We start from the raw sequence: 63,704 nt of genomic DNA, 5'->3' as shown, positions 1-63,704 counted from the left end.
GAATTGTGCTGACTTGCTTACACCAAAAAAAAAATCCTGAAGGCTTTTCAAATGAACTCACTCTCACAATAGTGGGTGCCCAGAGCGGGGTGAATATACGGTCTGAGTTCTGAATGGCACAATGTGTGAGAGCCAAACGGAGCTGTGAAGGCTCAGGACCCTCCAGGCCGCCTGCCTCTGCTGAGCCTCGGCTGCTTCCAAAGCACAAAGCTGACCACCATCGCTACAGTCCTCTGCTCACCAACGCCTGGCTGCACTACCATTTTGAGTCTAAAACATTTTGGAAGAAATTAAAATATAAAATTACAAATTCTAATAATTTGACCATCCAAAATGTGGAAATAGCAATGATCAAGGCACACACATAACTCCCGCACCATTTGAAAACTGTAAATTCAGGGCAGCTGTGAAAAGATAGTCATTACTTTGTCCTCTCTGCTGGGTACATTCAGTGACTCTCTGCACTTAACAATAATGGTTTAACTGATCCCATAATCTTGAGAATAATTATTTTCACTTAAAGGTAGGGTATGTAATTTATTTCAGAAACACTTTTTGTTATATTCCATGGAATGCTCTTAACATCCCGATAGCAATGAATATATTAAATGGTTTGACAATAAATACATAAAAAAATGTCATCTGTGGAAGCCGTAGTACTGTAAAAAGAACGACCAATCATCTGAGCCGGCCCGGCTAAAATAATTGGATGGCCTACCTGCCTGTCAGCCTTCCATGTGCACAAACTTATCTCGTGCCCTCATTGGTCATGTGCACGTCCGTGTGTGTTGGAGGAGGGGCTCTGTAAGGAAGTGGCAGATTTTTTCCGGTTGTGTATTTTCGAATTCTAGCGCACTCGAGCTGGTTTCTCCAAAACTACGTACCCCACCTTTGGTATTTTATAAGCAGTGGTTTTATTTAACAATCAAGGTCAAATACTTCAGTAATAAGTACCAATCTAATTCTAGTTCTTTAAAACTTAAGAAAATATCCATGTACATTTAAATTGGAGTCTTGATTGTAACGTCCAAGGGAAAAATTGTGTATAATGCAATATTCTCTCTTAGCACTTTTGAACATTAATGCTAGTATACTGCAAGAGTGAGACATTAAAATAAATGACCAACTTTTATAAGGACATGTCTGGCAATAACTAACTAAGAACTGCAGTTCCAAAAAAGAGATCAGATTCATTGACGTACAGTACAGTACGTAGAAACAGCCCCTCACTGTACAGCCTCCATGTCCATGACTGAGGAATGTTTTGGTAATATCTCTTTAAGAGAAGGACAAGCCTGTGTGAGCTCCCTGCTTTGTTGCTCCTCTTATTTCTACATTCAAACTTCATTTTCAACCCGTGCAAAGGTTTTCAGAGCCGCTCTCCGGACGTTGGCAAGCAATCTCACCAGCAGCCAAATTTCCCAGCATGCCTTGTTGCGGGGCTGGCTTTGTTTGCAAAGTTAACTGTGAAGTTACTCTACTCGACATGAGATGAAACACAGACCCTGCTTCAGCCTTTCAGGATTACATGAGAAATATGATATACAGCGCTCCATTTTGACATCATTTTTTATTATACACCAATATATAAAATCTATTTGGAAAATGTTTTACGACTTTTAATGAATGATGTTGAGATCAAAGCTGTGGTTTAAAAGAGCTCCACTTATCTTTGAATACCGGTTATTTCTGACATATTATTATGTTTTATATCAAATGTCTTCTTTCATTATCCTTCCAGACTTTTGAATTAAACCAATGGGAATTGAAGACATCTCTTCAATCACACTGCCCTCAGTCTATTTTCTGTAACAGATGTATCATCAAAGATATTTAATAGCCCCGAAATGGGACCTATTTACTATGATGCAAAACTAAGATTACATTTAATCCTAAAACCATGGAAACAGTTACAACTCTTTGCTCTGAAGTGGATTGCACATCTCTGGATAACGTGCAGAGGGACAGTACAAGCGGCCTGCAGCATCTGGTGGACACCTGTAAGACTGCATCTCACTAGATGAATAAGAGAGGCCTTTGTAAATCTGCTATGTCACCTCAAAACTGGTCAAGGGTATTCTGACCTTCAGAGCCCAACCAGCATTCAGCACTACACGTACAGGGTATTTAATCACAGGGTCCGATCACAAAATCCAAGGCAACATAAATAACAATGAACAGTCAGCGAATGGCAATAAAAATGTCAACACTGATTTGGATCAGCAGGACAAAACCAGGTTCCTGGGGTGGGCAGGAAATCAACTTCTGCCAACATTCTCAGGTGTTTCCAGAGTCACCGACAGAACAAACAAGCACAAATGACCTGCACACTTTACATCTTATTTATTCCAAGCAATTCCAGAACGATCTGTAACATCCTGGAATAAAGGACTGCTTGTAAATGTACCTTTGCTCCAGAAAACAAATCTGAACAGTCTAGGCCTACAATCTTTCATATTTGTAAAGCATGTTTAACAGTAGACACAAAAATACATTTGTAGTGAGACTAAAGGCCATAGTGTATGATTTTGCCTTTCAGTGCATTACATTATTATTATTAGTAGAAGTAGTGGTATTATTATTATTATTACTACTATTATAATAATTATTACAATATTATGCCTCATTTGTCCACAGTTTGTAAGCTCTGAAAAACGTAACAATATATAATCTTTTGATGATATTATATTTTCGTGTTTGGGTTATTGCGGTCACTTTTTGTAAACAGAGTACCGTATAAGTAACTCACTCAGATTGTTTCTGTGCCTTTGTTTCCTCTTCATGTATGGATCTGTTGGGTGAACAGAAATAAACAACATGTCGGTTTGTGTGGATACATAAAAAAATGTGTGTTGAGTGACAAAAATCTTAGGCTCTTAAAGACAAAGAAAATGGTTATACAGTACATGTGTTTCAGCTCAAGCAGGTCAGACCTGTAGGCTATCTGGTGCGCGCCGTTAGCCCTTTCATTTATGAGAGCTAATCTACTACAAGTGAACCAGATCACAAAGGGACAGACACTGACACCAGAGCAATTACGTTGTACAGGTCTAATCCCTTACACAGCACTTAGACAGTTTTAAAGGCCACCAGGGCACACTGCGGAGCTCCCTGAACTGTTAGGGTGCAGTTTGCTCCATTTTACAGCCACTGGGGCACATGCCTGATTATTAAGACCAAGGAAAGTAATCCCTGGAGTCAGGCCTCTAAACCTGCTCCGTCCCTGTAACCATGGCAGCAGACAGGTAGTGTCTGGGTCACAGGGCAAACATGGCCAGGCTTCAGCACTGCCCGCTGGTTAATGAAAAACTAGTACACACACATACTGGCAAAGACACAAGTCCATTGACATAAATGTGAAAGTACGTACTACAAAATCTCCGACACAGGTTCAGGTGAAAGTGGACCTGAGAAATGATACCAACACATAGCGGTTCTGGGTTTCAGTTCATCAACGGCAATGGATATTTCAGATGGCTAGAACACAATGACCTTGTGTAACACAATGAGAAACAGTAAGAGGTGACGACCAGAAATGTTTGAATTGCTACATTTTGAAACAATGATATGTTTGCGAGGCAATCCATTTAGTCTTTGACAAATTCAAATTGACTTCTCGTCCACTTTTCAGCCACCAGTAAATAAAATTGACAATATATCATTCAAAAAAAGACTTAACATTTAAGAGAGCACATTCCAGGCCCGAACAAAAGATAAAAAAGCGAATGAATAATGGCGCTCTGGGTACCAGAAGAATCGTCCAGTTTGCTCTTTCCTCTTCACAAAATGCCCAAATGATGGTCTGGTCTATCTTGCCCTTTTGGAAGAAACACATGATCTCCCCTGGCCTTTTCTCCATTTACCAGCTCTCCCTCTCTCTTTGCAGTTGCTATGAGACACTGCAGCTGAAGCCAAGGCTTCCACAATTCATTACTGGAGGAACAAAAGCCAAAGCACTGGACAAAGCAGGGCAGACCAACTCAAACCAGCTCCCACTTAACACACACATCACACCTCTGAGTGCTCTGCTGACATACAAATGGACAATTCAAGACCTCTTCTTTTCCCCTTTTTTATTTATTTTTTATAATGCCACGGGCTTGATGAAAAAAAAACGCTGAGGATACACAGTAAGAAGTTAAAAGGTTGAAGATTTGGCACACTCGGTGATTAGTTCATGTTTACTACATGATTTGTATAGCACCGAAACATAATGAAAGGATTTAAGGGAATAAAGTATTTCTATACTACGAAAGTAAAGTTATGTTAATGGTGAAACACGCAGCTTTTTAAAGATTTGGTGCCATGGACTGAATAGGCACAAATGCACCATCAGTGCGACATCACCTGTCTCTGGCTTTCCACCAGTTCTGCCTCGCCAAATCATGAAAAATCAGTTTTCCCTCCAACCAATCAGATCCCAATCTCTGGCTGTTCTCATGCAAAGAAAGAAAGGGGAAGGCCAATGAGAAACGGCCCTCCTCCTTCCCCTCGTATCCTACCCACACACGACAATCACCGCCTGAGAAATGCCAACGGACGGGCAATCAGTCATTGTAATTAGGCTGGCTGCCATTACGGAGCCTTCATAATTCAGGCTGGAGCTGGAGGACAGGGGTAGTGAGAGCCCAGCTGCCGGCTGCCTCAGCCCACCCCTGGCTCGCTCAAACCTCAACGCAGGCCATTCCCTCTCCCCTCTCCCCTTTTCTCTCTGATGGGGAGGCCAGCAGAATTATAAGGGGGGCTGGCTGACTGCAAAATTAAAACTCCCCCCAAGCTCCCTCCCTTCCTCCTTGTCTACCTCCAAAAACCGCTCCCACTCACACTTTCTCGTCACTGCACAGTTTTCCAAACTGCATGAGTGCGAGAGCAGAAACCGTGTGCTGAGAAAATAGCTTTTAAAAAGAGGAAGGGTCTTAATCTAAACATATAAAAGACCTCCATAAAAATGGGCTCGGCTCATTTTCCCCGAACAATTTTATTTGAAGGACTAAAGCCTGCAGAGAGGTATTGTCCACGCTGTGATAGGGATAGGGAACTCTACATTTACAGTACAGACATGGCTCGCTTCTTTCTTTCTGGAATTCACAGCTAAAAAGGAAGCTATGGTAGTATTCTGTAGAGATTTATTTTATTTGCTTATAGGGCCATGGCTGACTCAGAAACTGGCTTTGCCTGTTGTATAGGACCTGAAGTTTTCTTGGCAGTAAAATGAAGAACTGCAAGTTCAGCCAAAATAGACAATAAAGCAGAATGGAGAAACATGCCAAATTGCCAGGGCAATTCAGTCCAGAGGCTCATTTTTCCAAAATGATTCACACTGGAAAGAAAAGCATTTCCCTGTCCTTAGATGAACTCAGTGTGCTCTCGGTCAGCATTTATAAAGGAAGAGATGGGGGAGGGAGGACAACGCGTGCACACTCAATCACACGTACGTGCATGTTGGCGTGTGCACACAAATACACATGCTGTGTCGACACAGCCATCGGTGTGCTTTGCTCGTGTGGAATAAGGTAATGCACTTGTTTGCAGCAAAACAAAAACACACATATAAACATGCACTACTTTGTGTCCTTGGGCAAGACACTTTACCCGCGTTGTTCCTGTGGGTAATGTCCACAGTAATGACTCTTAAATGTCTAATATGTGTAATGTGTAATTGTAAAGCGCTTTGAGCACCTGTAAAAGCGCTCTAATAAAAAATGTAATGTATTATTATTATTATTATTATTATTATTATTATTATTATTAATTTAAAAGACATATTCAAAGTCACAGGGTATAACCACAGCATGGAATCTGTGCACGAAAGAACAAATCAAGAAGAAACGATCTGGGTAGGTGCCATTCTGCACGTATCGCGCGCTGAACTGTACACCAACAGCGTGTACCAAAACTAAGGAACAATCTGTTTTTAGCATGTACTCAGCTTTTAGTACAACAGCAGCACCGTTGAGGAAGGAAGGAGGACTGAAGGCAAGTTTTGCATCAGTCAGCAGTCCTGAGGCCGGTTTATTGGCTTGTCTGGCTCAGCCGCCTGACAGTGTTCACCTGTTCCTTCTCCCCACGGCATGATGACAGTCAACGGTCCACTGAATACCTACAGCTGAGCCTTATATCGATAAATACCACAAAATAATAAAATCATTTTATGACCAAATATATAACACGGCTAAAGAAATGAAGGCTGCTTCTGTCAGCACAACATGATATCTAAAGCTGTGGAGGAGTGCAGCACCACTCATTAAGCCTCACAGTAAAATGAGATCTTAAGCAAACAATAAGTATTAGGTTACATAGAAAACATAAAAGCCTTCTGTATGCTTTTGCTAGACGCTTTTATGAGCTCATAACTATGCTGCTACTAATGAATATACATATTTGTTCAGCTGCTTTGCGGTGCATCAGTGATACGCAGCAGATATACAATTAGATCAAGAAACTGATCAGTGAAAAAGGATAAGGGAATGAAGGATCAAACAAATGCATTCACAACAATGTATTGCATATGAAATTGTTCTTTTAATGGCACTCTAAGCCATTACATTTTCACTCTCAGCATTTAGACCCTGCTTACTCAACAGATTATGCTCAGAAATCTTTAATAGCAGCTGCAATATACATAATGATTCAACCAGTGTCCCTTCTCCACACAGATATTAACTGATGAGCTCTTCAAGCAATAGAGAACTGCAAAACAGACTGCATGAACATTAAGACACACACATCTGGACAGAGGCATGAATGTGTGTGGACGAGGGTTAAAAGTTTTAAAATGAGAATAAGCAGGTCGCACAATATTATATAAGCAGGAAACAGGAAAATGCTTCAATTTCAAAAGATCAAGGTAAATACATAAAGCTCCGAACAGTTATCACTCAAATCTCCCCAGAGAATATGAATGTATGACTCAAGAGGAGTCAACTTTTAAGAAGAGAGATTCCTAAATGATGTTCCAAACATTGATGCAACTGTAAATAAATAAATGCAACCTTTTCATTTCTTTAGAAACGGCAGGTGAGATTGAAGCTAACCTGCAGAGTTGTTGAAAAGTATTTTAGCGTGGCCCTCGACATGTGACCTTAGATCACTGGAATGGAGGGAGGGAAAAGTAAAGAAAATGTCCCAGAGCTTTAATGTTATCATATCAGTTTTTATTTCCTTTTTCACAAAATGGGGTTTCAGTATTGTCCAATTTTGTTTATAAAATAGGACTCACACACTGAAGTAGTTGAAGTGACAAACTCAACTTCAACTGACTTCAACGTTTCTGATAAAAAACATGTTGTCAGGATGAAATTAGAACATTTTCGGTAAAGAGTCTGGTTACGAACAGTCTTCAGCGACAGGTCATTACACAGGAGTATATTTATTTCAGTGCTTCTTGTTTTGTATTGCCTCATACAGGCAACATTAAAAAAACAAAAAACATCTACATTTTCTAAAGTATAACAATACAGAATTTCATCGGCATAACACTGTAGCTATGTTCGTATGGCAAAACAAAGAACCTTGAACCTACAGAAAAGTCACACTTCTATTGTACAGTTTGTGTATTTATATATTTTCTTTACCTTTTAATATTGATGCTATACGACGTGTTATTGTACAATCCAAACTGCTTAAATATTGCATCTCGTGGCTCTTAAGTGTTATGCGAACATGCATTAAAATACGTTTAATCTGTACTTTGGGCTGTAATTTGACAATTATTACCACGATGTTTTATGTTTTTAATAATTTCTTATAGGCAGCTTTTTCTCTATTGGCCCAATAGTCTCATTTAAATTCAGTAAATTATATTTGTGTATAGACTTTGGTTCAAACAGCAGGAGTTCGAACAATTGCTGAATTTGCTAAAGTGAAATACTGAACTAATAATTTCCTTTTACGTTTTTTGACCATGCAACACTTCATCATCATATTTTCCAGTATTTCTATGGCATATTATTAAAGGATTTTTAGAGAGAAACTAATAACCATTTTGCTGCATAGATTTCATGCCCATGTGCTTTAGTTTTGTACATGTTTGCACTCACCAGCTGCATGTATTACACCAAACATTAACACTGTTCAGTGTGACAGAGTTAACCCAAAGCTTATGCTTTATCTCCTTCCCATGACAGTGAAACTCAAACCAATTGACACCTTCCAACAACTAAGCAACAAATAAAGAAAAATAAACTACAAAGAGAGGAGCCGCAACAGGAATACACTTTAAACAACAGCACTAGAGTACATTAAAATACTGGTATCAAGGTAAGATTCCATATCATAGTTTTAATAATAGAATATGTAACCTGTATCAGTACATAGAAGGCTTTTATTAGAAAAGTAAACACTACCAAACCAAAAAAACTGTTCAGGATACACAGTAAGAGTGATTAGTTAATATACATGATTTTTATAGCACCAAAACATAATGAAAGGATTTAAGGCAATAAAGTATTTATATACAACAAAAATAAAGTTATTTTAATGGTGAAACACCCAGCTTTATAACGATTTGGTGCCATGGACTGAATAGGAAGGCACAGAATGTTTTTATTTAAAAGTAAAAACTACATAAAGACAAAGTCAATTCTCAAAGGACACTTATATATTTGATCGATATTTGAATGCTTAAAAAACGGTTTTCAGAAATGCCACACTACTCCACACACATATGGTAGGACAAAGAAAGGCTGCAGTGGACTCACCATAATAATGCACCATGTGCTCGTCGCCTGTCAGCTGCAAGTCTCCTCCTAGCGCGTCCACAGTGCAACAGGCGTGAGGGAAAACCAAGAAAAAAGCAGCATATCAGGCTCTCTCTCCGGCTACAGCTGCTGCCTGTGGCGGTGCTTCGGTGCTTCGAGGAAGGGGGCAGTTTGAGAAGTGTACGAATCACCGCTGCTCTTCACGCAGTCCTGATACAAATAGCCTAGAAAGTGATCCTCAACCGAGTTATAATCTACAATGCGGTCTGACGACTGTCGTGAGGACGGGATTACACACACACACCGGGGAAAGCTTTTCATCTGTTTCATCCGATGCATGAAGCCTTCTGTCCCCAATACCCCTGCACGGCTGCATGGATAATCTGACTCACTTCCCTGTGCGTGAAGGCTGGACTGCGAGTTTTTTTTTTATCTCAGCCAAAAGGGTTTTTACTGGTAACGTTTATGGGGAAACAACATATTTATTTGCCCTCGTTTCGTCTTTTTCATGTGGCCGATTCAAATCCTGGGCTGGCATTTCTGCTGCAGAACAGAGTTTGAGGTTCATATGGTGGAGTCTTAATGCCCACACAGTGCGTGACAGATGATTTGGCCCACAGTCTGGCGGCAGAAAGAATGAAAGTTAATATTTGATGCCATGACTGATCAATACCAAACATCTGCTCTTGTGAAGAATTTAGAAACTGACCTACAGTGCATCACATAATATTCTCTGTGTGGCATGAAGTTCATACTTACTTTTACATTTAGGGTTAATGCAGATAAAGTGCTTATGATCCACTCAAAATGTTGGGTATTTTTGTAAAATAGCAGTGAAATTAGTCTTGGAAAATGGATGATTGGACGTCCTTAGTTTGCATATCATTGATAAAAAAAAGTTGTGAAAAGAAAAGTGTTTGGTAAATCATATCAGAAATAAAAAAATTGTCAGAAATAGTTTTACATACATGTATTTATTTGACAGTTATTCATTCATTAGATTTGGTGAATTATATGTTTCTTAAATTATTTAGAAATATTTCCATTTCTCAGCCATCAAGCACAACGTATCCTCTGCTCGGATCACTTTAGCAGTCAAGTCAGTTCCTCTCCAATCCTTCAGACTGAGTGGCCTCAGGGATGTTTTAAATGTGATTGGAGTTGTCACTGAGAATAACTCTGACTGTATTTTATGATGCACCTGTTGCACGAACTGCTCTAAAAAATACCAGACTTGACAGACAGTAAACACAGGCTTTTCATCCTGGGCACACAAAGTACTTTTACCCAGCAACATGCTTTGCTCCAAAGCAGCACCACTTAGGTTGCTCGGTAGCATCTATTAATACGAACACCAGGTCTCATTGAGGTGACTCATGTTTCTTGGAGGCTTCGCTGAAATGTATGATCATTGAGATCCCGCTGCACTGCCGTGGCCCAAGCAACACAACCCTGTTGACCCCATTCTGCATAGAGACAAGGGTAATGAGATTAGCCGTGCATGTGTGTGAGTCGTTTGTGCCGTGTCCTCCGCAGATTGTGCGTGCACAGCTTTCAGGCCCTGCAGTTCAAGTGACAAAATCACTGCAGTAAGGAGGGTGAGGATAACTGGGCGGGGTGAATGGGTTCACAGCGCTGCAAGCCCAGGGCAATAGTAAGGCAAACAAGGTTGTGCCTTTGTGACTTTCACAAAGAACTCCCAACCTCTTTAGGATATTTGGTAAGTATTCTTTAATGCAATTGTTAAGCTTTTATGTTGCGTTGTAAAACCCCAAATGATATTTGAATTTCCTTCCATCTACAACTTCTAAACACTGTGTTTTAGCTGACTATATTAACCACTGATTACATTGTTTTGATCTTTGCAAACACTCTTTTTTCTTCCATTAGGATTTCCTGCATGTCAAACAAAGTATGGAAACCTGTTGCTCTCAATGCAAGTCGTGAATAATTTGTAAATGAACATAGCCAGCTGCCAACTTCTTTACAACAGTGGGGTGTGTCTTACTCAACATGCAGCACAACATGTCCCAGCAATGCATTCTGGTCTTTTGGAGTTTTTAAAGACTCAGCTCCCTTAGACTTTAAAATGAATTGACAATATAAAATAGCAGGTAAAGAGGCTATTATTCTTTAACTCAGTAAAAATCAATGTTAAGTGACTTTAATATTTTTAAAACGCTGGTTGCACATTTTCGTTTTTTACAAATCGGATGTGAGTTTGCAATGCAAAATATCTTACAGAGTGCTATCCTAATATGATTTAACATTTTACACTCGATTGATTATTCGAAGCGATTTGATTTTCTATCCCGTGAGGTGGTACAGTTGTTCTCTGAGAAGTTGTTTGCTAGAGTACATGTGAGGACCACAGAGAGTTTCTGGATGCACCACAAGGTTTTGCCCTCAACACTATCTGGCGCTCCAGATACAGACGCAAGGACAAAGACACAACTATTCCGCTAGTTCAATCAAATTAGTTTTTCAACTTGATATTAAACTGTTCAGAGAGGCTTCAGATCATCCTTAATTCTTTGATTAATTACATGTCAACCACTACATCAGAGCAGTTGTACCAAAATCAGCCGTATTTAGCCTTGTTTCATTATTTAGTCGAATATTGGTTGAAAAAAGGCCACATTTTATGAAGAAAATTGTAAATAAAAAGTATTTTGAAGCTGATTGGGCTGGTTTTGACACAGATTTCCTCTAGTTTCTAAGTCATTGTATTGAACTACAACATGTGATGTATAGCTAAATGCTTACATATATAATTCAAATGGGGGGGGGGTTTCTTGCAGGGGCAGCTGCTCTTGGTCTCCTATCCAACAAAACAAAAGTCAAAAAGCTAAATTCAGATTTTTCAGAAGTCACTCTTGTCCGACAGACCCTGAATGCATACATCCACAGCCTGTTTCTAAACTTTACTTCAGACAATGAATCTCTTATGCTGCTTGATCAAGAGTCCAGACACAACATGCATACAAATGTAAAACCACTTGATATTTAGATTAAGGATTACGACTTACTTGTCCCATTGCTTCTCCTAGAATTCAATGGAGTTCGCCATCATCCATAAGCATGTGAATTCCAGCTTCGGGGGAAAAGCGATGAGGTAGCCTGTGGCAGTGGTGAGACGTTTTGCCTGAATGCTCCTTGACCTCAGAGTGTCTGGAGGCCCTTTGCACGCTAAGCCATGCTTATTTGTAAACAGAATGCTTTACTGCAGTTCTCCACGCTCAGCCTCTGAATAAGGCCACCATGCACAAAGAGACCATTCTCTAAGCTGTTTGGGTCCCATTTCTGAATTCTACACTCGATGTTTGTATGACAGGCCTTCATTTGCTTTGGATGGAGGAAATAGGACTTTATTTGCATTCATTAAATCAGTAAACTGAGCACTGTGAGACTTGAGGGTAATGCTTGATATCAGTAGTTCTTCATAGTGCCTAGACCACCAACATTACTGACAATACACCCCCTAAAGTACGGCATGAAATCAAACAAGATTGTAAACCAAAACTGGCACCAGACCTCAAACACTTGGCTGTCGCTAACTTTCTCACATTCTCCGTTGCGCTAGTCTGTTAACTTTCAGAGCTATACGTCCTTCTGGAAAACATGTTCATTAAATTCCCAGCAGGAGTCCCTACGTGGGCTTCAGCCTGTCATTGACCGATGCATGAATGACTTAATATGCGTCTGGATTTGTAACCTGCGAGGGCTTAAGAAAAGGCCTGGGAGACAATAGCAACTGAGGCAAAGCTGCAGAGCCTTCAGTCCAAACACAATCTCATTGTTCCTGTTTTTCACAGTTAGAGGGTCCTCGCCCACCCCCCACCCCATGACACCCTAAGAACCTGAGTCCGCTGTCCCACCCTAGTCTCCATATTCCTCCAGCTCTGAGTGTTGTTCGCGGGGCCGGTAATTAAACAGGGCTGCCTCTCAGTTTCTGCAGCTCCATGGGGGGAGTTGCTCCATGAAATGCACTCCTCATTCTGAGTCCAGACGGCAGCTGATGAGGGATTATCTGCTGGCAGAGGCATGGCATACTCCCCACCATAATCTTCAATTAGTTCAGTTCACGGTGATGTGTTTGGTGGACCTGCTACTACCTTTCCCACGGCTTCTTCAAAAACATCACACCCTTGTATTGAACAATCACTTTACGTTTCCTCCAAGGAGCATCAGATTGGTAGAAATTACCTTTGAAGGCCATCATTTAAAAAAAATAAAAAAATAACACCCATACTTACAAGTTGTAGGTTTGAACTAAACTTATTGACACATGGTATTTTTTAGTACAAATGTTGTATTTTATTAAATCAAAATTCATGTTATATCAACCACTAGGAAATCTTAAATTAATCAACAACCAAACCAAACAACCAAATATTTTCTTCCTTGTAATGTTGTTACTTCATGCATCCAACATTACAGGAAAGATCCTATCTTATGCAGTTCATCAAGTATTACAATGTTTAAAGCATGAGCTTACTGCATCATAAGTGCTTGTGTTACTTTTTACCTAAAATAATGGCTATGATAAAGTTCAACTACACTTTCTTATAGTGACATATATTGAAAAGCTTGTTATGGACTAAAATGAGAATGCTAATCTTGTGAGCTGTACCTTAATGCAACAGTCAGGGTGAAAAGAGTCTTGAGTTGCCTTTGAGAGGGTAAGAAAAAACCCAGCTACAACTTAATAAAAAGAAACAGAGGAAACAGACTGGACAAAGAACACCCAGATTGATACCATTCTAAGTGGGTGCACCTAAATAACCCTAACTAGATATATCTAATCAAGAACACAAAGAAATATCACATGGAAAAGCCATCACTGGCCCACCAATCTCAGCTAATATGGCTCAAGTTACTTGGCAGCAGCTACCTTATACTCTCTGAGGTAGAGCCATAACAGGCATGCTCTGCAGTCATCAGCACTCAAAGTCTTGGTTCATTTACAGTTTGAACAACTGAGAATTCAGAAGGTGTGTCTCAAATTTCTAAAAAAGAAAACCCATTAATTACTTTGGCTCAGGTTGGAGTTTTAAAACACAGTTCGGCGTCTTGATGAAATACAATACGTATACACAGAGTTCAAGTGCTGAAACCTTTAGCTGTTTGAATGCACCGTTAATGCATTACACTTCAGTATTTTATGAAAATGATATTGTATTTCAGATGAAAAAATGCAATTATCATGCTTCTTCCTTACTTAATCAGATAAATCATCCAATCATGTTATCAGGACAGGATGATATTTGTTAATATCTAAAGACTGCAATAATCAGACAAAACCCAGAACTCCAGAAACATTTCCATTTGAATAATTTATCTTTCATCGGGCATCTCGAGTTCTGACAGCATGTATGTTAAAGTGAAACTAGGTCTGTATTAAATTAACTGCCGTGTTTGGAGAGGAACACAATATTTAGTTGAACCAGTTCTCAGCGCTTTAACATTGCTTGATATAATGTTGAAAAGTATTGGCTCTTATACTTAATGTCACTCATAATGGTCCAACGCCAAGAGACTTTGAAACTATGATGAAATGTTGGGCCTTTAGGCACATAAAGATAATATGATAGGGATCAATAACTCCTCGTCAGTGCGGAGGTTATCTGATCCGCTCATCAAGCAACAAAGTGACAGCCAGATATGTTGGACAAGGAGGTTTTGAAATGAGCCCCTCAGCACTTCCCTCTCTCTTGATAATCAGTTTGTTTTCCATGAGAAGTCATCAAAATTTTTTCTGGGAAATCATCTCATATTAAAAGGCAATTCCCAGGTCTTTTAAAAAATCTCAAAATCAGAGCTCTTAAAGAAGAACATACTATTTTGTTGTTTAACACTGCACTACTTCACTAACTTCAGTCTTGTTTAAACTTTATTATTATTTAAATATTCTGGATCTCCTTCTCCATTCTACAGTATCAGTCAAAATCTTAATTTAATAATGAATGAATAATTTGATCAATGAGCAGAAGACATTAGTGGAGCCAGTCTTACATATATTATCTGAAGATACATTTTTTACAAATGTTTTCAAGACAACTCCAAACCCCTACATTTCTTCTTGCCAGGATTCAGGTTGGATATTAATGACATTCTTCCACTGTTAATCAACATGTTTCATATTTGTAATCTTTTATCAAGAGGGTAACATTTGGTTAAATCTAACTTTGTGAACATTTTAGTGAGTATTATAGGTGCCTATATGAATTGATTCAGTGTCTATGTTTTGCATGCTCACTTGCAGTCTCAAATATATTTAATAAAATGTTTTACAAAAAAGCACAAAGAACTACACACTAGAATACATATCAATGCAAATGAAAGCGTAGAAGTACATTTTAAATACATTTGCTATTATTTTTCTTTTACAAGATTGACTCCAATACCTCATGCAAAGATCACATAAACAGTGTCAAATGAAATGACAACTTTTAAAAAGATTAAATGAAGCTCAACTAAAAACATATTTACAAGCTTCAGGACAACCCATTCAACTTGTGGTTTACTCTTAGGTGCACAGCAGGTCATGCTTTGTTATTATAAGAGGCGTAAAACTCAGCACCACCCATAAGGTGAGTCATCTCAGCTCAGGTAAAGTGATCACGTGCTTTCCCCTGGCACCACGGGTCGGCCACTTCATCCCAGTATTGGTGAGAAAAGCTGACCCATACTTTTGCATTCAATAAAGTCAGCCTGACACTGACACAAGGCCAGAAAGGCTGTTACACAAACAAGTCATGGGACTCCCCTCACTTTACCTGTGACCTGCTTTTTAAGGACAAGTCTGAAAGGCTGAACGCACACGCTGCCAAGTGCTTTTGTAGATGTGTGTATATGGGTCTTGTTTGTTTTCCCTCGGAGCACAGTGATAGGCTTAGATTAGGTCGGCAGACATGCCTTAACAAGATGTGGGGCAGGCCTTGATAACACGCTTAGATGAGCTGTCTATCTTTGGTCATGGGACTCCATGAACTCGCTCACCCCAGCCGTGCAAATTAAAAACAGTTGTCTGAAGATACGGATATCAAAATAAAGCAGGGATCTTGTTTTGTTATACTCCTACACATGCAGCATGAATAAAGTTGTGGCTTGTGCATATTTTTCTTGTGCATTCACTATTGCATTATAATTTGTGCATATCTTTCTCTGTGCGATGTGTTTGCATGTGTCAGTGCACAAGTGATCTTTGCATGTGGCATCTAATGTTTACCTCATGTGGCCTGGCCCTGTCGTTTGTCGGGCATTACCGCATCTGATCCCTGTCAGAGCTCTTGGACCGTCTCCATTCGAGGGTTTTATCCCTCCAGCTGACCCAGAGGAGCTTTGCCGTTTCAGGCTGTCAGTTGGGCCATCCCCACAGCCCTGCTGCGGTTCTCTTACTCAACACGCCATGTGTTATTCATCACATGTTGTCATAAGCCGTCAAAAGAAGCCATGAAAAATGCTGCTTTTCTGTTTATGAAACGATCACGTTGGCCTCACACTTCAAACCACCATTATCACTCACAGCTTGATGCTCTGCACTTGCAAAATCTGTTTTGTGGGCAGGCGCTGATATAATTCAAAGGCAGGAGGACGTTTCATTTGCAAAATCAAGGGAATACAACATTCTTCACAACATGGCAGTGCTGTGGATCAAAAGCTTAGAAAACAACAGGAAAGACATTCATATAATTTATGATCAGACTTGTGGATTTATCACAGAGCAACATACTTTTTTGCTTTTACAGTAGGTATATTTACAGCATGGAGCAATACACGCTAGTCACTGCACAATACGATGACTGTATATCTCTTACACCCCCCCACTGCTCACAGAGATGACAAACATGCATTGTCCATGTCCAGAACAATCTCTTCCTTTGTGGAGCAACGCTCAAAGGTCAGCCAAGGTCAAGGATCTTTAAGAAGCGGAGTACTGTAAAAAATGCACACATGTGTGGAAAGGAAAATAGGAACAGTTTGCAAGGAAGCTATTTATAGAACATTTTGCAGTGTACTTAACTGTAAACTCATTGACACCAGTTGAAATCAACGTCTTACTTGTGAACCTCCATTTTACTTTTGCTTTTAAAATGCTCACAAATCTTGGAACCTGTTGAGACAAAGCCTTCCCGCTGTCACAGAGCTGTCCTGAAAATATTTCGTCTGTATATGGACAGTTTAGTCCCTCTCTGCGTCACTCCTTATTTCCCTTCACCCCTCCTTCTCCACTCGGGCTGAATCAGCACACTGGGCCCCCCGGTGTCGCTTCGCAATGGCATCACCACTGATTTGTTTTGGTGAGCCGGCACATGCATCACAGACAGAGAGCTGTTTCCCCCAATGACAGAGCCAGAAGGGGCCGGGTGGGCGGGAAATGAATTTGAAACAGCCGAGATGGCTCAAGTGAAAGAATCACCAACAAGAAAAAAAAAAGTTTTGCTCAACTGAGATTTAAGGGGAAACAGGCATGATAAATCAAAAAGAGCTCATGGAGCTTCTCTGCAATGTTGTTTTGGCTCTTGTTCTCAATTTAACATTTAAAAAGACATCTGTATTCACTTTTTTGTATGTAAAAACCACAGAGTATTTGTCATGATGTAAATGATAATCCTGCGTGATAACTAAACATGAAGCAAAGGAAGGAGATCAGTGTTAATTGGCACACGTGGATATTGCTCGCTAAACTTCTATCTGACCCGTATGATTAAACGGGAACTTGTGCAGCAGCTTGTCTGCTCTTTAAAAATGTGCGAATTGCTCTGGACGGAGCAAAGATTGATTGTACACGGGTAGGAAATCTGGTGCACACTCAGTCAGTATAATTTACTGGGTCATTGGACACAGATTTCTATCTTTCTCAAAATCTTTGGAGCGTTTGTGGTAAAGATAATCTCATTAGTAGCCATATATTTTAGAGTGTTCACGTCAGTATTCGTGCTCCCACATGCAGATTTAACAGATGGGGAAATATTTAGTAAACTTTTACAACAAGAGAGTAGTAAATAAAATCCAGCAAAAGTAAGTATGTGGATTATACTGACGTGGGTGGTGACCGCAATGGTGTAAAAGAAAGAGAGACAGAAAAAGCATTAAAACACCCATAGACTGCATGGAAACACCACACAACTCAGTAAACACCATGCAAAATGTGGACCTTATTTGATCATTGTACAGTAATTAATGTAACTTTCATAGTCACGTTCATAATCACCTTTCGGCCAAACAAAGTGTTGGAAATTCAAAACATATGAGCATTTTAGCAACTTCATGGCATCAGATATAAAACGCTTAATTAGCACCGTAACTTACATGAACTGCGTTTGTCGGTCATGACAATCGGTTGTTTTGTGAAAAGTCGAATGGAGTATTATTTCCTTTGTTTTAATAAAGGATGTTCCAGTGTGCTATGCTAAAGGACGGAAAATAAAGGAAACATTCAATAGGTTTTCGTGAATTCAAAAGATTCAAACAGCTCTTAAGATGGATCCCACTAAGGTACTTCCGGGTCATTGGCAGCACCTTTTAAACATTTAGCTCCTCCCACCAAATTAACCTTTTCATTAAAAGTTCAATTATACAGTTTCTAAAAACATGACTTATTTACAGCTTGTAAGCCCCCTAGATATAACACAAAGATAGTAAATATTTCCATACATCTTTTACTTCAGACAAAACAGGTGTTTTGCAACACACTAGCATAACAAAAACATTAATTATGTGTCTCACGTGATCTTGAAAGCACGCGAGAACACTCTATTTAATTGAGGGAAATTATGCGCCCCCTTCTTCCCAACCTGACCCCCAGCTGGGCAGACCATGGCGAATCTGCCGCACACTTCCAAACATGTGAGTGAATCGGGTGAATACTGAATAATGATTGTCTAAAATAAAAAAAGAACGACCAAATGTGCTCCTATAGTCGTGATACTGAAATGGAAATGACACGGAGGTTAATAGCGAGCTTTGTTAAAGTATTTAGTGAGAATGTAATGGTGTGTGTGTGTGTGTGTGTGTGTGTGTGTGTGTGTGTGTGTGTGTGTGTGTGTGTGTGTGTGTGTGTGTGTGTGTGTGTGTGTGTGTGTGTGTGTGTGTGTGTGTGTGTGTGTGTGTGTGTGTGTGTGTGTGTGTGTGTGTGTGTGTATGCTTGCGCTGCCCACAGGTTAAAGCTGATTCCCTCAGTGCACCGGAAAACAACTAAATGAAATTGTAATTCCTTTAAAAAGCAGGAAGTTTACTGGGTTAGACCCTAAATGAATAAGGATAGTCATATGTTTTATGATTGTCAGGTAATCTGACAAAAAGATAAACAATATTTTAGTCCAACTCCTTATATGCTACTTACTGGCTACTTTTTGTCTTGCCTATATAACACACAGACTTTTTTATTTTTTTTATGGTCGTGAATATATCACTTCATTAAAAAAAGTATTACATATTTACATTATTTAAACTTAGCACTCTGGTTTTAAGCTATAACTCTTTAGATGGGGGTAACATATCTATTTGTTATTAGGGACTATTTTCGTTTGCAGAGTTGATATTCTAGTGACTATTAATGCACCAGGAAGATGTGGTATAGACTTAGTAAACTCCAATGCCCATGTTTATATCATAATAGATGGTTTCATCCAGTGTGTGGCTTATTAACATGTCTTTAATTGTATAACAAATGAAGTCTTCAATTAATGTTTTATCTGTATTTAAGAACAAGACATTTCTGCAATAATTGGATTTGTTATTTTTGGTCTTCTCATGGTTGCCAATAGTAAATATATAGAAGAAATATAAAATGACTAGATGTACTAGTGTGTGGAGAGAACTGATCACGTAGTGTTGTAAGGTTGAGTTGCTCTTATGCAGAAGTTCCTATAGAGGAGTGTGGTGACCTAAAGACTGTGGGTGTACTGATGAGGTCACTAAACTAACGTGGGTTACAGATACAAACTTAGCGGCTTTGCAAAGTTTAAAAAGATTCTTCTATGCAATCCTGCTCATGACGGACATTTCCTCACAGGGGACTAATCAGATCACTCTGTGCAATTTTGATTATTATTCAGTTTGTGTAAGTAGCACACGCTACTTTATATTCCAGATTTTTAACGTCATCAATCCACGCGTTATGAGAGGAGACAGTTTTGACGGTTAATTCCGGTTGAGATCGGCCTGAGATTGTAGCATTTAAACAGTATTTAGAGAAGTTTGATCTTCAGGTGCTTTGGGTTACATGCTAAAACAGAACCTGGTGCTATAATACACTTTGACTTGGAGCAGTGGGCACAATGTCTATCTTTGATCAAGCTCTTTTTGAATCCTAATAGGGGTACTGTTACTGTACACTGATACGCCTGGTGGGACTCAGAGCGTGAGGTGTCAGAACCAGACATTGTTTCAATCACAGGGCGAGGCTGGTATTAGAGGAGATGTGTTTCTCTGAATTTAAAAAGTGGTGTGCAATCAAGAGTAAAGAGCCACCCCCCCCCTACACACACACACACACACACACACACACACACACACACACACACACACACACACACACACACACACACACACACACACTCACTTACACACACACATATTCACAAGCTAGTTGGCAACCCAATCCACTTCAGTGTTGGCTGCAGTCAGGAAGTGCTAATGAAGTTATTAATGATATGCATGTGTGCAGTGGCGTGCAAGCAAGGAATGGGCCTCCATTGGCCAGCTGGTAGAACTGTCTCGACTTGAGTTCATGGTGATTAATAAAGTGTGGAAGAAAGGAGGGAGAAGGAGTTTCATTTTGAGCTTTGTTAAGTCAAAAAGGAGCAGAAAAATTCATGATAATAGACATAAGTGATGCAAAATGTCCATTTCAACAATGCTGCCAATAATCAAGATTAAAGGAGTTAATCTTCTGAAACAACAGATGTTTGTTTTTAATTATTTCCTTTTATTTTAATGAGTGAAAACCATAATCTGTCTGACATTTTGAATCTATCAAACAAAAATCAATAAAGACACATTTTCACCTGATCTCAGCCCGGTCTTATCCACAGAGTTAAAACCTTCTGTTATCACAGCACTAATTTTGAGCCGCGAGTCACTCCTGCAAAGATGGCAACAATTAAGATGGCGGAGCGACTGGGGGGGACAATCAGACCCCGGCTCCGCGAGGGCCGGATCCACTGGCTCAGTTACTAGGGGCTGTTGAAAGTAAGAACCTCCTTCCCACTGCTGCCTCATTGCTTGTCCAACAACTCCCTCTAGTGGCTGTCCACATGACTCAGAGTCAAGCACCATCTCAGTTCAATCAGACTTTTAAAAGTGTTTATGCAAGGAAAGAGTGTAAACCCATGATCAGCTCCTCTCTCTTGCAGTCTTTTCCTGTTGTTTTCGAATCTCAAATGGTTAAATATTACTTATAAATCTTTAAAAATGTAACAACGTCATGGATTTCCTGTTCATGTTTGTATTTGATAGTCAACTGAAGGTGGGAAGACTCAAAAGGGCAAAAGCTTGCTGGGTTTCGATGTATTCTGCCTACTTTGTCTCCATCTACTGGGAGGACTGAACCTTCTTCTTCTTCTTTTTGTTCTTCCAGTGTCTTTTAATAGCAGTTCACATATAATATATAATAATGTTCACAAAGGCAACACATGTGTACATCATACATACAGATCACATCACAAAAGACAAACCTTTTTCCACAGATTGTTTCAGACCTATCAAAAATGTAAATGTAGTCCAAAAAAACATACTTTTAAAAGACTTAAAATGGTCAAAACTCAATAAATTGTGTTTTTCAAGGATGGTGGTATGAATTTGGCTTTCTGTCAAACACCTTGATAGCTCTCTTGTACAGCTGTTCTATTGGTTTCAGGTTTGTGGCACAAGCAAACGACCAGTTTGTCAAACAGTATTCAATATGGGATATAATCATACAGTGGAGGTATGACTTTGCAGCATTGACAGTTAAGAAAGGTCTAATTTGTTTAACATTTTGCAAGTTGAATTTAATAGTATTGGATACTTTCTTAATGTGTTTCTTAAAAGTCAAGTTCGAGTCCAGTATGACTCCAAGATACTTGAAGTGGGGGACTAGTTCTATTTCTGCTCCGTTTAAAAAGACATTGGATCCGTCGATTTTGACTGGTTGTTTACTGAACATCTTGCATACTGTTCTTTTTGCAAATTAACTGTAAGCAAATGTTGTTCAGCCAGTGTTGAACCTTCTCCAAAGCATTTGAGGGATGTGATTATTTCAATGTTTTTCCCGTGTATAAAGATGACCGCATCATCGGCATACATTTGCACATTCAACTAAGGACATACATTAGGCAAGTCATTAATGTACAGAGACAACAGTAATGGTCCAAGAATGGAACCTTGTGGAACCCCAACAGGGTTCACAAGGTAGGGGGATTTGGCTCCGTTGACCAAAACACACTGTTTTCTGTTCAGTAAGTAAGACTTAACCCACTGTATTGAATGTGCGGAAAAATTGAAATACGTCAGCTTTGTAAGGAGCACTTGGTGGTTAACAGTGTCAAAAGCCTTACTGAGATCAAGGAAGACAGCACCTACATATGGGCTCGTTTCCAACATACATTTAACCTTTTCCACAAAGACACAGTTAGCTGTCTCAGTGGAGTGGTGAGCACGAAAACCAAACTGAACCAAAATTCCTTGATATATTGCTCTAGTTTATGATACCACACACACAGGGCGGTGATTACCATAGACATCATCATTCGGGGCCTTCCTGATGACAGCGGTCAAGTCTAAATTTCATACAGGAGTGCCAGGATCCAACCACCCATTACCACCAATATATCCCTCAATATAATGTATTTAATCGCTTTGCTATGAATGATTTATCTGTCCGACAGAATGCGGCGCCAGCAATGTGCACGTTTGGGACCAATTATTCTGTTCAAGCTAAATGAAGATAAAGAAAGGACACATTTATTGCCCTCATGCGCCATTGGTCTAAAAAAGAGGAATTGCATTGTCCACATTTGCTATCTGCCACTTTCTCTGAGCTTCCTTTGCGTCTGCGTCTCTGCCAGTAAGCGTTTGCTACAAATTCCACTAGATTCCAGTAAGTAGTGTCTGACAGCTTTTCCTGGGTTTAACGGGAAATCTGTCTTTGGGGTGCAAGATTATAACCTCTGCAAACCGCTGGTCAATGGAAAAGTCCTAATCCACTCATAGCCCAACCACTGTAATATTGGCTCAAAGAGAGATGGAGGTGGCCGATTTGACCAAAAACAAATAAATTCTGTGAAGAATATTCAGAAGAACAGCATGTGGAACGGAAGAACTTTTCTGTCTATGTTTACTTAAAGTCACTTCTGGTTTTGTTAAGACTAGAGAATGCTGCTGTGAAGATGTGGGCCTGCTTTGTCTCCTGCTACGAACTCCTAGATGTTGAAGTATTTGTTCATGATCTAATTTGAATGTGATGTGGAAATTTCAGAGTCGTTCTAACATCTTCCACATAAATGTCTTCTTTACACTTGCAACAGCCTCTCATCAGAAGCTGATAATGACTTTTATTTTTGCACTTGCGGCCTAATTGTTATACGGTAGTCGGAACAAAGGAGACAATCCTTTAATACTCTGAGGGAAAGCATGTAGTAAAAAAAAGTGTTGCACCGCAGCAAAATAAAAACCAAATGGTAAGCCTTTCATGTCGCAGCAGTTTGAGTTTACAACGGGGTTTATGCTATGACTGAAAATATCATTGTCATGCTGCTGGCGGCTGAGGTAATGGCTCCGGCTTCAGAGTGGAGGATGGCTCCTCTCTGTGTCCGCCAGCCGTTGTTGTCATCTTGGCCCAAAAACCCCGCCACCAGACAGAAGGAGTAACGGAGGACGACGTGAAGAAGACGTGCAAAGGAAGAAGAGACAGAAAGGAGAAATGCCCTCAGAGCCAAGTCCAATGAAACCCTTAAGTGCCCTTTGACCTCCGCTGTCAAACAACACAGAATGCTCTCTGATTTCAGTTCCATTGGAGATGATCCTGCCGGCAGGGATCTCTGGTTTTGGCAACACTCGCTGTCACTCTTCTGTCTCCACGGAAATGTCTTCTTCCTTTAACGCGCCAGGGGGAAGCTTGAGGGCAGACACTCAGACCGACAGACAGACAAACCGCAGGCAGCACAGCGCTCTGGAGTTGAAATAGCAGTCACTTTTCACAGGAAGTCCTTGCTCACTGGGATGCTTCACTGCTCAGACACAACAAAGTGAGCTTTTAAAGACCAAAACACACAGGAAGAAAAGTGTGGGGTTAACCGGAGGACAGGAGCAGGATGAGAGTTGAAATGGAGTGTGTGTTGACTGTGCATGCAAATTGTGTGGGATTCATGTCCTTGAAAAGCTTGGAAAGAGAAGAAGTTCAAGTAAACAATCTTAATAGATAAATGGTCTTAGTTTACTCAGAAGGACTTCATTTCCATTTTGGAAAAACGGTTCATACAAGTCTCTGTGCGGTCTGGTTGCCCTTTGCAACACATGTATGCAAACTGACAGCCGGTAAACTGTCAGCTTCTTTACACCAATGTCACCAGGACGACGTCTCGCACATTGGTTTTTCTTGACAATTTAAGTGATTCTGACTGACCCTCCTAACCCAGGACCATTTAACTGTCTCTCTAGCATTTCCTCTCCTGTGGCTGTCTCCTTATCCACTGTCCGGCCTCTAGGCGCTACAAGAACCTCCCTGACCCAATTTAGATGTCAGATTACTGTTGTGGAGTCAAACAGGCAAACAAGCCGTGTGTGTGGCTGTGTAACGGATCCATCCAAACATTCCTTTGTGTGTGTGAGGCCCCTGCAAGGTTCAGTGTGTAGCTGACACAACAAAGGGAACCTGTGTTTGTCAAGCAGCCCGAAGCCAGGCCCAACCCGAGGCTGCCAGAGAACCCCGGGACACTCTGAACCCACCTGAGACAGGACGTCCCGCTCATGGGCTTCAGACATGTATACAGATAACACATTCAGAATGCATTCACACTTTTGAGAGTGATCACTGGCATTCACTTTCTTAAAATTGAGATGTTGTGCCAATATTTTTGGACTAAAGACATCTTAGGCAAAGAAAAACTGCACATCAGATGATAAAAATATGAAAAGTATGTGAAGCTTTAATCTTCATGTAGCTATTTGGTATTTTACCACACTGCAAATGGATAATATGTCAGTCTGGAAGTGGACCAGTGATCATCAGTCATCAGTGTGTCATCATAGGAAATATGAGATCCTTTTTGGTGTTTAACCATCCACTGGGGGACCGTGCATTAACTGGAAAAAACTGAGATGGAAATGTACATTTAAGTTCATATATCAAAAGTGGTTTCTTTAAAAAAAACTTTTTTACATTTGGTCTTAGACATTTGGGATATTAAGAAGAAATGTTGCCTGAAACGTAAACATATATATTTTCATTATTAATTAAGATTACGTTTCATGACACTTAAAGTAGATCGACAACAAACAATATAATATTATCGAGGGTTGAGTTATCGGTATTTTTAATAACTCAGTTTCACAAGCGTTACTTTATCATCATCTGCTTTCTATACATACTACTATACCTCTAATACAGGGGTGTCAAACTCAAGGCCCGGGGGCCAAATCCGGCCCGCGACTTCATTTAATGTGGCCCGCAAGAGCTTGCAAAGAATATAATACGTTTATTATACGGTTACATGCCGCTTTACAGAGGCCTGTCCCACAATGCATCTCGTTTTGTGACATGCGCACTGAAGAGACTTGTAATTATTTGCCCTGGACTTCTGCTTTCAAACTTAGTTAGTTATTACCCAATCCGATAATAACCCAATTCAGAGGCAATAATGTAATATAATACATTATTTTATATATATTATATATTTATATAGTTACAACCGGCCCTTTGAGTGCAACCATAATGCTAATGTGGCCCGCGATGAAATTGATTTTGACACCCCTGCTCTAATACAAAGCACTATCATTAAAGATTTCATTCAAAGCTGCAACTGATGCGGCTGCTACGCAACACTTACTACCTTATTGTGTCTCATGTTCATTCTTAGGAGATGATCATTTGAAACGATTTCAGGGGTTACTCTCGCTGTGACCTACTGTATCACATGTGACCGATTTTTCACAATTTTATACCTTGGTGATGACAACTGAGCAAACTCAATCTTCTAATGAAGACTGAGATGTAATTGAAAGTGAACTTGTCAACTACACAATTGGTGTTACGGCCCATCCACACAGCAGCGTGCGTTGAAGCTTGCCGGCGGGCGTGTCTGAAACTCGACCAACAACCAATCACCTGAATCTCCCGCCCCGGACACACAAGCACGCGGTTTGATTGGCTAGAGCTTGTACTGGCATATGATTTGATTGGCTGACGCTTCCGTCGAAGCTTCAAAAGTTGAACATTGCTCAACTCTTGCAGCGAGCAACGCGTAGCGACGCACAATGCAGTTTGGCGAAGCGTGACGTCACCCCATTCAAAGTGAATGGGCAGAAGTGTTGAAGCTTCAATGCACGCCACTGTGTGGATGGGCCATTACTAGACAGTGCTTTATTGCTGCTGTAATATGCAATTTAAGGAAAATAAAGAAATACTTTAGCAAATAAATGACAGTTTACCAGCTAATCAATGTGCTTTAAACCTGCAGGGATTAATATTACATTGAGAAACAAAATCCTGGCATGTGCCACAGTGAGATTTGAAGGATGATTGGTCGAGCTAATTGCTCCCTTGTATCAACAGCAAATCAAGCTTGGATATCGTCAGCCTGAAAAAGGCCGCACTCTAAGGAAACATTTTTGTGCCATTTCTTCACACCGCAGTCTGGCCAGTATTATTAGGCCACAGATGGCCTTTGCATATTACATACCCAGTGTTTGATGTCAGGATGGTATATGAAAAGACACTGACAGTGCCAAAACAGGAAAACCGCGTTGTTATATCCAAACATATCAAACCATTGGTATAGAAACCTCACTCTACCGAACAAAATGCTGAAGATAAACAGCATGGATGGGTTGAGGGGAATGGCATATGCAGAGATGGAGCAAATCGGGAAAGCCAAACAGTAAAAAAAAACAGAAAACATTTCCGACATTTAGCTGATGCAATCATCTTGAGTTATTTATGGTGGGGTCATCACCGGAAACAATAATTCTGATAAAGTAAAAACTAATGCAATAGGAGGGTCTGCTCTTTTTCAATCTGATCAGACTGAAGAAAAATATTAAAATAATGTTAATAAATGTCATGTATGAGGACAATAAAATATATTGTTCTTTGAAAATGTTTTTGTTCATTATTAAGACAGTCTGTAGTAAATGTACTGTCCATATTTCTTTGTTAACCTAGTTAACTGAGCTGAGAGTGAAAGCGAGGACAACGATCTTGCCCAGGCTTTGTGAACTCGGTGTGTAACAGCTTCCCCTCGACAGCAGGTTTGTCTTTGTGGCTGCCATTGTTAAAGTAATTAAATAGTGCACAAGTAATATCTCTGTGACCCTGACGAGAATGCCAACAAACTGCCAGAGGAGAAGGCACAGAGCGATATGTATCGGGTGCATTTCTGCAATTGAAGTTGATTCCTCAATGAACTTGGCCTCTGTTTCCCGAGTGTGACCTGAGGCCAAGCCTTCCCGTGTGTGTGTGTGTGTGTGTGTGTGTGTGTGTGTGTGTGTGTGTGTGTGTGTGTGTGTGTGTGTGTGTGTGTGTGTGTGTGTGTGTGTGTGTGTGTGTGTGTGTGTGTGTGTGTGTGTGTGTGTGTGTGTGTGTGTGTGTGTGTCTTTACAAAAGCCAGCTTCAGAGGCAAGGGGACGGAAACGAGCACTGTTTGAGCTAGGTGCAGTGCAAACACAGACAGTGCATGGGTCATTGTGTTAGACAGAGAGGAGAACGAAGGACCCACTCACACTGCAAACACTCCCAGCTGTTCAGAGCTACGTTTGCATGTGTGGGTGTGTGTCTGGTGTGTGTGCGTGTGCACGTTGTCCCCACACTTCTGCCAGTCCTAGCTGCGGTCAGATACAAAAATGGGGCCACACCTTATGTCAAGGCTCTCTGTTGAACTTCCACAGGTATGTAAACTCCAACGCCAAAGCATGCATTTGATGTATCCGCAAAGTTTACCCAAAAGGGGAGGAAAGTTAATACTTAATTCATTGTGCAATGTTATCTCATCCCTATTCCTGCCTATTGAGGTCAAACATGCTCAGAGCATTCACTTATAGCTCTCAGCCAATGAGAACAACATGCGATGGAATCAATTTTGCGAGATGGTTATTTAAAGAACTACAGGGCACGATGGACTATTAGAGGCCTCATAAAACTAACCTCAAACTTACTGTTTTGTGTCATTTCTGGTTTATTCCTGCATTATTTTCATAGTCAAGCTGCCATTTTGAAAACAAAACAGCAATTAAATCCAGTTGAATTGTTACTTGTCAGATTAAATCACATCCAAATTGCCAAATTGACGAGGACCCTGTCGATTCTCAGACCTTTTCTCATACCCTCTGGCTTATTAGAGGCCAGTAGAGAGTATTGCTTGTATTCGCTCCACTGCACAAAATGTCTGCGGCCTTTGCTACAGACACAAGCCACATGTCTGTCTAATTGTATTGTGAATGTAAATGCCTGGGACCAAGGAGACTGAATGTGGTATATCTATTCTAATCTATATTGTAACACCGGCCTTCTGTTGTGCTTTATTGATTAAAAGAATGTGTGGAGAAATTAGTTGAATATGCATTAGATGATCCCTGTTGTGAGTTTTGCTTCTCATTTTCTATTAAATCAGAATGTGGTATATTCATAATAACTTTAGAGACAGTAGTAATGTACTTTAATGCACCTCTCTGTCCATCTGTGGCCACCAATGCTCTAAAGTCTTTCAGGGATTAAGAGGATGTGAAGTATGTGGATCTATATATTATAACGTTTCTCTAGCACAAGTTATCTTGCACACACAACAGTCTCAATCTGAATGTGGGTACAGAAACTGATAATATTATGATCTCTGGAAATATAACGTTTGTCCAAACCCCCAGGGTGAACTGAATATTCTGTATTTCTGAGTCTATTGTTTCTGACATTTGGCTACAAATTATGAACCAAAACATATATTTAAAAAGGCATAATTTTTCAACATCAGATTACATATAATCTTTGCACTGCTAATTCTAAATGTACTGACATGTTTGTCCGGTTTCAGTTCATTGTGCTTCCGGGCTGTTAGAAAATATTAGCCTGTAAAAACAAAAATGCTTGAGCGGGAGACCGAAAATCCCCCAAAACAAACCCCCAATTATGTTGTCTTGTGTGGCAAATAGTGCTGATGGTGGCACTAGGGGTCTTTTGTAGCATAATGTATTCCTGCTGAACTATCACATTCAGTAATTACTAAGTGTATATTATATTACTTCTGCGCAACATACCAACTACAGTCACACTGGTATAGTCGTGAGCCCGGTCTAGACACATGGCACAGTAGCAACAAATCCTAATCTCAGTCATTCTCAGGCCTCTCCAATTTGAAACTGGACTCTTTTCTTTCCTCTAAGCCATTTCATTCATTTTAGTGAGTGTGCTCCTGAATAGAGGCTACAGCTTTGGCGTTGTGTCCCAGACTGTCAGATTTGGGTAAATTGATCCTGCCTCCCTGTTCTGTCTCGAGTCCGTATAGCCTGATCAGGAAAACACCCACGATAGTTTGGCTAGCGGCCTTGCTAAGAAGTGAGCGCTATTTAAAATAGAAACATTGGAAATTAGTGTTAGAAGGTTTTAAACATGAGAAAAAACAGTGCTCTCCCCTTTGAGTTTGAATTTGCACAAGCTCCCCAAGTGGTATCGGACTCTAAGGCCAACTCTCCCAAAGCCTGCTTTCCATTGGGAGGACATGGTGCAGCATTTCAGCATTAGCTAAACAGCCAGTAAGAAGCAGAAGACATGCTGACCCAGCCTTACAGATCTGTTTGAGCCACCAACAGCTTGATATATCAGCGAGCATGGTGAGGAATTAATCACACCACACCCTTCTTGCCTATCCACAGCTGTGACTGAACACAAGAGAGGAAAAGTTCAAAACCATTGGTCAGGAGGGGAGGACGCGTAGAGTTGGTTTAACCTCTGACCTCACAGTTAGATGTGTGAGGAGACATCTGACATCCAGGACTAAAAGGTCACTTTCCCTCAGCGTACCTCTGTGAATCGTCTTCCTCTGATGGCTGCTTCCTCTCACTGCGTCTGACTAAATCTGAGTTTGGCTAATTGACGGACGTGTAAAAATCTAAAGGAACAGAGTTAGAAGGAGATAGCCGATGGACATGGAGAGGGGGGACTTTGCCAGAGCATAATAGCCGTTTCCCCCCTCTTGCCGGGGGCCCTGTGTAGATGTGGTGGACCCAGCCCCAGACGCCACTCCATGGTTTGGCACGCTCTTCATTTTAGCCCTCTCACTGTTTCCAGCTGAACCAGATCCCATGCAAACACACGGGCAACCGGTGGGCTTTTTTTATTTAGATGTCGGTAAAGACTACTTAATGATATTCAAAAAGACAGTGCGACATATCATCCCATACTTGCCAAAATATGATCCCTCCCCCCCTCCTTTCTTCCCAACATTTTCCCCTTCGTAAGTTTGAGAAGAGTGCATGCAGATGAAAAGGAACAGACACAATAGTGCAATCTTGAAAAAAGTTAGCCAGACAGTTTTTAAAGGGATAGAGCAGGCTGCGGAGAGGGTAAATACGGAGGAAGGAGGACAGCAAACGCCTTTCAGGAGACTGTTGGAGGAAATATTCCAAAGACAATGGCCTGTAATGCGGCATTAAGCACAAGCAGTGATGTGGCGTATGACTGACTCAGATTGATATGTCCTCGCTGACCCAAAAGCTCTCATCCCTGCCTCAGCTTTTTGAAGTTAAATAAACAGTGTGTCACAAGATATTCCACATACCACCCAAGTGCTATATGTGTGAGAGACTCCCTGTGTGTCCACAGCAGTGCTTGTGTCTACGGTTTGATTTGTGAGCATACTCACTGTATGTGTGGACACAGAGAGACAGATAATGTGTGTTAGCGTGCACAGGCATGTGTGCGCCACCAACGAGCGAGCGCGGATGTGTGCGACACGTCTGTAATGACAATGGCGGGTGAAAAAATAACGCTGACGCACACTGTCCTTGGTCTGATCCTGCTTTAATAAAAAAGTGTTAGCTCTTTGAACATTTTAATTAAACTAAATAGGACCATCCCCACCCAGGCCCCGACGATGAGCTATGTACATTTGAAGACAAACAAGACCATCTGTTACGGGGTAGACATCAAATACATGTCTTTTTTATGTCACCCTGGGCCCGCATGTTGACTTTCATTATTTCTAAAAATCCATCTGGAATTTTGATGGGGATGTTTTGAAGGAAAAGGCCTTGAAACCACAATGCAGGGATGTCTTGAAACAAAGGTCTCTGTGGTTTTGTCTGTTTCTCGTGGTCAACAACAGCCCAGCAGTCTCTGAGTGCGCTCAGATAGCTCATGTCTTTAATTTTAGTTTATGCCATCATTATTACAACACGTTAGCCGTTTTTCATGCAGTTTCTTGGAAATGTAATGAATTGATGGTAAATGTGTTCTCTAAAGAAATTGAACTTAGACCATAACATGTAGACAGAAGGGAATGGGGTTCATTAGCTGATTGACTAGCTAAGCGGAGAGGGGGAAAATATCCGGATGATTGTTGTTTGCTGCAGAAACACAGAATATTTCTAACTGTTGTGTTCATATAAAATGTGACAAATAAATCTAACATCAGAGAGGCCTTGATTATGTTCTCTACCGAGTAGGATATTAGCTGTGCTACTTACTTACTATACATTTAATCACATTTAAATTAAACAATAATTAAGCTTATTAAAACATATTAAGTGGGTTATTTTGATATTTTAAGAAAAAAATCCTTTAAATGATATAAATAAATACATTCAATCATTTTGAAGATGCATGTTGGTTTAACCCACAGTAATGCATTGTTATCTTTATTCAGCTTAAACCTAACACTGTTTTGCAGAGCACCCACTGTGTTTCATTCTTGATTTTAAACTCACTGTAATGCAGGAGTTCCCCTATAGTGAAAAGGTCAATGTCTGTATGTTGTTGCCACCAGAGGGAGTCTTCCTAGTTAGATAAAAGCACCCAAAGGACTTCACTCTGTTTTTTGAACATCTGCTCAAAATTCACAACATTCCAACTCAAACCCAAACAATATTTATGTTTTGTTTGTGATGCTTTGTTCAAGCATTGCTCTCTAAATCAAAGTGACTGACAGAACTTCCCTGACACATAGTTATCATGACGCCAGTTCATTATTATTAGTCATTATTAGTCATGCAATTGTAATTTGTATTCATGCATCTGGATTCTGGAAAGTCATTCCTCGTCTGTTTGACTTTATGGGTCTTACTGTTGTGGTGGAGCTCATCCGGGGGAGCCCACACTGGTGGGGCAATGCCCTATGTTGCCTAGCCTGGGCCACAGGCCTATAAAAGGCCATTTCACTTGGTTCCTTTTAGTTTTCTGTACAACAACTACACGTGTAGAGCTCAGACTGGAAGCCCGTCCCATCCCCTGCATATCCATGCTGGAGGAGGAGGAGGAGGCGTGGAGCCCTTTTGTTACCTGTGTTAGACTACCTGGCTGTTGCAAGTTAGTTACATGGAATGCGTTAAGATGTCTGTAGAGAAAAGGAGCAGTGAGCGATGTACAAAGCTCTAAACAAGACAGAATCCAGAGGATCGACAGGGTAGGAACTAGTCGTTTTTTCTACCTGCATGGCGCAGCAAATGGGAATCGTTAATTAGGCTCTATCGTGAAAGTAAGGACGAATAGGAGGCACTTCCTCCAAGAACTCATTCACCTCTCAAGTCCGACCCTCTCTCAAGTTTCATTTTGGACTTCTTATCCACCTTTCAGGTCGTCATCAGCATCTCACCTGTACTGCTGGACCATGGATTTCACACGGTCGAAGATTTCAATATCTCTTCAGCTCCATGTCGCGGGAAACAGGCGGTATACGTGCATCTGGAAGGGTTAGGAAAGCTGCCAATGTGAACGGAAAGCGTGTCCACTTTACGTTACAGTGCATGGCCTCTGGACAAAGTGCCAACGATCATGCACAAACCCCTCCGAAAGTGGAGTCTCAACGTGTTCCTGTGTTTCGGCATCATATACCTCAGACTTGGGTGAGTTAACTGTGTTTACCTTCGTTGTCTTTAAACGCCCAAACATGGAAATTTCATTGCGACACTCGGACTATTTAACTTTTATTAAAGTTCCAGCTGCCCTCTGACCTCAGACTTAACCATAATGTAAACAAATCTGTTTTCACCTGGTGTTTAAAAAATATATGTTGATCATGATAACTAAACACCTGCATCTGAGTGTGGAGAGCGTACAAAAGTGTCAGATCATGCCTACACACAATATGATCGATTCGAATTCGCCTTAAAAGAGCTATTAAGTTCACCTCATGAGACTATACTGCTTCTTTTTCGCACGAGATAATTAGAGCCGCTGTCATTGCTGCAGATCCAGCTTCACCCTGCATACCTTCATTAATAGAGGCAGACTGAGTTGTATTTCCACATTCCATCGGCCAGACACAGAGTTTTTACCTGTTTTGCAATACCTCACCTTTATGCATAAACACAGAAAGACTTCTATCCATTCCTACTCTGCTGTGCCTATCGCAGTGCCTGATCATATTAGGACCCCCGTGTACACACTTATAATCATGACAAATTATGTCTCGTAAAAATCTGTGTAGGAAGTATTTTATTTTTGTTCACGCTGTGCATGCTGGTTAATTTTTCTCGACTTATGAAATGTGCATGCTTAGTTGTGAAAACATATCTTATGTTGATGGGGACCTCCCTGAAACCTATACTTAAAATGTAATGTACAGTATAACCAGTGATGGAATAAGTAGATTATTTCCTCAAGCAAAACTACTAGCACGGTCTAAAAAAACTTAGTTTAAAATGTTACCTGAGTAAAAGTACAGAAGTACAAGTCTGCTTAAAGTATCAAAAGTAGAAGTATTCATGGTGCACAAGGACTCTTTTTAAATGTTGTGTTTCAATTGTGTGAAGCAAGTTTTGGATACTTTATGTTCTAACGAGTAGATTAATAGTGTGTAAAATGTAAGTTAATGTAATCAAGTTACTTATGACAAAGTCACTAGTAGTAACTATGTTAAATACATATAGAGCAAGTACAATATTTCACTCTGAGATGTATTATAAATGTAAATTGGCAGAAAATGGAAATATAAAGTATAAGTACCTGAAACTGATACTTACTTTGGTAAATGCACATTCCTCTGCGTATAACTAGTTAATGTCTTAAACTAATACTGAGTATTTGGGGAGATAAATGCATATAGTTAAATGAAGAGGAGGAAAAAAAGTAGTATATTGCCTATTTTCATTTGTCTAACACTATTGCATATCAGTCATAACTTTTATGTGGGACTACATTTTCTTTCTTGCAAAACTGTACCCAAACAGTTAATGAGAAGTTAACTGAATTATAATCTGTCTCACAAATAGACTGGTTAAATCCATTCAAGCTTAAGGCTCTTTCATAGTGTTTTTGGAGATTCCTGCTGCCACAATGAGCCCAACCAAAAAAAAAGTGTCTGCCCTCCCTGAGAGGACCTCATGTGAAGTGAAGCGTGTAAATGACTTCAAGTTCCACAGATGCTCATATCACATGACAGTAGCTCCAATAAAGGGGGAAAGTCACCCATCTCCGTGTTTACTGAGCCTGAGCAGTTAGCTCATTCCTCCCATCCTTTTACTCCGGCTAAATCTTTCATTGTACCCTCTTCATTTACAATGACTGGAGCCTGCAGGTGTTGAGTGAGAGTCACGATGCTGAGGGGATAAAAGCCCTGCTCTCACTAAGCTCTGCGACCAAATCTCCACAAGTATTTTATATCTCCTCGCAGATCTAATCTTGGGAAAGAAGAGTGCCATTTAAAGAAAAAAAAGAACGTATTTTACCTTTAGCAATCCGACAAGATTATTATGTAATTTCAAAGCAAGGTCCCAAAATGAATAATTGAACATGGGATGACTGCCATGCCATTGAAGCAGACAGGCAGACAAAGCAGACATATTATAGACGCCTATAGGAATATTATAGTGTTACCACAGGAAATAATAAGGTCCCTGAAATTCATATTCGAGTACCACAAATATGCTTTATTTTATGTTTCTAGGGAAATGTTATAGGAAAACTTGTTACAATACACACTGTATATGCCCAAGCATATCATATAATCCAAATATTGTGGGACGTAAGGACATTTCTTGATGGCTAATGCCCCCCAGGCACCCATACTGAAATATTAGGAGAATAATACATGTCATATTATAAGGACTTTATTGCGTTTATATGACACCAACTTGTTGATTCAGAGTGACATCCTGCCAAAGAAATGTGCAGATTTTTTGCACATGCTGTGATGATGGTGTGAGGCTCGAGCAGCCAGCGTCTATGTTTGTTTATTTTTGGCTGGGTGGTGGGGTGGGGAGGTGGGGTTGGTGAAGGGGGGGTGGTGGGGGGTGTGATGATGAATGAAAACCTCCTGCACGTCCAACGGGGATCGGATCAGTGTCACCCTATTGTCCCGTTGTGGCAAAGTGGGCGGATAGCAGTGTCTCTCCCTGCCCAATGGCAGGCACGACTCTCATGAGAGTGGAGAGAGGCACTTTTCTGCCATGCAAAATCCCTAAAACCATCATCATTCCGGCTCGGGAAGCCACAGTACTGTGTAACAGCCTCCGCCGCTGAGAGATGACAGAGCCAATATCAGCGCACACACGGCCCTGGGAGCTCGGAGCTGCGTAGAGCCACCGCACCAAAGACAAGCAGACGCACAGCACCTCTTTTTGATTCTGTGCGAAAGGGACCTAAAACCGGGAATTATAAGGGAGTTTTTCATCCTTCGTCTCACTCAGTCCGAACGTGGCCATTTGCTCAATGTCATCATGATCATCTTCTCGTCGCGCAGTGTACTGCTGTCAGTCTATTACCCACAGATCTTCCTGATCCTGACGAGTGGCAGCTACCTGTAAGTCTGAGCCAATTAACGGTTTCCTTAATGAACTTTCACAGAGAGCGCGCTCATCCTCAGCAACAGACGCACGGGTTTGGTTTTGCTCCCGTGCAGCTTTCCTACCGGGCAACGGGGTATCCTTCCTTTTCATTTAACGCCGGTTCTGATATGAATCTCCTTAATTCTCCGGGTCCACAGATTGGAGTTTATTTTAAGTTGTTTATATTGTGCCATCATCAGGCTGTAATGGCACAGGGAACAGACGAAGCACAACTCCAAATTAAGCAGTAGCCTACATTGGATTTTATTGTAGGATATTTTTCACACACTTCCTAATGTTATGCAAGCGTAACTTCAGCAGAGAATATTCATTATTGGTAAAATCACCGGGAAAAGGATCCATATGGGAATTAACTAATTGGCTCAAAACCTGAAGGTGTAATGTGCCGTGTGCAGAGGAGCATGTCTTGTGAGTAAGCAGTTGTGGCTTGAGTCTATCTGTCGTATCGCAAATATTTTAGCAAGAACAGAAATCATATTGGTAACGGCTACATGGATTCATTTTGGCCACAGAGTGGCAGAGATGTTCAAGACAATTGGATGCTGAGATTCGGTCTTTCTTCCTGTGAGGGGAATTTAATATAATATGTGCACTTTAACGCATGCGAGCGCCCATAACCTGTCAGAACGTGTGACAGATTATCTCTGTGCATTACCTCATCTTTGATTGATTCTCTGAATTTCGATGTTATCTTATCAAACCCCCATTTTAGAGCATATACCTGCAACAAACACGTGATTGACACTATAATGCGCTGTGGCTTTGCATTAAACGAGAATTAATCTTGCTGGAGAACACTGGCTTTCTCAAAGCTTCCAAAAATAATTACTCAGCCATGCTCCCTCGCTCCTTCCTTTACTGCCTGGAGACCCCAAACCTGATGCTGAAATAGATGTGGTTTTTGGTTTTTCGGTTAAAAGTGGGTTACACTGCTAAGTTTAGTAATGTATTGCACATTAAAACTACACACTATTGTTTGATTATTTAAGTATGTTTTATGTTGAAAATTAACCAGAAAATATGTTTTAAAGGAAAACATTTATTGATCAAAAAATAATGCAATGTCCTTTATTCAAAGAAACAGATCTAATGTTTTGGCTTGTTAAACTGTAACATTTGTGGAGCTGTGGGTGGCAAATGAGCCGTCAGCAAAAGGATCTGACCAGCAATCGGGCAATTGCACACCTCACACACTCCACTATCGAGGAATTTCACACTTAATGTTCCAATGACAATAAACAGACCTTTTTCACTCAGTTTTGTTAATATCACACATGGCCTAACCGGTGTGATACTTTCTCAGAACAGATATAAGCAGGATTTTGTTATGAAGTAAACACCTTCTGTGCACAGATCATTGTATTTGTAAATGAACACCAAACAAGGAAAATCCTAATCATCAAAACCGTTAGATTCAGCTCTTGGAAAAAGAAGAGCACATTTTCACTTGACTTATTTAAGTTGTGTCTCAGGTATTTTTGAGAGTGCATTCCTCGGTAGAAGATGCATGCCTGGCAGCTTAATAGTGTGTCAGTTAGGTTCAAAGTACTTGTTTGATGGAGTAGGTGGCTGTGAGCATGCTGCACGCCATGACTATAGACTTTCTCTTTAGGCCAAACTACCCTCTGATGGAATCTGTAAGCTCCTCACCTCTCACACTGCTACTGGCTTTTTCAATCATGTCGTTCCAATATATATTTTTTCATGTCAGCCCAAACTGGCAGAGGCCTCTCTTTCTCTGAAATGTTATGTTAGATGTTTTGTATAATGTGATTTTCTTTATGTTACTGAGTGTTACCGATGTTCTGTCGGATAAAGATAAAACTATGTGTGACCTGTGTTGAGTCCCTTGCACAACTAGTTTAGTGATGTTTAATCAATCCAAAAAAACATTTGAAAGAACATATAAGATTTGTATTTGATTTTGTATATGAGCTTAATGATATGAGCTTTTACCTGTGCATTAGATTCTGCAAAAATGCATGCCACCTGTTGCAGAGCAATTAACAAAAACAACTAATTCATCCCTCTATGACAATTGCATTAAGTGTTCAATCAAACACTGAATACTTTGGGTCAATAAATTCACCTTATCATTACTCTGACATCTGACATATGAAATCATACTTTAGAGCTGCTGCTGCCGTTTTATCTGATGGTGGATCTGTGACCGTGGGTGAGCTTGTCCCCAAGCCGCTGGCGTACATACAAGTATGCGCTAAGCAAACAGAATCGCATTTGTGCACTTTGATGATTTCAGGGATTTAAAAGCTTAGCTGTGGAATTCTCTGTTTGGTGTTGTCTGATGGTTCGGTTTGCCAGTAGTACTGTGATTCTGTGAATTAGCAGGTGAACGACATGAGAAAAAAGCCAAGAGGGGAATTCACTAGGAGGTCTGTTTGCAAGACCTAAAAATATCCATGTGCTGTAGCTTTTTAAGTTGTGCACTAAAATACCATAGTAATACAAATTAATTGTATGGCCTTTGGATTAGCATAAACAAACCACTTCCTTTCAACCGTAACATCCTTTATTTAAGACAGTGCATTTATCCAGTTGCACATTACTCGTGTTAATGAGCCTGCCCTTTTGCTTTGTACCGACTACATTTCAGCGTTGCCATGAACAACCACCTATACAGCAGCGGGTCACAGAGGGTCAGAGGAGTTCAGGCCTGTTTAACAGCGAGAGAGCGAGGAGTGTTTAAAAGCAGTAGCAGCAGCAGCCGGCCACAGTGTTTCCTGCAGACAGTGAATGCACCTGATGAATTCATGGTTTTTATTTCAAGTTGTTTAATTTTGACAGCCTTCAGTTGAAGTGTAGTGATGCACATGTTTAGACTAAAACATAACTTGCTTATTGTCTGCTTTGTTTTAGGAAACACATATTAGCTTGTTTACTGTAATTTAAAAGATTTTTTTCAGTTAGCTCAGTTGCAAAATTGACTGCCGTGTGAAGACAATGTGCTTAGTCCTCAGTCCTGTAACATTTAACTTGTGTCGCTGCAGTGAGAATCTATTTCAACTTGTGTGTTAAAAAGTTTTTCTGTCTTGTGAAGAAACTCAAGCAAACAGTGAATAAGGGAACATGGGATCTGAGGGAGATTTCTAATCAACAATCATATATTTCTTCTTAGTCAAGGGGGCATTGTATCAACAGAAATCATTGTTTCTCCTCTTTTCTTTTCACTCCTCTCACGCCGCTGTTGCTTTTCGCTGACACACAACTTGCCCGCGTTAGTTTGCCCCATTTGTGGTGAAGCCTTTGGAGGCAGACGTCATACTTCAAAGCTGCCGTTTGCCTCCACGCTCGTTTATGGCTCCCATTGCCTGACATGTTTGAAAAGTATGTATCTACATGGTTTCGAGGGCTGTAAACAGAGTTGTGGAGAAAGTCAGCACTTTGTTTAGCTGTAATCTGTTTTGGCTTTCTCAGTGGTTACAAAGCCAGCTTTAACATATGTTTTGATATGATCACATCCAGAGATCAGATATGATGACGTCCCCCTGAGGGGAGTGGAGAAAGGTGTTTGCCATTTGCGATGCAGCACATTAACACCCTGTGAATTAATGCGACCAGTGTCGAAAACGGGTACATATTTTCCATGCAAACCAATCTTCCGATGTGGCCAAAGTAACAGCAGTCTGTCATGAAATGTATAGGCAGCACTTTAGACCCTGTATAACTTTCAAACACATAATCACACAAATCATAAAGAATAATATTTTGTGTGACATTTGGTTAAAATTTGAACCCTGCATTTACATCACAGAAAAACAGTTTGATGAAGTGTGTATACTGTTTTTACATAAGAGGCAAGTCTGGCAACTATTCACGGCAATTTGTTATTTAACAACTTACAAAAAACGCTTCATAACTAATACACCATCCAATCACAACCTTCTAGAAGGCTGATGTCAGTTCTCTAGTTTTTATTATTTATAAAGGTTTTTGATGTAACTGTAATCCTTTAAATAGTAGTTAGTACAGTGTTCACTTCACTTTGGAACACTCATCAATCACTTGTTAAAATGAATTCTGTTCTGGAGAGTTTTATATAAATGACTCAGTGCGGCCGTCCTCTAAAAGTCCTAACTGAGTGTGTGTGTGTGTGTGTGTGTGTGTGTGTGTGTGTGTGTGTGTGTGTGTGTGTGTGTGTGTGTGTGTGTGTGTGTGTGTGTGTGTGTGTGTGTGTGTGTGTGTGTGTGTGTGTGTGTGTGTGTGTGTGTGTGTGTGTGTGTGTGTGTGTGTGTGTGTGTGTGTGTGTGTGTGTGTGTGTGTGTGTGTGTGTGTGTGTGTGTGTGTGTGTGTGTGTGTGTGTGTGTGTGTGTGTGTGTGTGTGTGTGTGTGTGTGTGTGTGTGTGTGGTGTCTTTCTCTTCCTTTGGCAGGGCCCTGTCCTCGGTGGTGGCTCTGGGTGCCAACATCATCTGCAACAAGATTCCCGGGCTGGCACCTCGCCAGCGGGCCATCTGCCAGAGCCGCCCGGACGCCATCATTGTTGTGGGCGAAGGCGCCCAGATGGGCATCAATGAGTGTCAGTACCAGTTCCGGTATGGACGCTGGAACTGTTCGGCGCTGGGAGAAAGGACAGTCTTCGGTCAGGAGCTGCGAGTAGGTCAGTCTGAGTTTTTTCACAAATGGGAAAGTGCACATTGTGTGCTTGTGTGTGTATTTGTGTATGTAGGAAACCTATTCTGGGACTAATAAATTGGGATATCTTTTGAAAAAGTCGTTTTTTTTGTTGCTAGAACTAAGATTTGATTTAAGGTTTGTGTTCAATCATAAGTTACTTTTGATTTAAAGCTTTGATTTGGAGTGAAATTCTTCTGGTTTATGAGTTTAATTTAGAATTGTGTGCAAGGGATAAGGTCATCACCTGAGAGTAAGGGATATTGTTAATGATAGATACACAAGTGTGTGTGTGTCCGATGTTCCATCACAATGGATTATTTCACGATGAAACAACATGACGACAATGTATGAAAACTTGGATGTTGTGTGTGTGCGGGATGCAACTCAGAGGACATTTATTTCTGCATGTTAATCATTTGTTGTCATTTGGTAATAATAATGAAGCCAACCATGGGAACACCAGCAGTTTGTTCCTGTAGTGGGAATAGGAAATGCGTGTTTGAAGCCATCCTATTGTCTCAGTTTTAAGGAACTGTACAAGAGGAGTATGAAATGTGGTACCAGCCCCGACCCTCTGAGCCCCATGAAATATGGCTCCTCACAAGCCAAACCCAAGCTGCACACATCACACAGTCAAAACTCAAACCAGCAACACGCAGTCTCTTTGGCTCTCTATTGCATAACCATTCGCGTTGGCATTGAAGAGCACTTCATATACTGATGATTCTATTCCATTTTTAGTTGTCCTCTTTTCAATTGACAATGTTGTATTTCCCCAGCGCGCTCTGGTTTCTGTTGATGTAGCTTCTGCAATGGGACTGTCGGTTAGCGGCATGCCGACCATTGCTGGCTTCGGCGAAGTTATGGAAAAGCTACCGAAAGGCACTGCGGCCCTAATGGGGAAAACGTATGGTTGAAAAATGATATCGCAAATGAGGAGACAACTAATGGTGTTATTGCAGAGTGCGCTTGTTGAACCAAAATAGATGGACACATCTGTTGTCAATCGGGCTAAATTGGTTGTGTCCATGCCTGGCGGGACACATACGTACAGCAAAAGACCTTAAGCAGACAAACATTTACATTTACGATGCTTTTGTTTGAGAGACTTGGCTCTCCGCAAACCTCTTTTGCATCGCTTTTGTTTAACAGGTTTTTTTTTTACATTTCCTTTCATTTGGAAGATGCTTTGTTGCCATTATGTTGCGGTAGGGCTGTGCATTTAATCCAGTGGCTCTGTTAACAATCACTCCTCTTAAGGAGTAGCTGAATTAGCTCCAGCTCTCCCTCCAAAAGCATTTTTTCTTTGTTGTGAATGTGGCGCTTTCATTTTAATGGAGCTCATGTTGTTTTCCTCCCCACTCAACAAACCCTTTCCTCCTCCTTTTGGTCTGTTCTTTTATGTCCTTTTGAAGGGGGGCGGGGAGCTAGAAATGATTTAAGGCACTGGTTCACTAGGCATCGTTTTGTCTAATCTGCATTTCTGTAGAAATCATTTTACATATTATACTGGTTACTAAAGCACTTTGCAGGATAGAAACCTACATTTAGCAATTCTAATTAACATATTCATTTTTTTCTCGAATGGGAATTGTAAGCATTCACTCATCCTTTTGTATTTTACGCCATTCAACCCTATGGGGCTCTTTCTCCTTTTGACAGTGATGCCACATCTACATCCCATACTGGCGTCATCTGAATTTCACTCTTCTTGTTTGGTTTCTAGTGGATTTGCACAAATAAATGCATCGTGCTTCTGTACTGTGCACGTTTGGTGACTGTTGGTGTCCACTTCTCATCCGAGGGAGATGACTGCCGGGCCTGCTGTCATTTTCCTAGAATGAAGGGACTTAATGTTTTCTCAATAAAGTATGACGTCTTCTTGTAGACCAACATGCAACTTCATTTAGCTGAGAGTTCCCATGACAGATTTACAAACACATTATTGTTTTGCGTTTTAGTTCTACGTGATAATCAACATACATTTGTTGTCCCATTTGAATCCTACATGCAAGTCACATTGTTAAGATAATCTTATACCTTTTAGGGCCCATAATGGGGACATTTGCAGTGTTACAGTTGTCAAATGCTGTTTATTTGATAAAAAAGAGAAAACGCACTGTAGCTCTGTTTTTGATTTGAAAAACTTTAACAGGAATGTTCTAGCACAGGGTGTTTCCTCTCTTCTTTATATTAATCGATGTTTCCTCCACTCCATAGGGGTTAAAGGAAAATTGTCCAATTGTTTCTGCATTGACAGTGTTGGCATATTATGTGAAAGCCATGGCTTGAATTTGTGATGTTGGTTCATGGTATTATAAGATAGAACCGGCACTAAAGAGCTTAATGTGCTATAAGCATAAGTAACTATAAAAAATACATGTTTTACATTTCAATTAATCATTTCCATCAATAAATGCATTGTACAGACACACACATTTACACACAGGTATTATTCTCAACATTATTTTATTATGTTATCAACTTTAGTTAAATATATGCCAAATGTTTATGATGAAATATAAATTCCTTCTCTGACTTGAACTTTAGTTACAGAACAACGTATCAAATGAACTACATGGAGAAATCCTCTCTGAAATATACCAACATTCATCTGAGCTTCTCTTCAGCTCGCCCAGGAATGTTAATGTTTCCTGATGATGGAAATATCATTAATTTTTTTATCAAACTGCCCAAAATCTGAAATTGGCGCCATTTCTTTTCTTAACCCCTTCCTGTTGGTGTGTTCCGGCTTCTTTCTGGGTCTTTGCTCGGCATTTAAAAGAGACCTGTCGGTATATAAATCCGTGTTTAACAGACTTAAAAGCATCCCTGTGTCAGCTGTGCCACTCATCACCATCTTTGCCTACCTGAAATGAAAGGTAGAGTGTGGCAGCTGTTAAAGTAGATTTTAAGGTAATTTAAAGGCACCCAGTTTTCTGTCAAACAGCAGAGTGTTTTGTTTTGATATACAGGTCACTGATTTGCTCGACATCTTCCCTTGATTTACCTTTAAAGCATTCTTTGAGAGTTCTGCTCATACACAGTTTCAATACTTAACTAATAATTGATGTTCAAGCCTTTTCTCTCACTGTATTTCAAATCACGTATATTGTTAACACGGAGATACATTTTGTCAAAAACTGTTTCCCCTAAACTTTAACGAGCCATGAGCTGGGTCCACGTGTTGTTGGTGTTTGAGGCAGTGGGATGACGCTCTCCCCTGCTGTAGATGGGAATGCTGTCTGACAGTGCTCATTCAGTTTAGCAGTGTCCCACTTGGTCACCGTGGGAGACCACAGAAGCCACAGCTCCTGCAGAACTGCACTGCCAAAAGTGGGCGATTTAGCGTTTTTCTCTCAACACCTTATTGTGAAACTGCCCTCCACTCGCCTCGCACACGACCTTCTCGGCTCTGATAGTTTCCAGTGTTTGTTGCTCATGATTGAAGATGTAACCATGTTTTCTGACCATGTCTGTATGTATTATGGAATTCTTTAGCATGGCGTATGAAATCATGGAACACAGCCCTTCAACAAAATGTTCCAATCCCTTCTCCCAATCTGCAAATTCCCACATCATCATAATCAAGTACAGGGGAAAAGCTATTCCCATTCCACTCCCATTTAAGTTTTTCATTCAAATCCCCCAAATTATGAACACTAAACCTTTCCCCCTGCTCTGTGATCCAGTCTTAGTTTTGGACTGGAGGGAGGAGATGTCGGCATTTTCTCAAGAACCAAAGATCAGCCGACCGCAAGTCTAATGCATTCTCTCTGTGCTGCCTGCTCTTGGAGGCAGTCTCTGTTCTGGAGGTTCTCCATGATAATACATTGGCTTTCCAAGAGAGCACACATTAATAGTTGGTTTATTGAGCGTTACACAACAGGAGATATCTTCATTTAGCAAAGGTGGATTCATTTCAAAGGCTGACCATTTGATAATTATTCCACTCTTCTACTGTAAACAGAAAAAGTGCTTTGAGTTCAGGAGGAGGCTTCTGCTCCTGGCTCCATCCCTGTTGCGTGACACTGATGAAGACTTGAGGTTAGATGGATTGATGGAAAAATTAAAGCATCCCCATTCGTGTTTTGTCCTCTGTTCCTTTACCAGTATCTCTGGTTTGCAAAGTGCGTTGGCTTCCCTATTAGGCTCTAACTGACAAATTGGAGAACAAAACCATAAACATGGAGTGAGATTGGAAACTGGCAATTTAAGTACGTCTCTGTTTCCTCTGCAAAAGCAGATTTAGCAGTCCTCTCTTGATGCCCTGCTATGGTGTTGGCATGGGATGGTGCTTTCAGTCGGTAAAAATGTGGAATGAATTATCCCTCGCTAACAGAAATGGGTCTTATTGAGCGGCTTGTTGCAGTCTATTAAGAAGTAATAATGAAATTATAGACAAATCCATCAGCAAGTCATGAGGAAAGGAGGGTTTAAGCATGAGAATGGCAAACGTGGTCAGTCCTCCAATCTTAATCCTTGGCCTGGTTTCTGGATGAATCATTCTATTTTAAATATTTCTGTCATGACTGATCCCACGGCTGTGATATGTTGATGCCGTTTTATTATGCGTATTTAAGTGTGTTCAACCACGCGTGGAGTGCATCGAAAGCTCAATGTGGTTTCGGTTACACATCTAACATAATATGTTGACGTGTCTTTGATCCAGCCAGTGATCTTTGCCCCGAACCTCAACTTCTACACACAAACAGTATTATGTGACAACGTTTCCCTGTTGTATTTATTCAGTTGTTTTATTCTCTTTTTAGGTAATCAATTCCTTTAATACTGTACTTTTCTCTTTCTTGAATGTTATCTTTTGAATTGACCTATAAAAAAAAAGCCTTATATTGTGTCCCAACATCAGACATTCCTTTAGTTAACCAGCTGTAATAGAGATACCCTTCTCTTAAAAGACCTGCTTATGAACACCTTGCAGCTTTGTTCAAATCGCAATGCACTTGATGTCGGCGTTTAGGGCTTGAAAACGGACACCTTTCAACGGCTACACTCAGCATCAAAGGCCAACACTGGCCCCCTTGTCATAAAATGGCCTGCTCTGGTTACTCTCTGTTTGACTTTCCAGCCAGTTTGTCACCGTCCTGATTCATGCGTTTCATCTGAAAGAGGTTTCTTGTTGTCCCGGCAGTGAAATATTACAAAAGTTCAATCATTCTGCCTCGGGCCCGTTGCACAAGAATAGATGGAGCACTTGAGCAGGTGAGCTGGTTTTACTGCAGAGGGAAGAGTGGTTTTTTTTTCTTTTTTTTTGCAGGGTCAAAAAACAAGGTTAAAATGAAGCTGTTGTTTAAAGAAGAACGGATCAAAAATGACTAGAATTGGTGACTTTATAACAAAAAGGCTTTTCTCTCCCTTTCTGTCTCTTTCTTTCTTATATACGTCAGAGGTCGTTGCCTCTAGCGGTGTGTCATGACCAGAAACTAAGGATGTGAACAGGGAAAACTGATAAGAAATGTCTATCTGAGGCAAACAAATGCAAGTATGATAAAAATGTGGAGGCTTAGGCAGAAGGTAGGAAAGTAGAGGGTGTGTTCGTGTCTGTATTTTCCCATCCTGCTTTATAGTATCCACCGCCAGTCCCTCCCTCCCTCCCTCCCCTGTTTACCCATCTCCCCGTGGAAGCACAGAGTGTGGTGAAGGCAGGGGGCGATCCACCTGCCAGGGCTGCAGGGGCCAAACCAGCGTCAAGTCAGATAAAGGATGTTTAAGTCAGCAGGTTCATTGAAAACCACTTGTGTGGAAAGAACTCCCGGACAGGCACGTACTTGATCGGGAGCTGGAGATGTAGGACCGCTCCGAGCAGAGCGCCCTGAGAGAGGAGGGGAAAGGTCACTCACACACAGATAGAGCCAGACATAACTCAGGGCTGAGGTGGGTACTCTGTTTAGTGGAGGAGGACAAGTACAAAGAGGATGTGGTTGATAGAAGTTATTGGATTTTTGGTTTACACTCTATGCCCTTTTAAAAAAAAAGCTGCGTTTGTTAAAGATCTTTTTTACTTTACTTTCTAAAGTCAAAAAGATTGATGGCGCCTTTGTCTCTAATTTAATAATCATTGTGTTGTCCATTACTGATGATTTAACTTGTATTTAACTTTTCTTTATTTAAACTAATGCAGATTGTTATCCCCTAAAAACACAAGAACCAAGTAATAAGGGTTTTCTATTCACAAGGTTAACCACAGTTAGAACTGCTACCATTTGATCACAAGGGCCTGAGTCATTGACAGACGACCTACTCTGTCTTTTTTTATTTAGGTTTAGGTATGAGGATTTGTTCGTTGTACAGAAGACGGCCTCAGAGCAGATTTCATGGGCAAGAACAACTCTCAGTTATCCGATACATAGAATCAGATGGAGTATAAATAAACTACGGTGCCAGTCGTAGTCAATCAATACTATAATGTGGCCTAAAATAGCCATACATTTATTTATTCAACATTTCTCCTCTCATACGCTGCACTATAAGGTTTAAGGACAACAACATACTTGCAGATTATAAGTGCATTGGCGGAGATCCTTCCCCTTCTCGGAATCAGTCGATGGTCATTTGTGGTGAAATCGTATCCCCGCAGAATGCAAGTACAACATCACAGTCCAACCTAAGGCTAATAATGAACGGACAAGAAAATCTATTCAAATGACCATGCGGTTCCATTCCTGCTTTGTTTCCTCGTTCTGACAGAAGTCAAAGGAAATGCAAGTTGAAATATTAATTTCGACCAGCTGAACTTTTCAACAAACTCCTCTTAAATTATGTGATTCGGTCTCAAAAACAGGCATTGAAGTTCAATATCAACTACAGGATAAACATTCTTTCCTTGAAAGCAAATAAGTCAGTCGAATAATGAAACTGAATCCACAAACACTGTCAACCTGGTTCTTATTCAAATACCTTGAAGGACAAAGAATAAATCTTTAAAAAAAAAATGTCTTTCCTTCTCATATTTTAAAGGCTATCTCCATGAGGGAGTTACATTCTTCATGAGAGAACTACAATGTTATCCCGTTTGACATATGAGCTTAGTGAGTTGGCTATACCTACGCTTCGTGTACTAAAGAGTCAAAAACTCATTCTTCAAAACTGGCTTTTTTTTTCACAGCACACAATTGGGTACTTTGACACTGGTGAACTCCCCTAAAGAACCATCAATCATCTCACTGCCGCAGAGGTTTTTTCCCTTTGTGGGATTAGTTTCGTGTTGGTTGTACAGCCTTTGGGCACATTGTGGTTATCCGCTCAGATATGTAATCATTCACACGATTCTGTTATGCTGTAAAAAAGATAAAAACATGTCATCGTTATCATAAAAAATGCTTTACTGTGGCTGCTATCGCGGAAAAATATCAAATATCTCCGATGCATCGAAGTGCGCAGCTCCCAGCAAAACTGAAGATTCACTTCCAGGCAGCCAAGTGCTTGATGCTGTGCGGATAACAGCGTGGAAACGATGCGTGCATTGTGTTATGGTGGAACGGTGGTGGATAAAAGGCCTATTTTTCAGCCCATCATCATGTGGGTAGCCGTAATCCTCTCTGCCCTCCTCCATATGAGTCCAGAGAAAACAGAGCAGTCGTATACATGTGTGTGTGTTCCAGTGTGTAGGATGTTTCCCCTCACTTTTATCAGATAGGGGAGTCTGATGGGCTGTTGTTCTACAGTGTGTGGGCTGTGGTCATCACGGCTTGGTAAAGGTCATCTCTCCCAATTTCTCGCCTCACATCCCCTGCCCACAACATGCGTCTGTATCTAGGGTGGGTCCTCTCGTCCTACGCGTCCAAACAACGCTATCACGGCCAGGCCCCTTGTTCATTCATCAGCTCTGTCTCTGTCTCAGACTGTGTGGGTGTGTCGGGAGCCGGGGACCCTCTCCTTTCCCTCACCCCGCTCTCTCTCCTGCCCACCCACTGTCTGTCTGCTGACGTGGCCCCGGGGAACGCTGTGGACCCTGGCCCTCGGGCCCCTTCGCTTGTATATGTGTGAGTCGTCGGCCCCTCCGCTCCCCGCGGGCGTTATCGGTGGGATCTGCGTCTGTCTGTGTCTGCCAGGGCCGCTAGACGCAGGAGGAAACAGGATGCGAGAGGATCAACTGTAATCTCACAGCGCGCTTTGTTCCACACAATCCCAGGCCGATCACTGTATTCTCTACACGCAGGCCGCCACTGGACATTTACATGTGCCAACAATCACACCGCTACTGGCCCACTTAGGGGAGAGCGAGAGCTAGTGGGTTTGAGGCAAAGAGACACTGGTAGGAGGAAGAGGATGTGAAGAGACCTGGGCTTTATTTGAGGGTTTGATGAACATCAGTGAATATGGAAATGTTAGGTCTGGAGGTTTCTGTTGTAATGAGAAAGGAAACATGTCATCAGTGGCATATTTGACTCGCTGATTATAGTGATGAGGATAATGATGTCTACAATGATGTGATGTGGGATTGATATATATCTCGGTAAATGTGTTTCCATTGAAGATGAAACAAAGTCAAATGGGATTGAAATTGAGGAAAATCCTCAACTCTGTCCTCAAATGAACTTGGTGATTACCGTGTTGGGAACACATACAGGCCTACATTTCTAGATCTGAGCAGGTGAGGTCCTGATTCGTTCTCATTATTAGGATGAAAGAGGGGGAAGCAGATTTGTGCCTGTTTTAGCAAGTCTCGGTATTCAGTGGAAAAGCTTTATCTCCACCTCAGGGAGATCAGGGAAGAAAAAAGGATGCTTTTGAGATGTTAGCCCAATTTTCTATGCCTGGGAGGCAGCTTACTTACATTCTCAGCATTTAATACCGGCAACGTTAAATACCCTCATAATTGTTTTAGCTTTACAGCTCAAAGCCCTCCTTATTATATGAATCAAACTCGGGACCCTACAGTAAGCGGCTGTGCCAAAGCGTGTCACTTCCCCAGCTCCATGATGTGAGTACACTGAGAATGTGGAGCCTAGTTCTGGTAAAACAATATTATTTTATTGTACAGGAACAAGACTGTGCTAATTCCTCAAGCTGCAAACCTCACAGACCACAAACTTTTTCTATAATTTGCTGGGAGCATATGTTCATAGCAACGGTACATAAAGCGGAACGGAAAACAGTAGTAGAGTACGCATTAGTCAGTTCAGTGATTGGTATACAAAGCAAGGGGTTTTCCTCCAAGTTTCTTCCCCTACCATGGGGCCCTGGAGACACTGTTCCAGCGCCGTCAAGGCATTGGTTAGAACTTGTTTTTCAGTGTTTTGGGTGTCATAACTATTATATATGTACAGTGTGGAAACATATTTTTTTGAATAGTTTTCAAGAAGTTATATGTACAATTAGTGCTACGAAACGCCTCGACGTATCTCAGATTTTTATTTGATTCCATTTTTGCTGACGTTTTTTTCTTCGTATTAAGCATTTATCTTGCTCTATATATTTTTTTTTTATTTTTTTTTAAGAGTGGTGACTTCCTTGGCTTTAGGGTTTTCACTTCATCAGGAAAGTGGAAGTGCAGCAAGGCAGAAAGAGTAGCCAGAAGAAGTTAGTTTGAAGTCAGTGAAGCTCCAGAAAACTATCTCTCTATCCACCTTGAAAATGGGTAATTGGGGCCGAGTGGTGGTGAGTTTGGGGAATTTTTTGCTGCTGTGTCCTCTGCAAGAAAAAATTCCCTGTACTGTTCTTTTTTTTTTACTTCAGTCAACATCAGCACAAGTGTAAAGACCTCCAGCCACCAGCAGGTGACACTTTTCCCTTTGTTCACTGTAGTGCCATTTGCCTGTGACAGGATGTCTTTGTGCTTAATGGATATGAAGCTCTGAAACTTCAGTGTATCGTTGAGTTTTTGAGATGTCATTTCATATGCAATCCAACCCTCCACTGTCCCCGGGGTGTGAGTGCATGTCCGGGATGAGGGGGCCTTTAAAAAGCTTTCCCCTTCACTGCTCCACCAACAGGCTTGGCTTGTGTGGAGAGGGCCATTCAACTGCACTGCTGGGCTCTGCTTCTCTCTGTGTGTGTGTGTGTGTGTGTGTGTGTGTGTGTGTGTGTGTGTGTGTGTGTGTGTGTGTGTGTGTGTGTGTGTGTGTGTGTGTGTGTGTGTGTGTGTGTGTGTGTGTGTGTGTGTGTGTGTGTGTGTGTGTGTGTGTGTGTGTGTGTGTGTGTGTGTGTGTGTGTGTGTGTGTGTGTGTGTGTGTGTGTGTGTGTGTGTGTTCCTGTTGCTTGGCAAGACCACCACCAGTATTCCAGCCTAAACTACTTCTCTCGAGCCCTTTTCATCAGCTGAATTTCTTCTCCTCCTCTCTTACTGTATCCGGTCCCCCTCACCTTTGCCAAAAATAAAGTTGTATCTGTGCTGAATTGTAAATCATCAGCTCTCCTCAGTGCTTCTTGTGGCTTAGTATACTGACACAAACAAAGAATTTGAATCTGGCTATCAGCAGCTTTTGCAGTGTCAGATGCTAAACATTAGCATACAACATTAAAATAATGCTGAACAAGCAATAGATATACAATAGCTTCTCTAAACAGGTGAGTTTGGTCATCATAGTAACTAAAAAATACAAAATAGATTTTCTAGATGGTGTACATTTGTCGTTTCACCATCTAGAAAAAAGACACAACAAAACTTTGGGTTTATTTTTTGGATAGAGCAGTGGCCTGTAGCCTTGTGTTTAAGTCCCTACAATATATATTTGCCCTTTTCTCTCTTGTCAGCAACATACTGTAGCCTAACCATGTCCTGTTGAGGTTCAGCAGCAGTGTTACTACATCAGCTAGCCTTTGCTAACCCAGCACTGCCCGTAAAGTATCATCGGTTGTAAATCTCCATGCTGTGTCATGTTAATCGTCTAGCGGTGTGCTTGCCTCCGGCTATAAACACAGATTGCCATTTTAGCGGCAAGCCACTACATGCAGAGATTTCTTTTTGTGTCCCAGTTTCAGCCAAGGGTCCAAAGTGGTTTGGTCAGTCGATGTGAAGGCCAAGGCATTCTGAGCCAGTAGCTTTCATTAAATCTCTGGTTTTAGTCAGTTGCTTGTTTTTTAAGGCTTGTACCTGTTTTAAGTGTAGCTGGACTGATCTTCTTCCTCCCTACTTTCTTGGATAGTGTAGCAGACACTTGCCACTAAACTCCATTAGACATCTGGTTTAATATTCCTCCATTCTTCTCCTCTGGATGTTTCCAAGTTCATTGAGGTTTTTTTGGTCACTCCAATTTTCCACTGGCAGCTAGCAAGGCTATCCCAGGGTGGTTCCTCCTGGAGGGGTTTCAGGACTCTGGGGCCAGGCTCTGCTGGGCTTTCAGCGGCTGTGATGGGTGCTTTTTCTCCTCCGCTTTTCATCAACCACACGGCTGTTAAGCAAAGCAGGGCCTTTTTCCTGAGGGCACGGGTGTAAAACGATGCTGCACGCACTACATCCGACACAAGACAACAGAGCATTGTTTCCTTGCTGTGGTAATATTTATGAATTTGTTTTGTTCAGTGAACAACCTTTGAGCCCTGAAATAGTTTGACTAGAGTTCAAGCATAACTCTGCATTTGTCTGGAGGGAAAGTTTTGATTGTAGTTTATATGTTTTTAATATTAAGATTCGTCATACATAATGTGATTGAATAGGCAAGAGGCAGATTGAATGCTCCATTCACAAGGATGTATTTACACAGCAAACATCTGATTTCCGATGTTCTTTGGTTCATTGCACAATGAAAAAAGAGGGTCTTGATCGCACAGTTCCATGGCTTGTGTAATTGGCTTTCATTATGGCCATGCAGAGCCTCGGCATTGCCAGACCCACCAGGGGGTGACAACCAGTACAAGCCCCGTCATCATCATTTTCCCCATGAGCAGCACAACTCAATGGGCCCAGAAATGGGCGAGCATCTACGGCTCAGGGAACCACCCTTTCTCTGGAAACTGCCTTTATCCTGTTTTAAACATTACAGTGACGCTCTGTTTGTGGAAATGTGTTTTTAACAGTGCATGTGTGTGAGGGTGGAGGGCGGTGTGAGCGTGTTGTGTATTTTTATTATGTGGCCGGTCACTGAGGATTTCCGTGCATATGAATGCTTGTGAATGCATTTACATTATGGTTGCGCGCCTCCATCTGTGCATGTGTGTGAGGTGGGGGCAGCAGATTGTTACCACAAGCTGGTGGGGCACAGCTCTGCTGCTAACCAAAGGAGCAAGTGGTTGTGAGTCAGTCCCCACCAGGCAAACCTGTGGCCGTGGTATTAGCTCTGCAGCACCAGTGCCAAGATAGGAAATTAACAGTGGCTTTGGGTGAAAACGTCTGTGAGAGTTCACAAAATGGACTAGAATAAGAGGTGCAAAAAAAATCCCTTGGAAGAAAGAAGAGGAAATGAAATATAAAAGCTGCACTTAGGCACGGAATATGTAGTGCAAAAAGAGCAATAAAATTAGGCAATAGGCAAATATAAACCAGAACAGATAAGTACATTTGACTATTCTGCTTAATGCGAAGCAGTCATGCCAAGGCAAGACTCCAGCTAATGCTAGCAGCCTTGGCTCTATCTGACCGCACTGTCTGGGCCCATTAACTTAGTTAAAATAAGCAAAGATTTTACGCCTAGTAACTTTATAAAATTGTTAAAAGTTTATTTGGTCAGGGAAAATTACGCAGGCCATGCTGAGGCATTTTTGTGTTTTATTTCCTTATAATTTCCACTTTATTGATGTACTTAGCTGCTGCAGATGTAAACATTTCCTCCATTTGCTCATTTTGGGATATTATTTTGGTTTTTGGTGGACACGAATGTGGGTGCGCCTGCAGTTTCTGACGGTTTATTTATTGTAGGTACTGAATGTTTTGCAGCTCCCTTATGCACGCAGAACGTTTTGTATATTTGTTTTACTCCATTAATTTAAAAATGTAAATATGTCTCACAGGACATGTTTTAGCATGTTACAGCCAAATAGTTCAATACAGTGGAATATGATTTAATTTGGTTTTATAATCAGGCACAACTCATCATAATTCATCACATTGTATGACAGTTTGTCCTACTAGATGCTACTAGAATTACAAACAACTTATCGAATAAGGTTTGAATGAAATATCCTTTGCTTTTCACACCCAACTCGTCTGCAGCGTGCAGTGACATTATAATGTCCAGAACACTGGAGTTACTGTTTGGATCTGACGTAATAAAGTGGAGTTTGTTTGCCAAACTGTTCTGACAAGCTTCTTGGCTGTTTCTGTGAAAGCCATTGAGGAAATGATAAATCATCAAGGAGCTTTTGGTTGTCTGAAGTGCAGAAAAATGCATTTTACCTAGAGATCCAAATAATTCCAACAGAGTACATTACACAACATACATCAAAAGACATTCCTCTCTGCTCTGCGGTTAGCCTTGTTTCTGCTGCTCGGCCGCTTCCAGATTACTGCCAGTTGAAGGAAGACTGAGGTTGTAATAGCCCACAGTCTGTTTTAGACCAGGGGAGGCAGGCCTCTGCAGCCATCAGGAGAGTATAGAGGACTCTGAGGTATTTAGAAAGAGAAAATAGTGGAATGGCGTGGGTACATCGACCTTTTGGCTAAATGTGTACCATTGTCCTTTATCTTCCTTTTTATCTTAAATCCATCATTATTATTCCAAAGGACTTTTATTCGATTACATGATTCTTTGAGAAAAACGTGGTTTCTCCTAGTGGTGAAAAATAAGGTTGATCAACAGAAAGAATATCAACAATGATTTTGGAAAGCGAGGTCATCTTTTAGGTCAGTGAAACATTTGCTGGTTCCACCTTCATACAATTATGAGAATTTGCAGCATTATATAATAATTTTTTTTTGAAGACATCACATTGAGTTCTGCTGTTTTCACTAAACAAAACAAATAATCAATTATCCTCGCTTCCGAAGGACTTAATCATTCAAACGTCCATCCAACATGTGCTTATTAAAAGTAGAAGCATAGACATCATATTTTTGCCTGATGTTATGCATTGTGAATTTTGCATTTTAACCGGTTTCATAAGCCAAAGCAGAATACATTTTTCGAACTCATATTTGACTTAATCATCCCATAATCAGATGAGATTTCCACACGGCAGTTCTTAGGAATAACACACAACACAGGTCAAATTAAATCTCCAGTTTAGGTTTAGCTCTTGATCTTATCGTGTGCAGTCTTGGTTGTGGCTCTTGCCCCTCAGATAGTCTCCCTTCTCATCAGTGAGCAGTGTGCACGAGGCAGTCAGACCTGCAGTTAGACCTGCAGTTAGACCTGCAGTCAGACCTGCAGTCAGACCTGCAGCCCCCAGCTGTTCGCAGTGTGGGCAGCAGTACAAGGTGCTCCTGTGGAGGAATTCAGCACTTTGGACAGCACCTAGACCAGCTCTCCCCACGTTGGAATTCCAACACTGCACTCTTGCAGGCTGGGCCCAAGGACTTTGTGGTCGGAAATGTGACCACATTTCCACCAAGGTGCAGGAGGAAGGCTGTTTGGGAGAGGGAAAGAGACGTTGGTAGCTTATCTAGAGGATGGAGTAGACTTGAAGTTTCTGTGCGGTTTATCAAGGTCAACATTTTCTGCTGCAACTCATAATGTGACTGGAGTGCTGCGTTGCTGTACTGAAGTTGAGCGTGGTCAACATTAAACATGACTTTTATGTTTACAATATTATTAAAACATGCTAAAATTCTTACTTAAACATCTTTGGAAGCTTTTTGAATGTGATGTACAAAATATTTCTGGGTTTAAAGTTCACAGAACCACGTAGGATGGATAGCTGTGATATGTTTACATGTGTGTTAGGAATTAGCAAAAGGGGACAGTGCAGATGAAAAAGGGCTGATTCAAAAGCTTAATTGTGGCATTTTTCATGATCTGCTTATTGCTTCTATCTTATTTCATTCCAGTATTCCTTAAATTAAGTCCTTTTCGTCCTCTTTCAGGCAGTCGGGAAGCAGCGTTCACCTACGCCATCACAGCGGCGGGGGTGGCCCACGCCATCACAGCAGCCTGTAGCCAGGGCAACCTGAGCCAGTGCGGCTGCGACCGGGAGAAGCAGGGCTACAACAACCAGGAGGAAGGCTGGAAGTGGGGCGGCTGCTCAGCCGACATCAAGTACGGGATCGAGTTCTCTCGCCGCTTCGTGGATGCCCGCGAGATTAAAAAGACGCCGCGCCGCCTGATGAACTTGCATAACAATGAAGCAGGGAGAAAGGTAAAGAGGTTTTTGGTAATCCCAGATGTTATTCAAAAGTAAGCAACAGCAAAACCCTTTTAATACAAACATGTGGATATTTGGAAATTGAGCAACTTATGTAAATCTTTTAAGAATAATGAACCATTTTAAAGGGTATTTCTAATGAATTATTTAATTTGGATCAAATGTGAAGGTGACTGCTGAAATCCAGCAATGTGGTTAGATCAGATTGTTGTCAGAAAGGGCAAACAAATTAAAGTTATTTCGCTTTCAGTTAAAACCTTCCATCATTGCATTAAATTATATTGCATTTAGCTGACGCTTTTATCCAAAGTGACTTACAATAAGTGCATTCAACCAAGAAGATACAAACTAGAAGAAAACAGAATCATATAAGTACATCAGGTTTCATAGAGCCAAACATTTCAAGTGCTACTCAACTGGCTTTAGATAAGCCAGCCCTTTATTAGTATGTAAGTGCTCTGTTAGCAGTTCTTTGTTAGTAATGATATCGCTCGAAGTGGAGTCGAAAGAGATGAGTTTTCAGTCCGTGCCGGAAGATGTGTTAGCTTTCTGCTGTCCTGATTTCAATGGGGAGCTCATTCCACCATTTTGGAGCCAGGATAGCAAACTGACGTGTTTTTGCTGATGGGAACTTGGGTCCCCCTCGCAGTGCGGGTGCAGCGAGCTGTTTGGCTGATGCAGAGCGGAGTGCACGTGCTGGGGTGTACGGTTTAACCATGTCCTGGATGTAGGAAGGGCCAGATCCATTCACAGCATGGTACGCAAGTACCAGTGTCTTGAAGTGGATTCTAGCAGTTACTGGAAGCCAGTGAAGGGAGCGGAGGAGCGGTGTGGTGTGGGAGAATTTAGGAAGGTAGAAGACCAGACGAGCCGCTGCATTCTGGATGAGCTGCAGAGGTCGGATGGCACATGCAGGTAGACCATCAAAGTGTACTTTCAGACTTTCATGTACTTTTGCAGATTTCCCGTGCATCCCTTTTATTAGCATTTAAGGCGAGCTCCATCTTGTTTTCATAAAAAAATCCAGATGTTACAGGTTGGACTTGGAAGATGGTTTAACTTTCTCCACTTAGTTTGTTGCTGGACTCCCAGATCTCATCAATTACTTTGGCTAGTGTAATCTTTTATTGAGTGATAGAAATGATGGCTAGAAATACGGAAATGAGATCCAAGATGTAAAATAATTATCCTGTACATGAGTACTTGATGAGGTGAACAACTCTTCCTTCATAGACACAAAACATTTTATGAGTCAATTCTTGAAAAAACGTGCATGATTTCAAACATAGATGCATACATGCCTGGACTGTATGTTCCTTTGCAGAAGAGCAAACATTCCCAGATAAAGAGCTAAAAGTCACAGTCATGTGACAAAGGACTGGGATTGAATAATCTGCTGTCTGGTGGATCACCCAGTTCAGCAGCTTGCTTTGCTTCAGCCAATTATTGACATATCTTTCCTTCTAAGAGGGCGTCTTTTATTTCTGGGCGAGTGCAAACATCTTCATGGACTTGTTTGTTTTCTATTAGTCATCCCAGAACAGTCATGAAGGGAGGAAAAAAGAGAAAGTGTGAGAGGTAAATAAAAGATAAAAGATGATGTTATGTTGACAAATGGATCGAATTAATAACTTGGGCTTTATCGTGTCCACTGGGAAAATGGGGCCTGGGCAACTGTTGCCAGATGGAAAGCTGCCATCCCCTTTTTCCTTTCATGGAATTATGAAGTGTAAAGTCAGGAACAGGATATTATTGCAGTTCTCTGCACAGTACCAAAACATGTCACTGCCATTTGACTGCGTCTATTCAGGGTGTGAAAGCAGGCCGACAATGCCGGTGTTAACACAGCAGACTGATAGGGTCTGTGCTACATGCCAGGGTGCTGGCATGCTGGACACTCAGGGTTGGAGTTGGCACTGTTGCTATTCTGACTCTGGGGCTCGGAAACTCAGAGTCTAAGAGGATGTGTAAAAGTCCGATTTCCTCTTTGCTGAGACAGTATAAAGCCGAAATCTTTCTTGGACTGGAGGAGGTTATTAGGGATGCAGAGGTCTGAGCTCATAAAGTCCATAAATGTGATTCGCATATGCATTTAGCATCTCCTCATTATTGCTTTCTGTTAAAAGAAGTGCATAAGTTAGTGTTTTTCTCACGTTCTTGGCAGATACCAAACAGCTTCTGGTGGATTACCACCGGGCTTTGGACTGGAGTTCAGACTGGGATTTGCATGTAGTCTAGACCTCGACAGATCGGCATCACATTTGGCCAACAGACACATACTGTATATCCAGCACTTCCCATTCTGCTGTGATATCTTTACTGTGAAGAATGGTTTTGGTGTAGTTGTATTGATTGTGATTGCGTTCCATGTCCACTGCATGTCATTTCTGTTCATTTGACAGCAGGTGGCATCGACATTTGTATCGAGAAAGAGTCAAAAAGAAAAAAAGCTGATACAAGTGATCCTGATGAGGAAGGAATTGGTTCAGCCAATGTGATCCAGCTGAGATTGTGTTTTGTAATCACTGATAACAAGCATTGTGGAAACAGAAACCATTATTGCAAATAAATTCTGTGACTAGCCGGAATGTAAGAGAACACCCAGTGAATCACCAGATCTCTTTCATCTTGCACCGGCGACATGTGTTTGACGAGTGATCTTCAGATGGGAATCTGGTCATATTGGACTAATTAGTGACCGATCAGAGGCTTAAGTAAATGTTTCCATGCATCCGTCATGACTCCTTATGTTAGGCATTCCTTGTGGTTTTTGCGCTGTACATTTTTGGAAATCCTCATTCTGAATCAACATGCAAGGCGTGATTGACAGCTGACCCCGGCTTTTATGTACTGCAGTCGGGGGAGCTCATGTTTTTTCAATCAAATGGCCTAAAATCGGGAACATGTGACCACATGTGTCCGCAGACAAGACAGACATAGATATTGAACAACTCATGTGTACATTTCGTAAGTGTCTGATATAAATGATGAGTTGTGCTTCTGGCGAGGCGACGTGCCAGGAAAAAGCTGCACTGGAAAAATGCCCTGCCAACCAAACTTACGTCTTATACAACAAAGACAAACACTTCGTTCAAGCAAGTGGGGGGAGTCCTGATTTGGGTAAAAGAGTCATGTCAGGACTACTAGAGACGTGTTCATATGACCCGTTCCAACTCCACTACCTCTTTCCTCATTTCCTTTGCCTTTAAGCAGAGTTCTGCAGAAAATGAAGAGGGTACATTTTTGATTTGGAGTAGGTCTTTGACTTTCCCATCGGGCAAAGGATTGACACTTAAACACTGACGACAGCGCACAATATTTCCCATATGCCGCAGGATTAGGCCTCGAAGAGAAGACATTCTGCCCTGTGCACCATATGTTGGAAATAACCTCAAAGAGAAATTAAGTCCAAGTCTGAGTAAGGGAATAACCTAAAAAATGTTGACATTATTGCATTTAAAATGACTCTTTGACTAAAAGCATCTGAATCTGTAACTGTGATCCACTTTCATGCATGTGGCGACATTGCCTTCTTCTATTCATCACATTGTTGAAGCGGTCAAATAAACCCCAAGTTTCTCGTCCAGCTGTAAACAATTGATTGAGTTTGTTTTGTGCAACAATTATTGACTAAATCATCTAGATTCAAATTATCCAAGATGATTGATAGTTTTACAAGAGCCATGTTTATTCTTCTCTGTCTTTGATGTGGCTTATGGAAGGTAGACAAAATTACAGGATGGAATATTACAAGTGTGTGCAATTTTCCCTCCCTCGGGGCAAGAAACTGCAAGTCATCCATGGCAGAGGATTCAGATACGCTTGGATTTGCCTACTTCTTAGAGATATGTCTCGCTCTGACCTCAAGCCAAATTTTGATTTGATTTAAGTACCTTTGGCATAAATGAATTAACAGTATGTGCTGCCAGCACAATCACCACTTAGTCAAATAATGGTTGCAGATAAGCAATGCCCCATTGGCACACAGTTGTATCACACAAAAACCTGATAAGCATCTGATGGAAGTTTTTATTGATTTTAATAAACGTAACCCACAGACGACTTCATATGTGTACCACAATTATTTAGCTATCCATAAACAACTTTTTGTGTTTGTGTTTGTAAAGTCATATCCAAGAAAATACTTAGTAATTTGTAAATATGCATTACTTACCATGTTGAGATGTAATTTATTCTACATACACATGTAATAGTTAACATGATATTTACACATTTTCCTGTCAACCTGTGTGTGTGTGGGCCACATTCAATTTGTGACTTTTTGGTTCAATTTGTAACACCTTAGAACCAATCAACAAATCCACAAATGTGAGTAACTGGCTACACCAGTATCTGGCGATGTTTATGGAGAGAGAATAAACGGATGCGATTGACTTACATCGATGTGTCTATAATCTAGCTATGATTCTAATGGCACCAGGAACTAGACGCGAACAGGGGGAAAGCCTCAGAAGCTCCAGTTATGGTTCCAATATTCCCAATCTAGCCTACCTTGTCTGAACAAACCTGTGAACTGAGCACCAAGGACATTGTTTTTGTAAAGACACATTTCTTTTAAATGTTCTTTTTCAAACAAGTTTGGAGTCCAATTTCATGTCCATATTTGCTGCAGTTTTACAAATGTTTGGTTTCTTCTATTTCTCTCCAGGTACTAGAAGAAAGGATGAAGCTAGAGTGCAAGTGCCACGGCGTCTCGGGCTCCTGCACCACCAAAACGTGTTGGACTACCCTTCCCAAGTTCCGAGAGATTGGCTACCTACTCAAGGACAAGTACAATGAAGCCGTGCACGTGGAGGTGGTCCGGGCTAGCCGACTGCGCCAACCCACCCACCTCAAGGTGAAGCAGACTCAGGGCTACCGCAAGCCCATGGAGACAGACCTCGTCTACATCGAGAGGTCGCCCAACTACTGCGAGGAGGACACAGCCACGGGGAGCGTGGGCACCCAGGGGCGTCTGTGCAACCGTACCTCGCCACATACAGACGGCTGCGACCTCATGTGCTGTGGGCGGGGCTACAATACACACCAGTACACCAAAGTGTGGCAGTGCAACTGTAAGTTCCAATGGTGCTGCTTTGTCAAGTGCAACACGTGCAGTGAGAGGACGGAGGTGTTTACCTGCAAATAAGGACGCAAGGAACTCAGTGCCAGGAAGCGAGGCGCCAAGGACAAGCTGAATGAGGAAGACTCGAACGAGCGAGATAAAAGTGTGACGTGGACCAGTGAGAGATTTTGAAATAAAGGAATGGAATTTACACTACCAGCTCTTCATGGCATCGTTTTGCACAGCAGAAACTATCTTATTTCTTTTCAGAAAGTAAATGCTAAATATCCGTAGGTAATACCCCAGAACTTTACTGTTGCATAGAGATTGTGCTCATGTACTGATGTATCCACAGTGAAGTTGGGACTACAGGTAATGAATGAGGCCGGTGTGAACTCTGGGATTTGTAATTGTTAAATTCATAGGAGACTCGGAGAGGAAACAAAGTAACCTAGGAGTTGATCAAAATGACAGCAGCTGATGCGGGGTGACTGGAACAGATTCGTCAAGTCCTTGATTGAAAACTTTTAAGGGTTTTGTCTTATTTTCAAAAAAAAGTGAATCTTGACACGAATGAACCCCCCAAATTGGCTGGGGCTTATGTTGGAGGTTTTGTAGACATGAAGAACATTTTGTAAGTATGGTGCGTTGGGGTGCGCCAAAATCTGAGTGGAGAACTCTGTTAAACCCTCTGCTGCCAACTGGAATATGGTGGAGTATGTTAGTTTTCCAGTCACACTGGAACTGTCTGTTCTGAACACTGAAAATAAATTGTTTATTTATGTTATAGTATCTTAAAACGAAGCACTAACGGGTAGAGATGTCTTTTTTTGTACTAAGTTTAAAGAAAAATACTTTTTAGAAACTGAAAATGAAAATGTGTGTCTATTAGAAAATGACCCCCCAATCCCTAAAACACTTTATATTTTCTTTTAAAAAAAAGAAAGAAAAAAGGTTTCATTGCTACTGGTGTGTTGTCAACAAAAACGTCATTACAGTGTGTTTCACATTCAAAAACCTTGGTTCTTTTTTACTGTAGAAAACTTTGTTTATAGTCCTTTCCCCCCCCAAGCAGTAATATATATTTGGATGCTTTTGCAATTTCAGTTGATAGACAGTATAGCAAGAAAACTCCTTTAACTGCAGAGATCCTTCCTCAATCTATTAAACACAAAGCTGACATGTTGCTGGATGTGTTGTTGAGTGCTGCACTGATATTTTCTACTCAGATACGACTCATGAGAACTAAATAAACTCCCATTTGACTCAGTTTGGCAGTTTATTGATAAAATATTGGTTGGAGTTGAACCAGTCTACCTTTAACTTAAAGGGATATACGGAAAGTGTATTTCAAAGTGTGATTAGTTGAATGATAATTAATTACAATAACCCACCCATGCATATTATAGCAGAGATATCAAAACCCAAAGATGTTGAGCCTGCTATGCTGCCGGAAGATCATTTATAGTTAAAAGTATCCACTTGTTCTCTTAACACAATGCTTGGTCTGATGGTTGTCACTCATATTTGTTCTGCTTAAAGGATAATTCCACTTTGTTACAATTTGTTTTCAAAGTTCTGGAGACTATATCCATCAGTTAGCTCATACTCACCAAATGCTTCTATATCTGGGAATATGGTGATACAACAATGTAGGTTTCAACACTACAGCAAGTACAGTGGGTCAAAGCTTAAGCAGTCAACGGTTGCCTTTGCTCTCTCTTTGAAATGACTTTGGAAAACCTCCTTTTTCAGTGATGTCTCTTCCTTCCCTGATCATTGATATTAACTTTAAAGTACAATGTTATCTTAATGGATTGGAATGAGGGGCCAAACCAATAAATAAAAAGAATAGCTAGCTGCTCTAATTATTTCCTGATAGACAACAGTACCTGTGTGGGGTGTCTCCGCTGGTTTCTGGTGATAACAAGGCGCTCCTTGATGTTGTATTCTGAGGCATGTTAACAGAATATAACTCCCTGTAAAACCACAAATCATTATTCAGTTGAATTTGGGGAAAGCTACAGTAGCTCTTTCACAATGCTAAGCTAAGCTAATTGTCTTGTGACTAGCTCCAAACTTGACACACAGACATGAGAGTGGTATCAATCTTTTAAACTAACTCTCAACAAGAAGGTACAAAATGGATTTCACAATATTTCACATGATTCCTTTAGTAAATGCAGTTTAAACAATGCTAAATATACCATAGTCTTTAGGCTGTGTATGTTTAGTGGTTTATAATGACTTTTTGTTTCGTTGACAAATTAATGTTTTTCTATTCAACTTGAATCTATATTACCATATTTGTCAAGGTCATGTGAGGTTGATGGACTAAACAGGCCAGTTTATCTCTTGGTTGTTATTTTTTGATTAATGGGTTTGGATATGTTTTATAACCTTTGCACATTAATAATTACCAGACATTTTAGTGGTTTAGCGACAGGCGCTAGTCTTGCATTTTGCATGTTCATCGGTCTTTAACTTATTTTATTTCAGTATGGTCATTACTCAAATGGCTCAAACACAATTGTCATATATATAGATTTACATATTTACTCAGTAACTTATTAATATAACATATCTAACATATACTGTTGCCTTGTTCTGATATATTGCCTGCAAAAAGAAAGCTGATGTGTCTTTAATGTATTGATAATCTGTACTATGACACATACAAGAAAGTGTACCGCTGAACGCTTAGTAAGGAATCCACATTTTTCATTTTATTGTTCAGCGCATGTTGGTACAAGAATGTTTCCGCTCAGTGTTCGCTTGCCCATATTGACTGTTCTAACAACCATCCAAAGCTATTATTTTCATAAATTATCCTTCCATAAAGACAGAAAAACATATTAAATCTGGTCATTGTGTGTGTCAAGGTTTGAATTCAATTTTGATGTAGAAGTCTGTTATT

At 40.9% G+C, this 63,704-nt stretch overlaps 1 protein-coding gene across 5 annotated transcripts; it reads left to right on the top strand.

The window, feature by feature from the left end:
* The first annotated feature begins 18,504 nt into the window (after positions 1-18,504).
* On the top strand, positions 18,505-62,057 carry wnt7bb (wingless-type MMTV integration site family, member 7Bb). Of its 5 annotated transcripts, none has more exons than XM_079680272.1 (5): positions 32,299-32,509; positions 32,680-32,948; positions 40,281-40,507; positions 55,445-55,716; positions 60,392-62,057. In XM_079680272.1, the coding sequence occupies exons 2-5, from the start codon at positions 32,878-32,880 to the stop codon at positions 60,869-60,871; spliced, it is 1,050 nt and encodes a 349-aa protein (XP_079536398.1). In that variant the 5' UTR covers positions 32,299-32,509; positions 32,680-32,877; the 3' UTR covers positions 60,872-62,057. The 5 variants fall into 5 exon arrangements, with proteins under 5 accessions (XP_079536399.1, XP_079536398.1, XP_079536397.1 ...); XM_079680271.1 differs by having other exon boundaries at positions 32,299-32,581; XM_079680273.1 differs by lacking the exons at positions 32,299-32,509; positions 32,680-32,948 and adding an exon at positions 18,505-18,551.
* Positions 62,058-63,704: the final 1,647 nt, after the last annotated feature.

The sequence above is a fragment of the Notothenia rossii genome, assembly GCF_949606895.1.
Source record: "Notothenia rossii genome assembly, chromosome: 5".
NCBI classification, from domain to species: domain Eukaryota; kingdom Metazoa; phylum Chordata; class Actinopteri; order Perciformes; family Nototheniidae; genus Notothenia; species Notothenia rossii.
This window is presented reverse-complemented; position numbering and strand designations above follow the sequence as displayed.

Bases quoted from the DNA above. Each gene is read 5' to 3' on its own strand.
- wnt7bb (XM_079680269.1), top strand. From the start codon at position 35,763: ATGATCATCTTCTCGTCGCGCAGTGTACTGCTGTCAGTCTATTACCCA. The intron at 40,508-55,444 runs GTCAGTCTGAGT...GTCCTCTTTCAG, and splicing joins CGGTCAGGAGCTGCGAGTAG to GCAGTCGGGAAGCAGCGTTC. The intron at 55,717-60,391 runs GTAAAGAGGTTT...ATTTCTCTCCAG, and splicing joins ACAATGAAGCAGGGAGAAAG to GTACTAGAAGAAAGGATGAA.